Source organism: Primulina tabacum, chromosome 18, assembly GCF_025594145.1.
Source record: "Primulina tabacum isolate GXHZ01 chromosome 18, ASM2559414v2, whole genome shotgun sequence".
In the NCBI taxonomy this organism is placed as follows: Eukaryota; Viridiplantae; Streptophyta; class Magnoliopsida; order Lamiales; family Gesneriaceae; genus Primulina; species Primulina tabacum.
In genome coordinates, this window is record NC_134567.1 from 21,720,531 (window position 1) to 21,792,619 (window position 72,089).

Genomic DNA, 72,089 nt, shown 5'->3' on the forward strand with positions numbered 1-72,089 from the left:
GAACTTCCTGTCTTAGTGAAGCCAGATCCCGGGGAGAAGTTGTTTGTATATTTATCCACTACTGAGTATGTTGTCACTTCAGTGCTTATAAGGGAAGAAGGCTCTGATCAAAAGCCTGTTTATTACTGCAGCCATGCTCTCAGAGGACTGAGCTCCAGTACATTGAAGTAGAGAAGATAGCCCTGGCTTTGGTTGTGACCTCCCGGAAACTGCGGTCTTATTTTCTGTCGCATCAAATTATTGTGCTTACCAACAGTCCTCTCAGAAGAATTATGACTCATTCTGAAGTATCCGGGAGGATGATCAAGTGGACAGTGGAATTGGGAGAATATGACATTGAGTACAGGCCTTGAGCTGCCATCAAAGCGCGGGTCCTGTTAGATTTCTTGTCTGAGATGATTCAGCCAGATGAAGAGGAGGTCTGGAGAGTATTCGTGGATGGGGCATCTAACCTCTCTGGATTTGGAGTGGGAGTGGTGATAATAGCTCCCCCGGGAGAGAAGATTAAATTGGCTCTAAGAATCGACTCTCGGGTGACCAATAATGAGGTAGAGTACGAGGCTGTTCTAGCCGGCATTCAAGCTGCCCAGGAGATTGGAGCCTCGCGGATCATTTTATACTCCGATTCACAATTAGTTACACATCATATAAAGGGATTTTATGAAGCTAAGGATGACAAAATGCTAAAATATTTAAAGCTCATTAAACCCAGGTCGAATCTTTTGTGGATTGGAGAATTAAGCAAATCCCTCAGGATGAGAATGGGGAAGCAGATGCTTTGGCCAAAATGGTCGTCACTTTATCAGAAGTCAATACTCGAGGAGTATTGCATGTTACCCGGCTAATTCTTTCCACGGATGAGGAGATATTACCTATACCAGAGGATTCTTGGATGACACCACTGATCAAATTCATTGTTCACAACGAATTATCTGAAGATAGAACTCAAGCTCAAAGATCAAAAGACAAGCTCTCATGTTTGTTATTTTAAATAACATCTTATACAGTAGATCATTTCAGGGACCTCTGTTGAAGTGCTTATCTATGGGAGAGGTGGATTATGTACTCTGGGAAATTCACGAAGGATGTTGTGGAGAGCATCTTGGAGGAACAGCGTTGGCCCGCAAGGCAAAGTTTGCTGGATTTTGGTGGCCGAGTATAAGCCAAGACTTTGCGCGGATAGTCCGGGCGTGTGACGGATGCCATCATCATTCTAATTTTCAACACAGCCCAGCTACTCTTATGAAGCATATTTCGGCATCTTGCCTTTTTGGTCAGTGGGGGATGAACATTTTTGGTTTCTTTCCAGTTGCCCGAGCTCAAAAGAAATTTCTTTTTGTGGCAGTCGACTATTTTTCCAAGTTGGTAGAAGCCGAGCCCCTGTCTATGGTTACTGAGAAGGAAGTTTTGAAGTTTCTGTGGAAGAACATTGTATGTCGATTTTGGAGTGCCCAGGAGACTAATTTCAGATAATGGAAGGCAATTTCAGGAAAAAGAGATCACATCCTAATGCCAAGAAATGAAGATCACTCAGTCTTTCACATCTGTTGCTTACCCTCAAGCAAATGGTCAGACAGAGGTTGTAAACAGAATTATTGTGCATGTCTTGAAAACTAGGCTGCAGGGCAAAAGAAAAGACTGGGTGGAAGAACTGCATAGTGTTCTATGGGCATACAGGACTACTCCCCGAGCACCTACTCAAGAAACTCCTTTCAATCTGGTGTATGATTCTGAAGCAGTTCTTCCTGTTGAGATTGGATAATCTTCTGCCCAAGTAGAATCTTACCCAGATGACAATGATTAGAGCCGGGCAATGGATTTGGATATGGTGGAAGAGAAGAGAGAGCAGGCTATGATTTGAATGGAAGCTTACCGAGGCTGGATTATGAAAAAAATACAACAAGAGAGTCTGAATCCGAGACTTCCAAATAGGCGATCTGGTGATGAAAAAATTCAATCCAGCTGGAGATGTTGTTAAATTGGAGGCTCGGTGGGAAGGAATTTTAAGATAATTAGGATAGTTAGCTCGGGAGCTTTTTATTTGGACGATATTCAGGGATGCTCTTTCAAAAGGCCATGGAATGTATTTCATTTGAAAAATTATTACGCTTAAAGATGTAATTATTATTCGAAGACATAATAAATTTCTTTTCTTATTTAAAAAAAAGAGGAGAAGATTAAAAACTTACGGATTGGAGCCGGTTTGAGCCTTCAAAAAATTTGGCGGTAGGACGGGAGTTCTTTAGATATGCTTCCTCAGTAGGAAGAAGCATCTGCTTGTGGTGCTGGATCCTCGTCGGAGTAGCTCCCTCCAGGAAGAGATTCTCCTAGACAGGAGGCTCCGGTTGAAGGGGCTCATTGGCTGAATTTGGAGGATGAGGGGTCAATGGAGTTGTTTGGGAGGTGCCATGGCCCCCTTCTTTGTTGCTCTCAGACAGAATCAATTCCGGGCTTGTTACAGCCTTTCTCTTCCTCTGCACGAGTGGAACATGATCTTCAGGTTCTTTTTGGGAGTCCGACCGAGTCACCTCCCGTTCTTGCTGAGTTGTTACCCGGGTAGCTTCATTCTGTCGGGCCGCCTCCTCCTCAGCTTTTTTCTGCAGCCATTCTCCTGGCTGCCGCTTTCTTCTATCTGGTCGCCTTCTCGGCCGCCCATTTCCTTGCAAAGTCTTCATGCATTTTTGAGTTATCTGAAGAAAAAAAGGAGATCAGACACTCAAAGTTAATGTACATAGAAGATAAAAATAAAGTGCAAAGATTGACCAGGTTGAGCACCCGAGACATCAACTTCTTCTATAACCCGATTGATTGGATCTTCTGCCCGAGCACTCAACCCGTAGCTACTAGATTCTCCTCGAAAATAAGGGAAAAAGAGGAGTATTTTTGTCCCTCCACCAATTCCTTGCTTCGGGTGAAAGGTTCCTCAAATTTGTAGGATCGGGGAAGACAGGTTGAGTAGGAAGAGAAGGGATAAAATCGGTCAGACAAGAAGGGGGAACCGGGAGCTGAATATAAAAAAATGTCCCTTCCATCCCTTCTGAGAAGAAGGGATGTCATCCAGGAATCGGGATTTTAGCCGGGCAGACAGGGAGAAGGCATTATCTCCCAATCGACAAACAAAGAAATAGTGAAGAATGAGAGGAGTAATAAGAAGATTGTGCATCCTAAAAAGGATGTAGGCCGAAGCCATAATCCAGAAATAATTGGGGTGGAATTGATTGACAGGGACACCAAAAAAATTAGCGGTGTTATTATAAAAAGAAAGAATGAGGAAGCGAAGACCATTCCTAACATGGTCTCAGAAGAAAGTGGTGAAACTAGGAGGAGGGTGGTCAGCCCTATCAGAAGGACTGTGAATTAAGATTGAGAAAGAATAAGGAATAGAGCCAAGTGTCCGGAGTTCCTCGTCAGCCCCGAGCGCAGTGTGCAGCTCATTGGGGAGAACCAAGGAACTCTCGGGGCCTCAGATTGAGGAGGGGAAGAGGCCCGGGCTATACCCTTGCCCTTGCGCTTTTGTAGAGCTCATGAAGGGCCAGAAGAGGAAGGTTTTGATTGTTTGGTTTTGGGTTTTGCAGAAGGTTGGGTTAAAAAATGTTTTGGGGAAGGAGAAGGGGTGGAGTCAGAGCGTATCACGGTGGACTCGTAACTAGACGAGCCTCGTGAATTTGCTCCAGAAGTGGAGGAAGTTGAATCAGACATTTTTACACAAGAAAAGGGGAGAATAAACTTACAAATGGTTAATCAAACAGAGAAGTTGTTGCTGGAATCGCATAAACGAGAGAGAGCGCCCCACGTAAGAGAATCTGAGAAGGATTGGGAGATTTCGATGTTGTAAAGTGGTAAATGAAGGGGGTTCATCGTCTTATATAAGTGAGAGGAGAATGATCTCAACCGTTGATCTAAAAGCAAATCCGACGGCCATGATACATCTTGGAAATTGTGCGGGTAGATGAAAGGACATGCACGAGAATCGAGACGTGTCAGACTGATCGAATTCTCGGAATACGAAACGTTTTTGACCGTTTAAATTCTAGGACACACGTCATCATGACATCAGCCCTACTAACCGAGAATACTAAACGACAAAATATTCTAAAGTCCGAGAGACATGAGGCCCCGACATCTTATCTAAAGTCTAGGAGACATGATGCCCAGACACCTCATCCCATCTCGGAGACATGAAGCCCTCAATGCTTTTATAGCCCGAATTGATCATCTTTTTTTGAAGTCCAAGACTGGCTGATCGGGATAGCGAGTGTGACTCTAGCCCGACTATTTTAGGGATGGGTAGTGATACCTCCATTAGGGCCTTGATCATCTATGACCCGGGATATTATTTGGATAGCCCAAATTAGGGTAGATCTGCAGGAAGAATTCATCAGAAGCCGGGCAGGTGAATGCCCGAGACATCTTCTCCCCGGGCTACCAGAAGCCCAAGCTCTCATACAAGCTCCCGAGTGATTTCTACCCGGACTACCTCTATAACAGTGCCGCACTCGAGTGTTTGAAGATCTTGTCTCAATAATCGTTCCTGACAAAATCCTACTGATGTGATACGATGGAAAAGTAGGGCGGCATGACAGGAAGTCAACACCTATAGTTACAAGTGGCAAGTAGGCACTGAAAGCAAGACACTCATTATCTTCCTTCGTATAAATACTAAATTCTTCTTACATTAAAATGGATTGTTCAACCACATATATTCACACATATATTTACACCAGTAGTATTTATTTCTCTCCTAAAGCTACACTGGTTACCTTCATTATCTTTCACATGCTGACTTAAGCATCGGAGTGGCCACGTCGGAAACCCCTCCGACGCCCATTCACGAGTTCATCTTCTTGTTTGCAGGTTACAATCGAAGCCATAGCTTACAGGTATACCTTACTCACAAGATATATCTCTTGCTCATTTTCCTAAACAAAAACTCTTATCAAATCCGGTGGATTGTCCCGACCCTGTTCATCCGATTCACTCGGATATCATCAAGATCTAATACCAAATGTATTGAAACATGCATCTTTTGGTTGGGGTGGATAAAGTTCAATGGTAGTACTCATCAGTTTTGTCCAATTGAATGTGCACTGTGATCCAATCATGAAAAGTCCAGTTGCAAGCAATGCGATTAAACCACTTGAGCTCCGATTCAACATTTCTAAATAGATTAGAAGATTATTAGATCCTATAACAATTGGGTATTATTTTTTATTACCAAAATAAAGGAATATAACCCAAAAACATTCTTGCTTCAGCTCGAAAAATATTAGTTATATATTCTTACACATCCATCTGATTACTATGGTAAAATGATGGATTTTTATATATCGTATCAAACAACCAACTTCCTCATATATCATATTTGTTTGTCTTTTGATCAAATATATTTTTTAGCACTCAACATAATATAATCGAGACCATCTATTCCCCTACATGCAGAGGCGTATGAATAGTATGGGCTGGCCCAGCCAAGATTTTGGTTTTTTTATATATATATAGCCATAAGCTACAAAATAAAATAAAAGAAAAAAAAGAGAAAGTAAAAAACCTCGCCCAGCCAAGATTTTGGTTTATATATATATATATATATATATATATAGCCATAAGCTACAAAATAAAATAATAAAAAAAGTAAGTAAAAAACCTCTCTCACAGCTTCAGGCGTGGAAATTGGAATTCATCTTTCAATTCTCCCTCCTTTGGTCCTTCCGCCACACCCTTTTTTTGCCCCTTGTTCTCTTTTTTCCCCAATTTTCTTCTTCTTTCCTATACTCTTTTTACCCGTCACTTTCAAATTCTTGTTGCTTGTCAGGTATCTCTCTAATAATTTAATTAATATTTATTAAGCATAATACCTCTTGATTCTTGCTAGGTTTCGAGTTTAGATTATTTGGGTTTGATTAGTTTATGTTTTCCCCAAGATTCTTGTAATTTCTAGTTTTTTTGAATCTAGGTTTGGTCTATTCTGGGTTGAAGATTAAAAACTTTCAATAAATTAATTGTATTCTTTTATGAAATCCTATCACCATGAATTATCTGTTTAGTGTCTTTGATGTTTGGTTACTTAAAAGATAAACAAAATTATTTTTTGTTCATCTTTTAATTTAAATAAAGAGTATTCTTTTAGGTGAAATAAAATGACGTTTATAGGTTTTTTATTTATAGGTGAATCAAAATGTCAAAAAAAAGCATTACCGATTATTTCATCCAAAAAAACAATGAGTAGTTATCAAAAACTTCAAATGATCCTCTTCCGTCAAGTTCAAAATCTACATTGAAAACCAAAAAACTCAAACCTGGCAATGAAGTTGCTATCGATCCATTAGAAGAAAATAATCCATATCATGAGCGTGATCCTGGGAAACGAATTAGAATATGGGAATATCCATGTGATAAACAAGATGATGTTCGAAGAGAATATGTTGGTATGGGACTACATCAGCCAAGCATAAAAAACGTAGTTTTCAGTCTTCTTGGTTCGTAAAGTTTCCATGGCTCGAGTTTTCTAAAATAAAAGAAAGTGCATTTTGTTTCTCGTGTTATCTTTTTGATGTTCCTTCATCATATAAGAAGAAATTAACGGTTGAAGGATTTAAAAATTGGAAAAGAGTCAATTGCAAAACATGTCCACTGAAAAAGACATGAAGGAGATTGCAATTCATTACATAGTACTGCTATGAAAAAATGGTAGGGCTTGAAAAATGTATCTCAACATATCGATAGAAGGATGAATAAACAATCTGAGAATATTATAAAGAAAAATAGATTGCTTATAAGGACATCGATTAGAGCTATAAGATGGCTAGCATTACAAGGGTGTTCTTTTAGAGGACATGATGAGTCTGTCGATTCTCATAATCTTGGAAATTTTCTTGAACTCGTCAAATTTCAAGGAGAATTGTGCAAAGAAATTGGTGGTATTATCTTAGATAAATCATCTAAAAAAGCCAAGTATGCATCACCATCAATTCAACAGGAGATTCTAACAATTATTGCCGATCTTGTGCGAAGTAAAATCCGCGATGAAGTAGGGGATGCTAAATTCTGTATTCTTGTTGATAAAGCAATTGATGAATCTCGTAGATCATAAATGGCTATTTTTTGCGATACGTAGATTGTGATGGGTTTGTTAGGAAGAGATTTTTTGAAGTTTTTGGTGTTGATGATACTAATTCTTTGACTTTGAAAACACATATATGTAGTATCTTGACACAACACAAGCTTTTGATTGAAAATATGTAAGGTCAAGGATATGATGGTGCTTGCAACATGCGGGGAGAATGGAATGGATTACAAGCATTATTTCTCAAAGATTGTCCGTTTGCATATTATATTCATTGTTTTGCTCACCGGCTACAACTTACATTAGTTGCAGCAGCTAAAAAGGTATCAGATGTATAGCTATTTTTTTCTAAATTGAGTTCCATTGTCAATTTTGTGGGTTCTTCTTCAAAGAGACACTCTCGATTGAAATCAATACGAGAAGATGAAATCATTGATTTGATAGAATCTGGAGAACTTGGGACTGGGACTGGTGTTGGAGTCAATCAAGCTAGTACTTTGCAACGACCTGCATCTACTCGATGGAGTTCACATTATGTTTCTGTTAGTCGAGTTATTGAATTGTTTGGTTCAGTTTGTACACTTTTAGAAGATTCCATGGGGGAAAGTCTGCCTTTAGTATATGTGCGGAGGCTAAACATTTGCTTAAAGAGATGATTACATTTGATTTTGTATTTATCTTGTTATTGATGCATAGAGTTTTGGAAACATATGATATGTTATGTCAGGCTTTGCAAAGAAAAAATCAAGTCATTCAATGAGTTTAGTCACGACTACAAAACTGCTTTTCCAGAAAATGTGAGATGATGAAAGGGAAGATTTTCTATGGAGTATGAATACTTTTTGTGATAATCATGACATTGTAGTGCCTGATTTGACAGCTCGTTATGTTGAAGATACTAAACGTTCTTGTCAACAGAAAAATCATTTTACAGTGAAAGAATACTATCATTTTCATGTATTCAATGTTGTGATTGACAAACAGCTGATGGAGTTGAATACACGATTTACTGAGCAATCAATAGAGCTTCTCACTCTCTGTGAAGCTTTGAATCCCAGTGATGGCTTCAAATCATTCTCTGAAATGCCTATTTATTCTTTAATTGATAAATTTTATCCCAATGATTTTTCCAAAGATGACATGAAACATTTGAAGACTCAATTGGATCATTACAAGCTTGATGTGTTTGAGGATCCGAGGTTTAAAGATGTTGATTCTCTTCCTAAATTATGACGACTACTAGTTGAAACAAAAAAGTTGATGACTTATTTCATTTTTGATAGACTGATTCGTTTGATCTTGACTCTTCCAGTTTCAACTGCTACAACTGAGCGAGCATTTTCAGGGATGAAACTTCTCAAGACACCACTTTGCAACAAAATGGAGCAGGAATATTTAAACAATGCAATAGTTTTGTATATTGAGAGAAAGATTGCTCATGACATTGATATAGATTACATAATTGATAGATTTGATCTTTTGAAAAATCAAATGTTGCGGCTAAAGTAGTATTTATTTAAGTTACCCATTTTTGGCGTAAGTTGTCTTTTTTTTGTTATTCGTACTCTATCATATGATTAATATTTGAACTTTTGGAAAATATTTATCCATATTTGATGATTATATTGTGAAAATCATGGACTATGCTTAATTTTTATTTCATGTGGAAAATGTTGTATTGATTTCTAGATTAATTTTTTATTTTATTTTCTAGCCTCCCATATTTTGAAATTTTGGTTATGCCCCTGCCTACATGCCTACTCATCCATCAACAAAAAATTAGATTTCTGTTTAAGCCAAACGTCATTTGCCAAATCAATCTCACAGGCCCGAATTTCTGTAACTTTATGTTTGGAAGCCAATATGTAAATTGTCTTTTGAAGATGGATCATGTGATTATGATCTTCGATAAACTCATTAACTTTATAGTTATTGTCCGCAAGTGTGACTCTAAATCTTACTTTACACTTTCTTCGAGTTTCAAACCGAGGATTAAGTGTCAAATAATATATTTTTCTTCTTTCACGAACACCTTTCTTGCAACAAATATATTTATATGAATTTATAAAGTCGGTGTTCTTGTTCTTCTTAAAATAATGCTTCTTAAATCTAAATCCAGTTTTCCTAGCATATTCAACTCAAAATATCCAAATCTCATCTAAGCTATCTAATTTCATGTCAATATTATGCTTGAATTAAATATTTGAACTAGTATTCATCAAGAATATTGGTTTATCAATAAGATTTTGGCTTGTTTAAATCTCGATTTTCAAAAACATTGACACATTAACAAAAACAAACAATAATTTTCATGTTACATATTAAATGAAACAAATTGATAACAAATTTGATCCAGATAATACATGTATAATGATGGGTTCATTGGTGTCAGCAAAGCTAGCACAAGCTTCCTAAATCACATAATCAAATACAAAAACAAAAATAAAAAAATCAACTGCTAAACAATTAGAAGAAAATTGAAAATGTAAAAGATCAAGAAAATCGAACTTCGTATATTCGAGTATTCATCTCCACTACTGTAAATTTAAAAGAATGAACGAAAGAAAAAAGAGAAAAACGGATAAGTTGATCATGTGGAGAGAGGGAGGAAAAAAAAGTAGAAATGAAACATTAAATTTTTTTATACTTACAACAAAATAGGGAACAAAAGGCCCATAAAAAACGAGGCAAATAAAAATCCAAAAAAAAATTAAGTTTTAAAAAAAAAGGAAAGATAGAAAGAAAGAAAGAATTAGAAATATTAAAAAGGTAAAAAAAATTAAAATTAAAACACAATGCCCCTGCCTTTTGTGGGATACCTAGAGAGTAGAGGATTTGTTTTCAAGTGAGTCTTTTAAGTCTTTGCATGATGATAACTTTTAAAATTTAGTGGATTACTTGAAATCTCGATATAAATTTATAGACGTAGATCTTTTGAAAAACTATGTTGAAATCATGGAGCTCTTCGTGCTCTTTATTCTTTTTGTTATTATTACTTGCAAAACTATTCAAAGGAGATTTGCTTTTAAATTTCTAAATCTAAACTAAGTTAGTGTTGTGAGTTCATGTATGACAAAAAAAATTTATGCAATCTTTGATTTACACATAAAATGTTTCAGCGTTCCTAAGCTCATACCTGTTTTTTTGGATGAAATTTTATACAAAAAACGTTGAAAATCAGGTATTAATATATTATATTTGAGTGCTAACTATTTTAAATATGGTACAAAAGATAAAATTTTGATTATATAATTGAAACAAGGGCAAACTTTCAATAACTCCCTACATCCCCTCTCAACTTTATCCTAACTTCCTATCCCTTCAATTCTTTGTTTTAACTCCTCAATATTTTAAAATTTTCAAAAATACCCTTACTTCCTTATATTGGTACGTGGCATTATTATACATATCGAGCCTGTTCTTGAAGCATATAGCCCCAAAACATACAGCTACGCAAGGTTTTCAGCCTATATACCATGCTCAAATGATCGCTTTTTTTTATATATATAAAAACCCATCATGCTTCCGTAATATAAATTAAATCTTTTACCTCTTTGACCGGAGTGCCACCGGGTTAAATCCACCGTGTTTTACAAACTGCTTGTAATGCCCGAGATTTAATCACTGTAATCAGAAATTGATTAATTGACAGAATTGAGGTTGTAGAAACTCAAGTGAAGAAGCCGGGCGTCGGTGCATTATAAGCCAAGATGTTGGACAGAACATCTGGCGCCCGAGCGGTAGAAAATGACCGCCCGAGCGCCAGTGTTCTGCAAGGAATGTGCTCGGACAGAAGGTCTGGCGCCCGAGCGGTAGAAAATGACCGCCCGAGTGCCAGTGTGCAATAAGAAAAAAGCTCGGACAGAACGATCCGCGCCCGAGCTGTAGTTTGTGACCGCCCAAGCGTCGCTTGAGGTTCAAGAAAAATAAGCCACGTAGCTTTGCATGCAACTTGAGATATATATAGGCAAATAACTTCATTCTTTCAGAATTAAACAGAAAGAAGGACGAGAAAAGCTACGGAAATCCTTACGCCTTTACACTTTTCAGATATGTGATTATACAAGATTCGTCCGTCCGATTTTCAATCCGACTTAAGTACTGTACTTCTCCTGTCAAGAGCTTCGACATGACGTAAGTTTTATTGATTTCTATTATGATTTGAAAATATGATATAGAAGAAATCGGATATGATTCATATATATGGTGTTCTCGATATGTTAGACATCGTATAATCGAAACCGGATTGAGGAACAGATACCATATGAAATTGTTATGATTTTCAGAATGGGTTTGATTGAGATTTGACATCAGAATTGTATTTTTATTGATTATGAGTTGTGGAAATTGATATCTGTTGATTTGTATTGCTGGGTATATTGAGATTGTGCAGTTATGCTGATGAAACAGAATTTGATTGAGTTATGATTATATCTAGTATTGATTTGAATGGTGTATTGATACGATACCCTCGATATTGTCATTGCTAGATTGATATTGATAGGCTTTGAATCCGAAACTTCGACAGAGTCAGATTGACAGAAAAAAAAGGTATAAATCAATGTTGATCCGGGATTGCACAACTCGAGTTTGATTTAATTTGAGTTTCCCAAAATCACATACTTAATTTTCATTGCCTCGATATGTTGCAATTTCGGAGATTGAGATGCTTATTCTATTGATTTATAGCAAAGCGTGTATTGAGTCATGGGCGGAGATGCCTAGTCATTGGCAGGATATGCCAAGTCTGTGGCGGATATGCCAAGACACTAGATGTTTGGTTTATATCGATGTTTTCTTAGGAGTTGATTTATTCCTATCGCTGAGATTCGATATATGAGACAATGTCCAGGAACCGGGATCCCTAGATTAGAGATGAGTTGAGTCTGAGATGACGAGTCCAGAGTTTATTTACAGCTTTATATCGATACATGTCTTTCTGATATTATACATGCTATTGATATCTATTTCATGCTTTTATATTTGTTATATGATTGCATGTATACATTATTTATACTGGGATTATATTCTCACCGGAGTTATCCGGCTGTTGTCGTGTTTGTATGTGTGCATGACAACAGGTGGGACAGGATCAGGGTCAAGAAGAGGATGAGAGATGACTAGTTAGCGTGGAGATCCGGATCATAAGTAGATAGGCTTCAGCACTTGATATATAATAGTAGAAACCTTAGTTTGATTTTAATGTATTGAGTACAAGACATGTACTTTACATTTGATATGTATATTAGATTGATTACATTATGTTTTCGCATTTGTATTTATAAAAAATAATTTAGACCCTGTTTCTTTAATTGATCTAATCATTCCCAAAGATGATTAAGAAATGAATTCCCGTTCGGGTCCCCACAGCAGGTGGTATTAGAGAGCAGTAGGTTCCTTAAACTGAGATAGGAGCTAGTGAGCGGGATAGAATGAGTTTTCTTCCTTGCTTTTGATTGCTAGCATGTTTACTACTTTGAAATACATGTTTACCTGATTATCTGATTTGATTTGGTAATGTGTATTATTGAGAAAGAATCAGAACCGATTCTTGATCAGCAGTAAGATGATCATAGGAGGACTGAAACAGGTTGGTTGTATTTGGTTTCTAACCCTTTTGATAATAAGATATGCCTCCTTGAAGAGTACCAGAACAGGGTAGTACTTCTGCGAATCTGATGGATGTGATAGCTACACCGATGGAAACGTTACTGAAGAGATTTCAGTCGTTTAAACCGCCAACCCTGAAAGGAACATAGACTTCTGTTGACTGTGAGTGTCGGTTAGATGATATTGAGATGCTGTTTGATTCCTTGGATTACACAGATGAGCGCCGAGTCCGATTGATTGGGCACCAGTTGCATGATGTTGCAAAGAACTAGTGGATCACGACAAAGAGAGCGTTGGAGCATCGAGGTACGACTATTAATTGGAATGTCTTTAAAGCTGAGTTTTATCAGAGAGTTTTCCCAGTGTCGTACAGGAAAGACAAGGGGGCAGAGTTTGCCAATCTGAGACAGGGTCAGTTGAACATAGAAGAGTATATGGCCAAGTTCTCTACTTTGTTGCGTTTTGCTCCACATGTGGCCGAGAATAACGAGGCTGTTGCTGATCAGTTCATCAATGGGTTGAATCCTGAGATATTTACATTGGTGAACACTGGACGACCGAATAACTTCGCTGATGCCCTGAACAGAGCCAAGGGAGCTGAAGCGGGCCTGATTAGGCAGAGAGGAGCTTCGTATGTTCCTCCAACACCGAGACCACAACAACCTCCTCCCAGATTTGAGGGTAACAGCAGTAGTGGTGGAAAGAAAGATTTCTTGAAAGAAGAGGAAGAGAGTTTAAGAAGTCTGGTAGCAGTTCTTCTAGCTCCAGTGGCTCCCGACAGAGCCAGAGTTATATCGGGGTTTATTGCAGAACTTGCGGAGGGAGACATTCGATCGAGCAATGCCAGGGAGTGATTGGTAGTTGCCGTATCTGCAGACAGCAAGGACACTTTGCAAGAATCTGTCCACAGAGAGGTTCCCATGGATCCCAGGGAGCAGAGTCATCTGGATCAGTGGCTCAGACAGATAGACGATCATCTTCTATTCACTCCTTCCAGCCAGCACCGACTTCTACTCCGTCACAGCAGAGGCCAGGAGGAAGCCAGACAGTTATCTAGCCTCCTAGACAGCAGGCCAGAGTATTTGCTTTGACAGAGGAACAGGCCCAGGAAGCACCAGATGATGTGGTTGCAGGTAACTGTTCTTTATGTGATTACCCTACTTATGTATTGATAGATACGGGTGCTTCTCATACATTTATACCTGAACGAGTTGCAATGAGTCATGCATTGCCTATTGAGTCTTTATCTACTGTAGTGTCTGTCTCTTCTCCTTTGGGGACATGTTTGATATCAGTAAAATCTGTGAAACATTGTGTACTGCAGTATGACGGGCATGAGATTGATTTAGATTGTATTGTACTTGGGTTGTCTGATTTTGACTGTATTATCGGTATTGATATGTTGACCAAGTACAGAGCTACCGTTGATTGTTTCCATAAGATTGTGAGATTCAGATCTGACATGGCTGATGAATGAAAATTTTACGGTAAGGGTTCTAGATCTAGAATTTCTTTGATATATGCTATGTCTATGACTCGATTGTTACAGAAAGGAGCGGAGGGATTCCTTGTCTATTCAGTTGATTTACTGAAGTCGAGTCCATCATTGGATGATTTGCCAGTGGTATGTGAGTTTGCTGATGTTTTCCCAGATAAGATTCCGGGTTTGCCTCCGATTCGATAAATAGATTTCAGCATTGAGTTGATTCCAGGTACAATTCCGATTTCTAGAGCTCCGTACAGAATGGCACCAATCGAATTGAAAGATTTGAAAGAGCAGTTAGAGGATTTACTGGCCAAGGGTTACATCAGACCGAGTGTTTCTCCTTGGGGTGCTCCAGTATTATTTGTTAGAAAGAAAGACGGTTCTATGAGACTCTGCATTGACTACCGGCAACTGAACAAGGCTACGGTAAAGAACAAATACCCTTTGCCTCGTATTGATGATTTATTTGATCAGTTGCACGGTTCTTCTGTATATTCCAAGATCGATCTGAGATCTGGATATCATCAGCTGAGAGTCAGAGATTCTGATATCTCAAAGACAGCTTTCAGAACCAGGTATGGACATTATGAGTTTATTGTCATTCCGTTTGGGTTTACTAATGCTCCAGCTATATTTATGGGTCTGATGAACCGTGTGTTTCATAAGTACCTTGATGATTTTGTGATTATTTTCATTGATGATATTTTGATATACTCGAAGAATATGATTGATCATGCTGAGCATCTGAGGACTGTATTGAGGATTCTGAGGGCTGAGAAATTATATGCCAAACTGTCGAAATGTGAATTCTGGTTGAGATAGGTGATATTTCTGGGTCATATTATATCCGGAGACGGTATTTTTGTTGATCCTAGCAAGGTTGAGGCTGTGATCAGTTGGCCGAGACCGACATCTGTACCAGAGATACGCAGTTTTATGGGTTTAGTAGGATATTACCAACGATTCATCAAAGATTTCTCGAGTATTGCTAAACCGATTACTCAGTTGACTCAGAAGAACGCACCATTTGTTTGGTCAGAAGACTGTGAGTCCAGTTTTCTTGAGTTGAAGAAGAGACTGACCAGTGCTCCGATCTTGACTATTCCATCAGGTACTGGTGATTTTGTCGTTTATTGCGATGCTTCTCACAGAGGATTGAGTTGTGTTTTGATGCAGCGAGAACATGTTATTGCTTATGCCTCGAGACAGTTAAAGCCACATGAGACTCGCTACCCAATTCATGATCTTGAATTGGCGGCCATTGTATTTGCACTGAAGATATGGCGACATTACCTATACGGTGAGAAGTTTGAGATTTATTTTGATCATAAAGCTTGAAATATCTATTTTCACAGTCAGAGCTGAATATGAGGCAGGGAAGATGGCTTGATTTGCTTAAAGATTTTGATTGTGAGATCAAGTACTATCCATGAAAATCGAATGCAGCGGCTGATGCACTAAGTCGAAAGGTATGTTTTTTGTCCTTATCGACGATTGGTGTTTCAAATTTGATTGAAGACTGCTGTTTGTCTGGATTGGTATTTGAGACAGATTGTAAATCGTTGCGACTGTATACGGTTCAAGTCGAACCAGAGCTGATTTTGAGAATTACATCAGCTCAGAAAGTTGATCAGAACGTTCAAAACTCGATATCGATGGTCAGAGCAGGACATCGATCAGAATATCAGGTTCGTGACAGTGTGTTGTATGTGAATAATCGTCTTGTTGTGCCAGATGTTTCAGAATTGAAACGACGGATATTGTAAGAAGCGCATAGCAGTCGATTCAGTATTCATCCTGGTGGCAGAAAAATGTACAACGATTTGAAAGCACAGTTTTGGTGTAAACAGATGAAAGCTGATATTGCTGAATTTGTATATAAATGTCTGAATTGCCAGTAGGTGAAAGCGGAAAGAAAGAAACCAGGAGGACTGTTACAGAGTTTATCTATTCCTGAATGGAAATGGGATCACATTTCCATGGATTTTGTAACGAAGCTACCGAGATCCTCCCGAGGTTGTGATGCGATTTGGGTTGTGATTGACAGATTGACCAAATCAGCATGCTTTATTCCGTACAAGATGACGTACCGACATGACCATATGGCAGAGATTTATGTCAGAGAAGTGGTCAGATTGCACGAAGTGCCAAAGTTGATTGTTTCAGACCGTGATCCTCGGTTTACTTCGCACTTTTGGCAGAGTTTACAGCAGGCTCTAGGTACAAAGTTACATCTTAGTACCGCATATCATCCTCAGACCGACGGACAGTCAGAGCGGACTATCCAGACACTGGAGGATATGCTTAGAGCTGTAGTGCTTGATTTTAGCACTAGTTGGCAGGATTCATTGCCACTTTGTGAGTTTTCATACAACAACAGCTATTAGACGAGTATTGAGATGGCACCTTTTGAAGCGTTGTACAGTAAGAAGTGTAGATCCCCTCTGTATTGGGATGATATCTCTGAGGTACCTGAGATTGGACCTGATATGGTCAAAGATATGACAGAAAAAGTGAAGCTGATTCAGAAAAGGATGAAGGCAGCTCAAGACAAACAGGCCAAATATGCCAATGTTCGACATAGACCGTTGGTATTTGAGGCAGGAGACCGAGTATTCTTAAAGATTTCACCTTTCAGAGGATTTGTCAGATTTGGCAAGAAAGGAAAGTTGTCTCCACGTTATATTGGGCCATACGAGATTCTCGAGAAGATAGGAGATCGTGCCTATCGACTCGCTTTACCGCCTTCTCTATCTGGAATACATGATGTCTTTCATGTATCGTTATTGAGGAAATATCTGTCTGATGCTTCACATGCTATTCAGCCAGACGAGGCCGAACTTGACGAGACACTTAGTTACTTCGAAAAACCGATCAAAGCAGCTCAGAACGAAGACAATTCCGCTTGTGAAAGTTCAGTGGAGTCGTCATGGCATTGAAGAAGCTACCTGGGAGACTGAGTCTGATATGAGGCAGAAATTCCCAGAGTTATTTCGTTGATGTGAGTTTCTATTTAGCTTCTGTTATGCCTTCTTATTGATATGATTTGATTGCCTGTGATTTCGGGGACGAAATCAGATCTTAGGGGGGAGAAATGTAATGCCCGAGATTTAATCATTGTAATCAGACATTGATTAATTGACAGAATTGAGGTTGTAGGAACTCAAGTGAAGAAGCCGGGCGTCGGTGCATTATAAGCCAAGATGTTGGACAGAACATCTGGCGCCCGAGCGGTAGAAAATGACCGCCCGAGCGCCAATGCATCACAAGATTAAAACTTTGGACAGAAAGTGTGGCGCCCGAGCGGTAGAAAATGACCGCCCGAGCGCCAATGCATCACAAGATTAAAACTTTGGACAGAAAGTGTGGCGCCCGAGCGATAGAAAATGACCGCCCAAGCGCCAGTGTTCTGCAAGGAGTGTGCTCGGACAGAAGGTCTGGCACCCGAGCAGTAGGAAATAACCGCCCGAGCGCCGGTGTGCAATAAGAAAAGTACTCGGACAGAACGTTCCGCGCCCGAGCGGTAGTTTGTGACAGCCCAAGGCCGCTTGAGGTTCAAGAAAAATAAGCCACGTAGCTTTGCATGCAACTTGAGATATATATAGGCAAATAACTTCATTCTTTCAGAATTAAACAGAAAGAAGGACGAGAAAAGCTACGGAAATCCTTACGCCTTTACACTTTTCAGATATGTGATTATACAAGATCCGTCCGTCCGATTTTCAATCCGACTTAAGTACTGTACTTCTCCTGTCAAGAGCTTCGACATGACGTAAGTTTTATTGATTTCTATTATGATTTGAAAATATGATATAGAAGAAATCGGATATGATTCATATATATGGTGTTCTCGATATGTTAGACATCGTATAATCGAAACCGGATTGAGGAACAGATACCATATGAAATTGTTATGATTTTCAGAATGGGTTTGATTGAGATTTGACATCAGAATTGTATTGTTATTGATTATGAGTTTTGGAAATTGATATCTGTTAATTTGTATTGCTGGGTATATTGAGATTGTGCAGTTATGCTGTTGAAACAGAATTTGATTGAGTTATGATTATATCTAGTATTGATTTGAATGGTGTATTGATACGATACCCTCGATATTGTCATTACTAGATTGATATTTATAGGCTATGAATCCGAGACTTCGACAGAGTCAGATTGACAGAAAAAAAAAGTATAAATTAATGTTGATCCGGGATTGCACAACTCGAGTTTGATTTAATTTGAGTTTCCCAAAATCACATACTAAATTGTCATTGCCTCGATATGTTGCAATGTCGGAGATTGAGATGCTTATTCTATTGATTTATAGCAAAGCGTGTATTGAGTCATGGGCGTTGATGCCTAGTCATTGGCAGGATATGCCAAGTCTGTGGCGGATATGCCAAGACACTAGATGTTTGGTTTATATCAATGTTTTCTTAGGAGTTGATTTATTCCTATCGCTGAGATTCGATATATGAGACAATGTCCAGGAACCGGGATCCCTAGATTAGAGATGAGTTGAGTCTGAGATGACGAGTCCAGAGTTTATTTACAGCTTTATATCGATACATGTCTTTCTGATATTATACATGCTATTGATATCTATTTCATGCTTTTATATTTGTTATATGATTGCATGTATACATTATTTATACTGGGATTATATTCTCACCGGAGTTATCCGGCTGTTGTCGTGTTTGTATGTGTGCATGACAACAGGTGGGACAGGATCAGGGTCAAGAAGAGGATGAGAGAGGACAAGTTAACGTGGAGATCCGGATCATAAGTAGATAGGCTTCAGCACTTGATATATAATAGTTGAAACCTTAGTTTGATTTTAATATATTGAGTACAAGACATGTACTTTATATTTGATATGTATATCAGATTGATTACATTACGTTTCCGCATTTGTATTTAAAAAAAAAAAATTAGACCCTGTTTCTTTAATTGATCTAATCATTTCCAAAGATGATTAAGAAATGAATTAGCGTCCGGGTCCCTACACTGCTCCTCACAGCCTAACCACGCAGTCGCAACAGATGGTTACTGACGTAGATTCCTTCAGCAGCACTTGGCACAACCCTAATTTGTTTCCTACCTTAGGGTGTATGACAAAATATAAAATTTTGAAAATAATACATGAGAGGGGCTAAAGCAAAAGTTTTCTTTATTCAAACACCAACATTTATTATTACATAGTAACCTGTTGTAGAGGAGGAGAAACTTGTTTAAGTAGCTGAACTTACAGAACACATAAACTTGAGAGAAAATATTACAACTTATTTTTGAAAGAAATTGAGGAAATGTTCGATGATCCCAACTTCCTTCTTCCTTCTTTATTTATAGAAGGCTTCTTCGGATTTGAAACTCGGATTTCAAATCTTGGTAAACCTTTACAGCTTGCATCTGGACCACTTTCTATAGTGGTTGAGTGGTCCCTCCACTTTGTATTTTTCCTAGATCATAAATCTAGAAATAACTTGTTCTTCTGATTTGATCTCTTGGCATAAATAGTATATAGGCGTCTGGATCATATCAGCTGATATTTTGTTCCATGCTTCTTTCAGCACTTGATATAGCTCTTTGAAAACCTTCAATGATTTTCTTGTAGCTTTGATTCTTCGTTTGGAAACTTTGAAAATGTTTTTATACATATTCATTGTTTCTATCTTTGTTTATTTTTTTGGTTCCCATTTACTCTTTATTTATAGGTGTAATTGGGTCCAGATTCTCTTGCTTTTTAGTGGGTTTAGTCATCTGTCCACTAACTTGTGTCTTTTTATTGGATTTTCTTTATCTTTAAAGTTAGGGAATCCAATGTTCTTTGTTCTTTACCACCGATTATTGGTGGTCCTTGTCTTCGACTCACATGGTGGTCCTTCTTTTTGGTAGTGGGATAGTCATATGTCCACTTTAGCTTTGTCGGAGAATCTTTGGTTTTCTGTGTCCCCGAGGAAAACGTGATTGTGGTCCTTCCCCACTTGTACTAGTTTTGGTAAAGTGTTTCCGATCAGATCTCGGCTTGAATCCTTTACCAAACTCCGGTTCCTTCTGGTTCTGGCATTCTGGGCAGATGTTTTCCGATCATCTTCCCACATGTGCCATATTACAGAATTTTCGGCGAGTTTCTTTACTTGCCGGCAGCTTGCTGTTCCACAGAAGATTTCTTTTCTTTTCAAACAGATCTTCTGCGAAGCTCGTTGTTTTTCCTGTCATTGTATTCAACAGGAAAGATCCATTTACAGAATTTTGGTAAAACTTAAATGGATACTTGACTTTGTCCATCTCGGTTAGACAGACCCAAACTCCCCATGCTCTCCTAGTAGATATGTCATCTTCATTGAATGAAGAGACTAGGGGTGTTTCGTTTGTAAGAGGATCCTTGATGAATTTCTGGACATTTATGTATGTCTTCCTTAGCTTGATAAAATGAAAGGCTTTGTGTGAGCCTTTCTCTGCTGGTTCTGGTGCTGCACTAAAAAAATACAGTTCCAGATTATCTCCCATGGAGAAATGATCATTGTTCGTCCAAGTTTCATGTACCGCTTCCTGTATCCACTTTGGTAATGCTGAAATTTCCGGGAAGCTGGGTGAAGTAGTATAAACTGAGGCAAGAGCCCCAAATTCGTATCAGGCTTTGACCTCCTTTGGATATGAATTTTGTTTTATCCATATCCTAGGATATTTTTCTGCAACATCAACTCGAATCATGGCTGGATTGATGCCAATTCTTGTGTTTAATTTCTCCTAGGTCCGTTGGTAAACCTGAAATGGAGAAATTGCAGCTTCATTAGTACCAACCTTAGTTTTGCCCCTGTCAGTCCCTCTTCAATCCCCGAGGTGAAGGGTTGACTTGAAGACTCGAGATTAAAATCTAGAGTTCCAATTTTTTTTTTTGGCCAACTCATCCGAAGATGATTCCGGCTTAACACTTGTGCTAGGGGTACTTGAATCTCCTGCTCTAGGTATAGAGTCATGTACTCGAAAACTCTCCATACGGGAAACCAATGGCTTCTCGATGCCTTGGAGGATAGGCCTTTGTGTCACATATCATAACTGAGTATATGCCTGTAAACATCCTGTTATTCGATCAGAGACAATTCTCTTATCCGCTTGTTGAAGCCTTCCCGCAATTTCTGCGTTCAGTGCTAACTTGTTGAACTCGATTTGAAGCATTTCAAGGTATTCCCTCAAATACATCTGCATCTTGATAATAGCATCAATGTCAATGCTGTCCATCTCTTGTTAAAAAATCTCCAAGAATATTTTCATGAGATTTAATAATTATTATATCAAAAATATAATTCTGACATAAAGCTTCCCATCTTAAAAGTATAGCCTTTTCTGGTTTGGATTCAATCCTGTTTCTCATAAAAACTTTCACCTGTTTATTATCAACTTTCAAAATAAATTTCTTTGCAAGTAAAAATAATGGCCATTTTTCAAAAACCCTTTTTACTGCATAAAATTCCTTCTCGTTGATATGCCATTTTATGGCTTCTGCATCTGAGAATAAACCATTACATTACCTACAGGGTTGTTCTCTATCTGGTGTGAGATTTGTTAAAACTGTAGCCTACCAATGATCATTGGCATCAGTATATAATACCAGATCATCTACATCTTGAGGAATAGCCATTTTTGGAAGATTCTTACAAATCTCCTTTAAATAGACAAGTCCTTATGTGTGTTCTTTTGTCCATATAAATCTTGCATCTTTTTTCAATAATAGACAAAACACTTTCCTGTGTTTTGCTAGATTTTTAATAAACATTCCAGAAAAATTAACAACTCCTAAAAAACTCTGAAGTTGTTTCTTTTCTTTTAGCTCGTTTGGAAAATGTTGCACTTTCTCAACTATATGATCCTACAAAATTATTCCAGACTCATCAATTTCTATTCCTAAAAATTCAATCTTTCTTGTGGCAATGACTACTTTCTTTTCAGATAAAACCAGTCATTCTTTTTTGCAAACATTAGATAAAATTTCTAAATGCTTGACATGTTCTTCCATATTTTTAGATGCTATTAAAACATCATCAATATAGACAAACATAAATTTAAAATAATCTTTAAAAAGATTATTCATTTTTCTTTGAAATATCTGAGGTGAATTAGCCAATCTCATTGGTAATACTTCCCAGATATAATGTTCTTGGGGTTTGGAGAAAGTTGTAAATTTCTTGCTTTCTTCCTGCATCTGTATTTGATAAAATCCGGACTTACAGTCAAACTTAGAGAATATCTTGGCGTTGTGTATGCAACTAATCAAGTGTTCTCTACTAGATATAAAATACTCATCAAACTCCAGAATTTTATTAATTTCTTGATAATTAATAACCAATCTGGGTTTTTCTCGTTTTATCTCACCATGATTTCTTACCAGAAAGCCAGGACTACTATATGGTGACATTTTTGCTTTGATTAAACCAAGGTCCAAATGTTCCTTGATTATAATCTGCATATTCCTTTGATCAATTATATTCATTGGGATAGGCTTGCAATGGACAAACTCATATTCTTTGTCTTCCTTAATTTTAAAGCAAGTTTTGAGTTGATTTTTGTCCCACCATGCCAAGGGATCTTCATTGTAATTTTCTTTTATCCTCTTCTTGACATCTTCCAATGATACCTTAGATTCAAACTCTACTTCATTCTTATGTAGAGTTATCTTAAGGCATTCTATATCTTCTGGTTCGAGTTCTTTATCTGCTCTTAACTAGAGCATTGTTTCTCCAAACAGTCTAGAATCCTTCATTTTTGGGTTCAGAAGTTTTCCTTCATCACCACACTTGCTGCGAAACTGGATTGGCAATTTTCTGTAAAATACCTCTCGTAGTCTCTGGACTATGATTTTGTGATCACATGGTGTTGTGAACACTAATCGTCTAGTCTCATTTTCTTGAGAATAAGACTTGAACATTTGTAGGAAATTATTGTCTAACAATTGTCAGCTCATGTATCATAAAAATAAATTGGTGGTGTTTTTACCTTGTACCAAGGTGTTTGTCCAGCACCGTCAATCATGATTTCAGTCATCTTAATCCCTTTGCATAAGATTAAGATTCTTCTAGAAAAATCTCTCCCAACAATCTTTGGTAATTCTTCTTCCAAATTATTTGGAAAAACTCCTCGTTTTGCTGTACAGATTCCCGCACCTGAATCAATATAAGCAGCAAAATATTCTGCCTTATATTGTTCATATATCATTCATACTGGAATGTATATGGATAATGGGCTTGTGGTCATTGGATTTTCCACATTCTATCATCTGCCATAAACTCCATTCCATACTCTAGTCGTTTCCAAGGTTTGTGTTCCTCGAGAAACTCTAGTCCAAGAATCAGTCGATCTGGTTCTTTCCCTGGAATTCCTTTGATATGAACTTCCAATTCTCCGAAATTGATCATTCCTTGGTAAGTTCCTATCATAGGTTGTTCCAAATAGTATATGGAATTACTAGGAAATTGATTCCTTTGTTTCGTAATATCAAATACTATTTCTATTTCTTTCCAACCTTCTAGACATCTAAGTTTTCCTATTGTAGAAAAACTTTTTAGCCCCTGTTGGGTTTCTTGGATAGGCATTTTTCCCCACCTGTAACTTGTAATTCTATCTCCCTGGAAAGATATTCTTCTTGATTCTAATCTAAGACTTTGATTCATTTGTAGAATCGATTTGTCTTGTATTTGGATATCTGTTTCCTGTATTAAAGGAAACTCAATTCTTTCTGGATATATTGCCTGGGCAACTTTTCTAAATATCTCGGGTATTTCAATGAACTCATTTCTAATAAAAAATTCTGAATGATGTGTATTAGATAGAGCATATGAAATTTGATAGGTAATAGAATATGGTCTATTACCTTCTTTCATCAGCCTTTTTTCCTTGAAATTTTGATGCAACGTCAAGGCTCGGCTGAAATCTCGATCTGCCAGGTTGTAGGCAATTCTCGGATAAATTACTCCTACAATCTTTCCTGCACAGAGATTTCCTGAGATAGTTCCCAGTACTGAATCTTGAAGGTTTTCCATTCTTTTATCGCATATAACAATATCAATGGGTGAATCTATTCCTTCCTTGAAAGTAGCTTTTATCATAATCTGGATTGCTCCGATATGAATTCAGGACATCATCCTTGCTACTTCTATCTTGAGTTTTTGTAATTCTTCCTTAATTTCTTCGAAAGGAATTAACTGCATCTCCATTCTATTTCCAGTAAGTTCCATTGGGATTGCCATTTCGAAACTTTATAGATTAGATGATGCTTTCTGTTTCTTAGGCCAAGACTTCTTAAGAACTTTTCTACCTATCCTGCAGAGAATCACTGATATCTCTGTAGACTAGGATTTTCTTTCCTAATTCTTTGAACCATATTATGAGATATTGTTGTTTGGCTAAAGAAATCAGACAAATCTTCATGTGTTTCGTGTCGAAACACCTCGTCTTCAGTTAGATTCCAATTCAATTCCATCTGATTCTCCCTGACTCAAGATTTGTTCTTCTTTATATATACTTTCATCCGAGGCAATATCCTCAAATCGGTATATCTGAATAAGATCTTGGTAATAAACTGCTTCTTCAATATTCGGGGCTGGATCGAAGCATTTAATACCTCTTTTTTATTCTCTGGACAGTTGGTCGAGATAAGCCCTCTTGCTCCACATGTCCAGCAATTACAATCTTTGAAACTTTCATTAGCTCGAGTATGAGCTCTTCTGAAAGTTTTCTTCGTAGGTGTTCTTCCTGTGCTTCGAGATGTACTCGATGCTTGGGATGATATCCTACTTCTTGATGGTCCACTTCTTTGCCCAGATTTATAAGATCTGGCTTTTTGTCTAGACCAAACAGTTCTTGGTTTCCAAGAACTTCTTCCACTTCGAGCATAAAGATGAGTCCTAAAACTTTTCCTTTTATGCTTATGTGGCTTACTTCCAATAATTGTTGGAAGATCATTTTCTTTACAACACAAAGGAGTTCTTTTGTTAATACCCCTTAAACGTTTGTAATACTTTTGTAATGCTGCCATGTGACACCATTCTGCCAATTTTCCTTTGAGAAAAGAAGCTATTCGTGCCAATGTATCTGGATTGCCCGGTACGTATTGCCTTATGAGCATTTCTCTCCAGGGATTTGGCATTTTAGCAAAAAAAAGCTGCATAGCTATATCTTCTTCGACTCCTGAATTCCATCTATATTTAGTGAATAACATAATGTATTCATCCACCAAACATATGTCATGTAATTCGAGACTATACAGAGCTTGAGTATATTTTTTCTTCTTCTCTGTATCTTGACTGTTAAAATAGTCTACTCCTATAAATTTTGCTTTAAAAAGGATAGCCATTTTTCCAGCGATCTCACTGATAGATTCACCAGCTAGGGCTGACTCTTTAGTTTCTAATGAGGTCATGTCCCAAGTAATTTTAACTGATCCCATAAGACTCATTTCTAAAAGCTTAATGAATCCTTCTCTTTTGAGATCAAGCATTCCTGCTGCGATTCTCATAGCAGATGTCCAATCATCTATGAGATCTTCTCCGTTTTTGAAATCTAATACATCAAGATTAAGCATAACCCCGTAAGGGTATTGGATCTAAAACAGTTTTCCCATAGGGAGTTTGGTGCAAGGAAATTTGACTTCTCCTTGTCCTTGTTCCTGCTGGGTGTGATCCTCCACCAGTATGGAAATTGGGGTGAGATTCTCTCATATTTACATTTTGAGATCCCACAATTTCCCTTGGTGGTTCCTGAGAAGATGACCATGTTATAGCAGGTGGATCACCTCCTGTCGTGTTCATCTTCAGAACTTTGAGGTTTGCAAAAGATTCTGCAAGCTCTTTTAGATCCTCTAGACCAATCTTTTCTAAAATTGTCATCAGATTAATCTCTTTTCTGAGACAGATTTAATTAGATTGATCATCTTTTCTTCTTCAGTCAAAGGTTTTGACACCACTTTGGCCTTCCCTTATTGATGTAACAAAGGTTCAGTACCAAATGATGGTGGTAACCATCCTCCTGAAGTTCTTTTACTAGAACTTGGTTGTTGTTCTGGTTTTTGAATTCTTGTTTGAATATCCTTTAATATTCCAAGAATTTCTTCTTGGTTTTCAAGGATTTTTTCAACTCGTTGGGGTACACAGTATAGCATATTGCCATAATTTTGTACCATTTTCTGGATTTCCCTAAGATCTGAAGAGAGCTTAGAGGAATCTGGTACTATTTCCAGAAACTTATTAGATTGAATCATAAGTTTACCTGAGGGTGTTGTAAAGTCCCTTGTTGCTCCTGATATCTAACCAATGTTAGATGCTCTTGTGTATATTCCAAATTATTGGAATAGTTCTGATAAATTAATTTTCTCGAACCTGAGTTCGGATTCATAATTTTTTCGAAATTCTCCTCCTCAAATATTTAATTACACGGTAATAATAAATTTTGTGTTTGAAATAATTTTACCTCGGCTCTGATACCATTTCTGGTCCCAGAAAATCAATCATTAGAAAATATAATTATAAGGGGTATTTATGTCATTTTTAACCTTTTATGGAGTTTAAACAAACGTTTTTAGGTGTAGGGAGTTAGAATAAATTTGAGTTGGGTTTTAGGGATTTATCTACAATTTACCCTTGAAACAACCATATTAATATCAACACTTATTACATTTGTTTTGATATTAAAATATCACATATTATAACCGGATTTGAAAGATTTGATACTGGAATATTATATATTAGTACAACATTTTTAATGTTTTGTAGCGATTTTCATCCGAAAAATACATGTGCCATTAATATCCATACATGTTATACATGTTTTGGTACTCAAAAATCATATACAAATATCAGATCTGAAACATTTGGTACTCGAATATCATTTATTGATATCTTATTTTCAATGTATGGTACTCATTTTCATCCGAGAAAATATGTGTTATTAATATCAATACCGAAAAGAATATTTTATTCCCATTTAATTCATATTCTATCTAATTAGAAATATTAGAATTTTGCATTTTTAGGCTAATTTAAATTGGTCAAGATCTATTCCTAGATAACTTTATTCTTGAGATTTATCCCACATGATTTAGTTTAGGAACTTATATCTAAGATATAATAACATCATATATTTGAATTAGAATTTTATTCCTAATAAACTTTTGTTTTCTTGTTTATAGGATGTGGGTATCTAAGGAAAGTGATTTAAAGCAAAGAGGGATATCTATATAGTGTAGATATTAAGAGAAGAATTGTGACGTTATTGGAGGGATTTGCTACAACCGCTGGAGCTTTGTTGAACCTGCACAAGTTCAGTATTGAAGATTCGTGGGAAGAGTTTGTGTGATTGATTCACATAATCATCGTGTTGCTGATTGGTGTTGACGACACTCAAGAACAACACTGACACAGAGTGTTGATCGAAGAGTGGTTTTGTTTGGTTTTAAGCAATACGTTTTTTTATTTATGCATCTAGTATTTATTTTGAGCCTTTTGATGCATTTTAATTCCTTGGAGTGTCAAGAAATCTTGTTTTGGTATTCTCATTAGTATTGTTTTGGTGTAAACGATTTACATAATTTTCTAGTGAATTTTTTCCATGAGACATTACACAAGTATTAGTACTTGGCATAATTTAAATCTAGTGTTTATTCATTAAAAATTTATGTGTGTGTGACATAATCAATTTCCGCTGTATGTTGTGCGCTCATGTTGACAACACCAGAGCACAACAATAATTTCTGATACACACAATATTTTAATTTCATGTACGTTTATGAACAACATTCTTTTCAAATACTTTTTATACATGTACTCAAAAATCATATATTAGTGTCAGATATCAAACAATTGATATTGAAATATCATATGTCAGATTTTCAAAGTTTTGTACCGAATTTCATTTCAAGCCACGTAAAATGCGACTAATATAAAGTGTGTTTGGAGCAAAGAAACGTCATATAATACAAAACATCAATAACGTTGATTTCTCTGTGTTTCCATAACAAATAAATTCTGTCCTGGACACAAGACCAGAATCTTTTCTTACTTTATTTTATCGTCCCAACAACTCCTGCACCAGTCTTGCTTATATTTTCATATCATTTCCCAGAGAGAACAGAAACGCTCCGTTAGCAGAACATAATCATTCTGATTCTCTACCTAGAAGGAATTCAGCGAATCTCGATCTCACTTCAGTAGGGATACGACCAGGACGATAGTTTTTATTGAGCCAAACTGCTGTAGCTCTTGCTTCCACTACAGGCTGGAGAGACATCAAATAATATTGTCAGGGTTAAGTCATCACCCACAAATCTTTTTTATGATACTGAATCAAACATAAGAATAAGACAAGAGACCTCTAGATTTGGGAGCTTGAAGATGAAGTGTTCAAAGAACAACCGAACAGCAGAAGCGTCGTATATCCGTACCTTGATAACAAACTTTTCTCCACTCTGTCAAAACAGTAAATCATAGCAACAAGCTCAACCAAAATGGCATCCTTCTAATTCAATAATGAAATTTTAATTCCTTCATTGCTTAATCAACACATGAACATGATGGCTCGACATCGTTAGCCGTTATGCATTATCAGATCGTAACATAGGGAACTGCATAATATGAATGTTGTTAGAGTAGATGTCCTGCAAGCCAACGGTTGGCTAGGAAATTTATTGACTCAAGTGTAATAAACAATCTTTATTTTAATATAATTTAACTTTTTATGGTCTTGTTTTACTTTATCTGTATACCCATGCAATCAGCATAGATAAAGTCCTTGATTATACTTTAATACAAATGAATCGTAATTCGATGTTGAAACTCATTTGTAAACACTGTATAATCTAAATTTGTTCCTAGTCTATTCAGCCGCCTAAATCATGGATAAAGGTCGCTTGAGCTCGAGACTAGCATCTGTGATGTTGTGTACCGCGTTTCTTGGTAAGGGTATAGAGATGTCCAAACATGGAGATGGGTAGTCATATGATAATTATACCGAACAACCCTTCCTCGGACTTTCCAAGTGCTTATCATTCATCGAGAGGATAAGTCTGTGGTTATGATTGTACACCATTGGGCAAATTAGGGTAAGCCGAATAAAAGATTATGTCCTGAATCACAAAGAGTTGTGAACTCACGGCTAGCTGTATCCCTGAACTATTGAGGCTCACACAAGCACTGGTTTACTTGTTCCCGTTGAGATAATAAATTCAATGAGTTGAATTTATAAGAAATAAGTTTGATATGATTAATCGATAAGCTTATAAATAAAGTTTATAAAAGCTTATAGAAATTTTGAGAGCATTACTGCTAAAGACATTCAAAGGGAGTGCACCAGCCATATTTAGACATTGATGATCTTGAAATTAAAGTGTGCATCATAATAACAAATAAGTTGAAATTATCACATCGATGATGCTGGATCGTCGATCGAGATTATGATGAGATTAATATAATGGGAGCATGGATCATGGGCTTATAAGAGTATAAGCCATCATGCAAATTTATTAAAGTTCAAATGGGCTTTAATAATCAAATTATATTTTAATTGAATTAAAATATAGCCCATTAAGTTTTTATAAAATATGGTATTGATTTATTTAATATGAAAATATTCATTATACCATAATTTTAGTGACTTTCACACAAAGCATTTAAAATATGTATGTATAAATCGAGATTGGCATTGATATGGCATATATTTAGAATCTTTAATTAATTATTAATTAAGTAAATTAAGGATTAGAAATATTATAATGATTTTGATTCCTTAATTGAAAAAGGGCATCCGATGTTTAATTATGCAAGAAGAACACTTTCGGCTCTTCCAGAAAGAAATCAAGGGCATGGATTTTAGAATCTATAGTTTACTTAATTAATTGGATTAATTAAGTAAATATGGATAAAAGAAATAATTAGATTTCTTTGTTCTAATTTTGCATAGAATTCGAGAGATTCACTCCCAAGATTTGAAAGAAAAAGGTTTTCGGCTATTCCATGCTCTCGAAAATCCCTTTTCAAAACAAGAAAAATTTGACCACTCCAAGTTTGAGAATTGTGTCGATTTTTAGTGTTCTATCTATTCGCAAAACATCTTCTAATTTTCTAGTGCAAATTAGAAGAGGAACAAATAATCCGATCGTGGCCCTGATTCGGATATCGAAGAACGTTCGTAGGGATTTAAAACAAGAGCTACGTCCGCTAATACCGGTGTAATTGGAGCCAAGTGAAAATTTCACAAAATGTAAAATTTTCTTGCTCCCTATGAATGTTAATTTAATTTAAACCATACGAGTGCTCAAAAATATATTGAATGTGAATATCTAAAATTTTTTAAACCTCCGCTACGTTTTGGGCATGACAGAAATCGATATCTCAACAGTAGTATCAGAGCCAAGTTTTTCTAAAACCTATGATTTTGATATTGAATAATTTATTTCTAACCACACAAGAAAATTTTTAATAAAATTGATGCACCCTAAAAATTTATTTTTTCCATAAATAACAAAAAAAATTCGGATCTTCCGGGCAGACCGCAAGCGTTGATGCACCCTAAAAATTTATTTTTTCCATAAATAACAAAAAAAATCGGATCTGCCCGGAACTGTTCCGGGCAGACCATGCAAGAAGGAGCTGCGCGGAGCATGCGCGGATCATGCGCGCGGCCTGCGCGCCATTGGCGCACGGTTGTGCAAGCAGGGCGCGCACAGCGTGCCTGCGACTGCCTGAAACGTTCGGGCAGGGCGCGGGCGACTGTCCGAGAGTGTCTCGGGAACCGTGCTGGATGATGGGCTTGAATTGTTTAGGCCTAAGGTGCAATTTTCTGATTTTTTTAAATTTTTTGGCAAAATTGATATTTTTGAAAATTGGTTCAATTTTTCTTTTGAAGAATTAATTTTTTGTAAAATTAATAATTTTCTTGCAAAATAAATAATTAGAATATGATTTTAATTATTTATGGTAAAATGAGTTTTACAAGAAATCAATTATTATTGATTTAATTGAAAATTAAATAAACACCTTTATTTAATTTATTAAAGTCTTTAAAAATTGTAGTGGTTAGTAATAAAACTATTAGATATATGATTTATCAATTAATTAAATTTGTGTAATTAAATTGATGTTAATATTTGATATTAAATGAATGAAGGATGATCGAGAGCTTTGACCAATGTGTTCGTTGTATGTTAGGATATTTTACTGTTTTATTCATTTTGTTAATATTTGATATTATTAAAGTGGGCCTGGTTTATGGCACGTTCCCACCCCATGAGATGTATCCCTTATGTGCCTTGGCTATTTAAATGTAATTATTAAAAATAGTGGGAGTCAAGACTGGAAGATGGTGGACCTGATGGCCGATACACAAGATGAAACATGTAAAATATTGGAAGCTCTTGTAATAGTTGCATTTGCAACCTTGCATTCACCTAAGTTTTGGACCTGGATCCATGTTTGGCTCACATGGATCTACTAGTGTTGGCGATTGATCATCCTTATTTATTGTTGAATATCATATTATGATATATGAGATATATAGTAGAATGCATGTATGTATATTATTAAATTATATATTTGCATGAATCCGGCAAACATACAAAATTGTGACACGCAATTTTAATTAAAATGATGAGACAATTTTAAAATTAAAATCCCTCATTTTGAATAAGATTCAAAATTTATATCAAACTGAAAAAGTAAAAATTTAAAGAGTTTAATTTTTCCTTGCCTTCCATCAACCGTGGTTGCATGTTGATCGCTACCCGCGGACAATGTCTGGCTCATATTATTGGGGAGGCCTGGACGCCGGAAGGCTGTGACTTCCACCGGACATATGATGTGAATTGACTGGAACTCCCATGACTTCGGCTCATATTATTAGGGGAACTCATGGCGACCGTCCACAACAATTCAATATTGATGGGTCGATTTGACACTTGAAAATAAAAGGCGTCATATTATTGGGTCCTTATTAAACGTGAGGCAAAACATGCGGAGGATGCATGTGGATGCAATTGGAATCTACCTTTTAGAAATTATAATTGACTGATATTATTCGGGATTATAATTGGCTAATTGGACTCTACGTGCCCACTAAGGAAATATGATTTCCTTTTTTCATCAGAGGGTGGTGGAAATGTCAAAGTAGTGAGAGAGAAATTTATAAAATAAAATCCATATTTTATATCTTAAAATTATTTTAAAATAATCAGCAACCATTATTCTGTTTCCATATCAGTATATTTTCGATTTCGTCACGTAATCCATTTTTGCTAGTAACAAGCTAACGAAATCTAATTTTCAAGATTGGCTGGAAAAATTGTTCTGAATTTGGAGAAAATGGCATACACACTAATGTCAGTCATGCTGAACTGACAAAACATGCAAGATGGTAGGACTATAGTACGCAAGCTAAAGTGTAACATGCTCGCTTTTATGTCAAATGAACTGTAGAGACAGTTTGAGGAAATGATGAATGCTGCTGACATTCGAATGCACGTACAAGAGTTGCATGGTGCATGAAACTCATAAAATGATGCACATCACTTTCAAGGAACTCATGACTACACGCATGCAAGATGGGATTTTGGCCCATGAGCGTGGTGTACATATGACTGGACTTATTGAGAATGTGGTGGGCCTGGAATACATGATTCCTAATGAGTTATTTATGACATCAATTTATTGTCATTTTCTTCCTCATTTGACGGGTGTATGGTGAAATTCAAATTGAATAAGATAGATGATAGCCTTGAAGAGCTAGTCAATACGCTTATGACTTATGACATCACCATAAAACAGGAAAATGTTGTTTTTCTAATGGGCCTCTCGTCAGGACAAAAATGGCTCAAAAAGTAAGGGAAAGAAATGTTCTGTCCCTCACAAGAAAAACAAACCCAATAAGAGAGAAACTCTGAATGACACTTAAAGGGCCTACAAAGCCCGATAAGTCAGAACATATTTATTTAACTGCAAGAAGTCCGGACATAAGAAATTATATGCGTCAGAAATATTCTAAAAATGATAAGTGAATGTCCAAGTAAACAAGATTTCAACAACAAACAAAAGAAAGTTAGATGATCCAAATTCCGCACAAATATAGCACGTTAGACTATGTCACATTTCTCAAAGAATGATGCACAAACTAGTGGGAGAAGGCATGTTTGACTTGTCAGACATAAATTCTCTATCTGCTTGTAAGTCCTGTCTAAAAGGAAAAATGAAAAAGACTTCATTCAATGGAAACATGGAACGTGCGCATGGTCTACTGGATTTGATCCACACAGACGTTTGTGACCCGTTAAGTGTTAGCACAAAATATAGGCAATCCTACTTCATTACCCTTACTGATGACCATTCGAGGTATGGATACATTTATTTAATGAAACACAAATCTGAAGCATTTGAAAAGTTCAAAGAATTCAGATCTGAAGTAGAAAATCAGCTAGGAAGAAGTATTAAGGCACTTCGATCTGATCGAGATGGAGAATACTTGAATGCTGAATTTTGGGTTATCTAAAAGAGAATGAGATTCTCTCACAGTGGACTCCACCAGCAACGCCACAATTAAATGGTGTTTCTGAACGTCGAAATCGAACCTTGATGGACATGGTTCGATCCACGATGAGATTCATTGAATTGCCTACATCGTTTTGGGGTTTTGCGCTTGAAACTGCGGCAATGTTGTTGAATAATGTCCATACTAAAGTAGTGAATAAAACACCATATGAGATATGGATGGGAAAAACTCCCAAATATTCTTATTTGAGATTATGGGGATGTCCTGCTTATGTGAAGCAGATAGTGGGAGACAAATTGGATAGTAGATCCACTTTGTGCTACTTCGTAGGATATCCAAAGAATTTTGTTGGATATTATTTCTATCACCCCCAATGAAGCAAAAGTGTTTGTTTTAAGAAATGCCACCTTTTTTAAAAAAGAAATTTCTATTAGATAGAAAAAGCAAGATAATAGAACTTGAAGAAATTCAAGATACTCCCTCAACTATAGAAGTTGAATCTAATCCCCAACAACCAGTAGTTGAAGTACACGCTCCTAGAAGATCTGATAGGGTTATCAGACCACCTGCAAAATATACACTTCTTCATGAACAAGGCCATGATGAGCCTTGTGATGGATGTGATCCAATGAACTTCAAAAAAGCAATATCTGATATTGATTCATCCAAATGGCTTGAAGCCATGCAGTCTGAAATGGACTCTATGCATTCAAACCAAGTCTGAACGTTAGTGGATCCACCTGAGGGAATCGTTCCCATAGGATGCAAATGGATCAACAAAAGAAAGCTTGGAGTGGATGGGAAGGTATTGACCTTCAAGGCAACACTGGTTGAAAAGGTTATATTCAAAGGCAATGAATTGACTATGAGAACTTTTTCACCAGTTGCTTGTTTAAGTCCATTAGAATACTACTAGCCATAGCAGCATGGTATGACCATGAGATATGGCAAATGGATGAGCATTCCTCAATGGAGACATCAATGAAGAAATTTATATGTCTCAACCTGAGGATACACATCAGTAGGAAGTGAGCATAAGGTATGCAAACTTCAGAGATAAATTTATGGTCTGTTAGAAACTAGATTCTGGAGTTTGACAAAACATGAATCAATTGATTAACAAAATATGAATCAATTGATACGCGCAAGAAAATTCGGCAACTGAACTTATCAACTGAAATCAGCTGATACAATGATACAAGTAAACTGATCAGTTGGAACGGATCAGTTAAAACATTCAGCCGAATGCCTCAAAGTCTCTCAACTGAAGATGTCTCGGGAAAGAACAAAGAAGACATAACAGATTACAAGAGCACCGCACAACAACCAAGACTACTTAAAACAACGCATTCCGGACAAAGCAATTAAGACGCCGAATTACAATAAATGAAGCAAACAATATCGAAGGAATAATCAAGTGGAAACCAACGGATACAAAGATTCAAATTTATCTCAAGATTACCGTTGGAAAAGAAGAGTATAAATATGGTAGAAGAAAAAGAAGAAGTGACGATACATCATTCAAAACTTGCTATTACTCTGTCAAAATCTCAGCTCACTCTTACTTGATTTATTCGTAGCAATCAAGGCTACAAGTTGAGCAAACTAGCACTTTGTAATATTTGTTAATTCAATAGTGCTAAGATCAGTTACGCACAGAGATCATTTTGTAATACTAAGATTTTCAGTTTAGGCAGTGGGTAAGTCCTAACTGAAGTGGGTCTGTACAAGTGTTGTATTGGATCAAAGTCTTTTATGGAAATCCTATCCTTGTGATAGAAGGGGTGACGTAGGAGTAATTGAATTCTCCGAACATCTAGAAACAATCCTTGTGTATTTTATTTCAGTTCTGTATTCTATCTGTCAGTCAGTTACCTTCCGCAACTACCTCAGTTTAACTGATTGATATTGACCAACAAGATTCCGAGAATCAGTTTGTCACCAAACTGAACTCAAAAATTCGATAAGACCAATATTAATTGAGAGTGTTTATTCAACCCCCCCTTCTAAACACTCTTGACACGTCAATCGATCCTATCAAGTGGTATCAGAGCGGTTGAATCTTGTTCTTGAATACTTCTGATCTATAAATCTGCTAGCATGACTTCATTCAATAAAATTCCTATGTTCTCAAGAGAAGATTTCGATGACTGGAAAATCAGAATGCAGGCTCACTTAGCTGCACAAGATGATGACATGTGGTATGTCGTAACAGACGGACCCATTAAGATTCTAAAAGAAAATACAGCAATTGCCATAACTGAAGGGGCACCACAGAGAATTCAAAAGCCCAGATAAGAGTGGACAACTGAGGACAAAAGAAAAGCCAATCTTGACAATGTGGCCAAAGATACTCTATACAAAACACTGGACAAAGCAACATTCAACAAAATAAAGATGTGCAAAACAGCAAAAGAAATTTGGGAAAAGTTGATTCAGTTATATGAAGGAAATGACCAAACAAAAGAAAATAAACTCTCTGTTGCTGTTCAGAAATTTGACAATATCAAAATGAGTATGATGAAAGGGTGAGCAGTATTGTAAATGAATTAAATGCACTTGGAAAGGTGTATACTAACAAAGAGGTTGCACTAAAAGTGATGAGAGGTCTTCCAAAGGAATGGGATGTCAAAACTATGGCTATGAGAGAATCTAAAGACTTGAATCAGATCGAACTTCATGAACTATTTGCTGATTTAAAGGCTTATGAATTTGAATTGCAGAGCAGAGAAGGAGAACCATTTACTCCTACAGCTACAACTGCTCTAGCAGCTGTAAGAACTGAATCAACCAGTTCAGTCGAGAAATCTGCCGATCAGTTAAGCAATGATGCTATGTCATTATTCATCAAAAATTTTGGGAGGCTCATGAGAAAGAACCAAGGAAACTTTCAGAAGCAATACCAGAGAAACAATTCCAAAGAAGAAATAAATGCTTGCTACAATTGTGGCAAAATAGGTCATTATATTGCTGACTTGTCTAAACCTAAAAAGGACAGTCAAGGATCAACTGACAGAAGAAAGAAATCATATGAGCATAAGAGAAGATCCAGAGATGATAAGAAAACCTACAAAAAGAAACATGAGGTTCTATTAGCTGAAGAGAACAAATCCAAATGGGCAGAAACTGATAGTGACGAATCAGAACCAGAAAGCTCATATAGCTCAAGTGATGAAGAGGAAGTCAAATGTCTAATGGCCAATGATACAGAAGCAGAATCTACAAGTCAACAGGTATTTGATTTTAGTTCAACTGATTTTACACGAGAAGAACTCATTTTAACATTGCATGAAATGATAAATGAGTACCAGAAACTTGCATCATCATTTGAGGAAATAAAGTCAAAGCAAAATGATCCCATGGACAATAAAACCAAAACTGATGAATCAGTTGATGGGTTGAGTCTAAAAAGGGAAATTGCTGAGTTAAAAGCAGAGAGAAAGAAAGATCAGTCACCGATCCAGAAATTGATCCTTGAAAATTCAAAACAGACTGAACTCATTCAATCTTGGAATAAGTCGTCTACTGCACTGAATGAGATGCATAATTCACAAAAATCAGTTTCTGATAAAACTGGTTTAGGGTTCAGTAATCAAGGAGAAACGTTTTCAAATGATACTCAACCAAAGCTGACAATGAACAAAGGGAAGTACATTCACTTTGTCAAATCAGCAGTGGTACAAGAACAAATTGAGCCCAGTAAACTTATTGAACAACCTACTGAGAAGTTGAACAAGGCTAGAAGATATGGGATTGGCTATAGCCAAAAGCTTTCAACTGATTCACAAAGCGGGTCATCAAAAAGATTTCACAAAAACTATTCGAATGGCTATGTCAATTACTATAACTGCAAGCCAGTTCAGAAGAGATACAGATTGAACAATCAGTTGAATAAGACTAAAACACATACTGTATCAACTGTACACTACTCACCAAGAACACAAAAGCCGAGAAAAACCATTTGGAATACAGCTACTGGAAAGTCAGTTAGACTAATCCAAGTATGGGTTCCAAAGGGACTAATAATTTTTGGACCCAAATAGATATGGGTACCAAATCATATTATGTGTGTGCTTGCAGGTAACAGGTACAGATAAAAATTCAATATGGTATTTGGACAGCGGTTGCTCACGACATATGACAGGAGATGCAAGTATGCTATCTCAACTAACCAAATATAGTGGTCCAAACATCAGTTTCGGAGATAATTCCAAAGGTAAAACCGTGGGTAAGGGTAAGCTTATCCATGGTAACTTTACTATTAAAGATGTTTTATTAGTAGAGAATCTGAAGTATAACTTGATTAGCATCAGTCAGTTATGCGACAATGGATTCTCGGTACAATTTGATAAAAACTCATGCTCAGTTAAAACATCAACTGATGAAATCATACTAACTGGCAAACGATGTGGAAACACATATAAAGTCAGTTGGAATGAACAGCCTCATGCACCAGTCTGCTTTATTGCTTCAAAATCATCTCAAAACTGGTTGTGGCATAAAAGGTTAAATCATTTAAACTTTAAATCCATTGCCTATCTGAGTAAACATGAACTTGTAACTGCTTTGCCCAAAATAAATTTTTCAAAAGAAAAACTTTGCTCAGCATGTCAGTATGGAAAACAAGTGCGATCTTCTTTCAAAAACAAGGGCTGTAAGTCTTCATCCCGATGCTTAGAACTATTGCACATGGATCTCTTCGGTCCAATACCAGTCATGAGCTTAGGGGGAATGAAATACACCTTGGTGGTCGTAGATGATTTTTCAAGATTTACTTGGGTTATCTTTCTCAAATCCAAATACCATACGGCTGCACAACTGATTAAACTCTTTAAAAGACTTTTAAATGAAAAATCAGTTGGGATTGATCGAATCAGATCTGATCGAGGAACTAAATTCATCAATCAAACACTTTCAAGCTTTCTAGAAAATGTTGGAATCAAGCATGAGCTCTCAGCAGCAAGAACTCCTCAGCAAAACGGTGTAGCTGAGAGAAGAAATCGAACCACCCTTAAAGAAGCTGCTAGAACAATGCTTGCTGATTCTGGTATTTCTCAAAGATTTTGGGCAGAGGCAGTAAACACTGCATGTTATACTCAGAACAGATCAATGATTAATAAGAATCATATGAAAACACCATATGAGATCTGGCATGGAAGAAAAAGTATAATCACTTATTTCAAAATATTCGGCTGTAGATATTTTATTCATGATAATAGTAAAAATTACTTAAAAGCATTTGATGCCAAATCTGCAGAAGGAATATTCCTTGGATATTCATCAGTTAGTATAGCTTATAGAGTCTTTAATAAGAAAACTTTAAATGTTGAAGAATCTGCGCATGTTGATTTTGATGAAACTGCACTAACTGATAAGCCAACTGATCAAGTTGAGCTAGCTGATCGATTTTCAGATATCAGTTTGGAAGATGATGACAAAGATGAAAACCATAATAATCAAAACATCCTTCAAACACCAGAACCAGAGATATTGGATCAATTAAATGAGCAGGAAGTCAATGCTGACAATCAGTTATTAAAGGAAAATGATAATATTCAAATATCAGCTGACGAGGCATCAACTGAAGCTGAAAACTGCATTCAGTTACCAACTGAAGAAGTTGCAGATGCAACGAATGCTGAGTACATATGGAGAAAATCACATCCACCAGAATTGGTAATAGGAAATCCATCTGATCCAGTAAGAACTCGCAATCAAATGTTAAATTTATTTATTCATTCAGCCTTTGTCTCACAAATGGAACCAAAGAAAACTGATGAAGCTCTTGCTGATCCTAACTGGGTAAATGCTATGCAAGAAGAGCTGAATCAGTTCACTCACAATAACGTCTGGAATTTAGTTCCAAGACCAACTTCAAAAACCATTATAGGTACAAAATGGGTGTACAGGAATAAACTAAACGAGGACGGTTCAGTTATATGCAACAAAGCAAGACTAGTAGCACAAGGATATAGGCAAGAAGAAGGAATTGACTACGATGAGACGTATGCTCCAGTTGCAAGATTGGAAGCAATCAGAATATTTCTTGCTTATGCATCTCACAAAAACTTCAAAGTTTACCAGATGGATGTGAAGAGTGCATTCCTAAACGGTCAGTTACAAGAAGAAGTATATGTTGAACAACCTCCAGGTTTTGTAAATCACAAACTTCCTGATCATGTATACTATTTGAACAAAGCATTATATGGTCTTAAACAAGCTTCCAGGGCTTGGTACGAAACTCTTTCAAAATTCCTAACTGATCATGACTTTACAGTCGGATCAGTTGATAAGACCTTATTCAAATTTACTAAAAATAATCATATTCTATTAGTTCAAATTTATGTTGATGATATAATATTTCGATCAACTAACCCCAAATTGTGCGAAAAGTTTGCTAAGTTAATGCAGGAAAAGTTTGAAATGAGCATGATGGATGAACTGACATTTTTTCTTGGACTGCAAGTGAAGCAACTGGAAACTGGTATATTCATTAGTCAAACAAAATATACAAAGGAGTTGCTAAAGAAATTTGGTATGGAAAATCATGCTCAGCTGCAACTACTCCCATGAGCTCATCAGTTAAACTAGATACTGACGAAGGGGGAATATCAGTAGAGGCGACATTATATAGAGGATTAATAGGTTCATTGTTGTACCTAATAGCCAGTCGACCTGATATTGTTTTTGCTGTCTGTATGTGCCAGATTTCAAGCAAATCCTAAGCAATCACATTTCTCAGCTGCTAAAAGAATTCTGAGATATCTTAAGGACACGCAAAATGTTGGGCTATGGTATTCCAAAGACTCCACCTTCAATTTAGTTGGATATTCAGACGCAGATTATGCAGGATGTAAGCTTGATCGCAAGTACAAGTGGATCTTGTCAGTTCTTAGGAGACAGACTGATCTCTTGGTTCAGCAAGAAGCAGACATCCATAGCTACCTCAACAACAGAAGCAGAATATCTTGCTGCTGGTAGCTGTTGTGAACAACTGATCTGGATTCAGCAACAACTGAAGGATTATGGAGTAACGTCAACTGAATCGCCCATATTTTGTGATAATACCAGCACAATTGCCATCACTTATAATCCAGTTCTTCACTCAAGGACCAAGCATATAGATGTCAGACATCACTTCATTAGGGATCATGCGTTAAAGAAGGATATTCGACTAGAATATATTTCAACTGAACAGCAAGCAGCTGACATCTTCACAAAACCATTACCCGAGGCTAAGTTTTCTTACTTTCGAAATATTCTTGGTTTAATTGATTTATCTTAGAAATTATTAGTAATATTGCTTCACTAACAGAATTATATGCAGAAAATAAGAACACAACAAATTGAAAATAACACTTCATTAAGAATACCAACGTTCCCATTTTACAGAAGATATCATGAAATCAACTGAATCTAGCCACGCCCTAACCCAATCATTTAACTCATAAATTCGAACTCTAGCAAATGCCCTAGATTTCGAAATCTTATCAACAACATGCCATTCCTTCCATAGCATCGCCTCCAAAAGACATTTGTCTTCAACCAAATCCCTAACATGCCTCACTTCAAAACGTTCAAGGTATTTCAGTGCTCTTGCCTCCTGAGCACGAGTAGGAATAGCATCACTGTCACTCACCCTCTTCAACTCATGAATCTTTTCCCGTGTTAACATCACCTTCTGAAAAACATATATCTCCATCTTTCTCTTGATATCTTTTAAACAAGGGGTTGACTGCTCAGTAACATGAACATGAGTGCTGCTGCATGCATCAGAATCAGACATATTGAAATATTTTTGAACTGATATTGCATCACATTTTTATCACTATCATCTTATTTATAGGAAAATGACGTTGGAGAAGCTGAAGAGCCTCAAGTTAATCAATGCGTCTTTCACATTTACCAAGGACTTTAAGTTATCAGTTGTTCATTGTCAACTGACACCAGTTTGAATTCTATTAATAGTTGTTTAAATAGTCCCAGTTCATGATCAACTTATGACAGTTAGTCTCTCATCAGTTCATTTGTTTACATATCACAGCTGATGAAATATATCATTTGCAGAAAAACAGAGTTAAAACCAGATAAATATTTCATTACTTATAAATGTTGGTCTGGATTACATCATCATACTTCTCCTCCACAACAATTATCCAAAATTTCAGCCAAACAGATAGAGAAGAAGGAGCAGTCATGAGAAAGCTGTGAGAATGAGCTATGCGCCTCAGGATCTTCAATTCCTTGCGGAGCATCAGCTGATACATGTGACCGTCCTTGAAGACGTCCACCCACACAGCAATATTCAAGTGCTTTCGCACTTGATTCAGTTCTGCCACCAATTCAGGAGTGGTGGCCTCCCCAGAGTTGTATAAGAGCTCAAGCTCATGCAATCGCTCCCAGTAATGCAGACTTTCATAGAAGACTTCATCTTCTATCTCAGCCTTCCTGGCCTCCACAGAAAAAGGAGAAAGACTTGAGTCACCCGTATCAGACATTTTTTATCTTGAATATTTTGGATGATATGTCTAAAACTAATTGAGTCATTTCTATTTATAGCAGAATATCAAGAAAGCTGAAGAGTCGTCAACGTTTCAGCAAAACCAATAACCTCTCTGACTCTTAAAATTATTTTGTAGCACTACTTTAATTATTATATGCACCAATTTAGGAGGAATGTCAGTTTTTAAGACGTTAACTGAGAAGACAATCGTTTGTGAATTCTCAAATGACTTGAATCAGTTTCCCAACTGATCGTTCAGCTTGTAAATTTTACAAATCTTCTCACATAAGTTAACCAATTAAAAACTTATTATATTCCAAATCAAATGAGGTGACTAAATTTTTATGACGTGGCATATTTTAAAACCGCTCATTATTATATACACGATTACAGCACACGTGCACACATTTTTATTCAAAATTTTTCCCGGGCTGACACGTGTCCAGAATTTGAACAGTCACGAACAAAAGCATTTTGTCCGCTTCACTTCAGTTCTATTCTTCACAATTACAATCAGTTTCTAAGAGTATACAAATTTCAGAACTTATTCTCTTCAATTTGCAGATCACTACACTTTCTGAAATGGCAAACCAGATCCCAGCCCATATCTTGAATGTGATGGTCATCGATTTTAACTCGGTTCTATCAATTCAAGAAGCAGACGTTAAGAATGTATTTCTAAAGCTTGAGTCGGCAGGTCTCAGGATGTTCTTGGGACAATATTCTCAGAAGATATACCTCAAGGAGGTCAATGAATTCTATCGGAAGGGATTTATCACTGCTAATGACATTATCTCTGTGACTATCAATGATCAGTTGCTACTCCTTTCTGAAGAAGCTTTCGGAGAAATCTTCTCTTTGCCAACTGATGGTTATGTCAGCTTTTCTGAAGTAAAAACTCATGACATTGAAGAAATGCAGTCTCGACTATCTGCTGATGGACGAAAAATCAAGGTTTCCGATCCAAAGAAGGAACTGAAACCAGAAATTCAGTTGTTAGCTGATATCGTGGCAAAGGGAATATTAGCAAAAGCCGGTTCTTATGCTGCTCTTACACTCGAAAAATTCCAGGTAATGACCATAATCATGGGTGAAAAGAAAGCAAATTGGAGATATATTCTTTTTAACATCTTGAAGAATATGCTCAAGTCATCCAAACAGTCATGTGGCTTCGCCATCCAAATCAGTTATCTGTTAAAACTGAAGGGTTTGGTAGCTGAAAATGCTGAAACTTCATCAAAATTCAAGGTATTTACTGCCAAAAACACCTTGCCATCAAAAACCAAAATAGAGGTTGAGCCATCACCAGTCAAGAAGGTCAAAACAGCAAAAAGGAAACTGATTCTCAGTGAATTAGATTCAGAGAAAACTCCTTCCCCTAAGCTTGTCAAGAGACCAAGGACTCAAAGAACCAAACCAATAACAACAGTGGAAGTCATTCCACCTGAGAAAATTATTCAATCAGCTGCTCAACAGCCCATTCAGGCTATCCCTTTGCAAGTAGTCTCACCTGATGATTCAGTTACCAAAGCAAAGACACCAGCTAAGGTAAGAGCTCCCTTGACTCTTGTAAATCGCCCTACCATCCTGCCTAGAGCCAGATCTAAAGGTGTAATATTAAGAGAACCAGTGCACTCCACACATTCTGGAATGGATCTTCCTCACATTCTCTCAACTGACAAAGGAAAAGGCAAGCTGGTTGAAGAACCCCGGCCATCCAATGTCATTCAAACACACATTGACCTAGTTTGGGAACAGGTCAATGCATTTGCCACATCACAATTAAAATTTTTTGATTGTTGGAAAAGTTTCAGAACAGAAATCTTTGCCAAAGAACTGAAGCATAGATCTCAACTGAAAAAGTTCATCAAGCTAGAAGCAATTGTGATGAAATTAGTCAAAGCTGCTACAATTCCACAGGCATTAGAAAGGCAGAAATATTTCTTTAATCAGATTCGCGTCAAAAAGCTAACAAGAATGGTAGCAAAGCTGAAGTCCAACTACAATCCCACAAGTCCAACTGCATACAATGATAGAGCTGTGTTCACTCAACTGGACACAGATCTTAGTAGTCTGCAGAGTGAAATCAGATTTTGGGAAGAAGATCAGGAACTAGTTCTTCATGACAAACCCCCCAACTCAAATATTGAAAAAGATTTATCCTCCTCTCCACAAAAAGAACCATCTCCACAACAGGCAACTGAAAAGCCAGTTCAGGGAATACCTCAATCCTCTCAGACAGAACATCAGCTATATTCTGAAGCAGAACTATCCTTGGCAAACATTGATGAAATCATTCAAGCTGTTACCTTGGAAGCTCAGCTAGAAGAAATACAATATGACTCAATTACCCATTCAGCTGAACAACCAGAGCAAGACATTAAGATATCATCTGAAGCACCAGCTGAGTCACTTATTGCTGAAAAATTTATATCTGCTCAAACTGAAGATCAAACTGAAGTGCCAAACCAAACTTCAGAAAAAGAAATAACTGAATCGGAAAAAGCTCAAACTGAAGCACCAGTTCAGCCAGAAACTTCTGCTGAACAAGATATTCAAACTGATGAACAAGCAAAACCCTCAGAACAAGAAACTGCTGAACATGTAGAAGGTCAGTTGCTCACTGAATCAAAGGAGCAAGAACAAATTTCAGTTAATTCTCCACAGGAAGCCCCTATGTATGAACCATCCATCTCCATCATTCAGCCAGACAGTCCATTTCTTGATCAAAACCAACGTTTATCATCTCAAATTCAAGAAAACATTCCAGCTCAGCTTATGGCTGGAACAATGGAAACTAATCAAGCATTAGTTCTTTTTGGACAAACATCGAAGCATTCAGAAACGCCCAGCCAGCGACCTCCAATTCAATCCACAGAAATGGATGTTGTTCTTGAAGAAATCCAGAACATACAGTACAATATACAGCAGATGCTCGCTGAAATCAAGAAAATTCAATTCGAACAACTGTCTCATACTGTCAAATTAGATTCTTCGACTGAATTTGACTCGGCGAAACTAAACGCTCTTCAAGCCAACATGGACTCTCTTAGCAGAACTGTGCATGAAATAAAGAAGGGGCTAGTTAACTCACTCTTTACAACTCAGGATGTAATCAGTCAGTGAGTTGAGCGACTGGAAACCTCTGTTTCAAATAAAATAGAATTGCTACAGACCTCCCTCACAACTGTTGCCACAAGTATCTCATCAGATGTAAAAATTCTTTCCATTGACGTTCGAAAGTTATCAGATAAAATGGAGTTGTTTGACAAAAAGGGGGAAGAACAGCAGCTAAAGAAGAATTAATCAGATTATTAAAATCAACTGATATAATATTCTCAGATTTTATGTTATCTACAAGGAATCCAGTTATTTTATGATTCAGTTGCGTAATCTATTATCTACAAAGAGCTCAGTTATTCGATCTTAAATCACTTGGTTTTGTCAAACACCATAAAGGGGGAAATTGTTGGAAACTAGATTCTGGAGTTTGACAAAACATGAATCAATCGATTAACAAAATATGAATCAACTGATACGCGCAAGCAAATTCGGCAACTGAACTTGCCAACTGAAATCAGCTGATACAACGATACAGAGTAAACTGATCAGTTGGAACTGATCAGTTAAAACATTCAGCCGAATGCCTCAAAGTCTCTCAACTGAAGATGTCTCGGAAAGAACAAAGAAGACATAACAGATTACAAGAGCACCGCACAACAACCAAGACTACTTAAAACAACGCATTCCGGACAAAGCAATTAAGACGCCGAATTACAATAAATGAAGCAAACAATATCGAAGGAATAATCAAGTGGAAACCAACGGATACAAAGATTCAAATTTATCTCAAGACTACCGTTGGAAAAGAAGAGTATAAATATGGCAGAAGAAAAAGAAGAAGTGACAATACATCATTCAAAACTTGCTATTACTCTGTCAAAATCTCAGCTCACTCTTACTTGATTTATTCGTAGCAATCAAGGCTACAAGTTGAGCAAACTAGCACTCTGTAATATTTGTTAATTCAATAGTGCTAAGATCAGTTACGCACAGAGATCATTTTGTAATACTAAGATTTTCAGTTTAGGCAGTGGGTAAGTCCTAACTGAAGTGGGTCTGTACAAGTGTTGTATTGGATCAAAGTCTTTTAGTGGAAATCCTATCCTTGTGATAGAAAGGGTGACGTAGGAGTAATTGAATTCTCCGAACATCTAGAAACAATCCTTGTGTATTTTATTTCAGTTCTGTATTCTATCTGTCAGTCAGTTACCTTCCGCAACTACCTCAGTTTAACTGATTGATATTGACCAACAAGATTCCGAGAATCAGTTTGTTACCAAACTGAACTCAAAAATTCGATAAGACCAATATTAATTGAGAGTGTTTATTCAACCCCCCTTCTAAACACTCTTGACACGTCAATCGATCCTATCATGGTCTCAAGCAGGTGTCCAGAATTTGGAACCTCGGATTTGACAACATTATCAAGGAATTTGGTTTTGCCAAGAATCCTGAGGAACCATGCATGTACAAGAAAGTTAGTGAAAATGCAGTGACATTTCTGGTACTTTATGTTGATGATATCCTGCTCATTGAGAATGATATAGGATTACTGCAATCAACTAAAGTATGGTTAGCAAGTAAATTCTTCATGAAAGACATGGGTAAAGCATCCTATGTATTGGTAATACAAATCTATAGAGATAGATCAAAGAGGATACTGAGGCTCACCCAAGCCACTTATATCGATACTATCTTGAAGTGATTCTTTATGGAAGAGTCCAAGAGAGGATACTTACCAAATGATGTTGCTTACGCTTTGAGTGTTACAAGCAGATATCAGGCGAACTCTGGTCCAATGCATTGGAAGACCGTGAAAAATATTTTTAAGTACTTGAGAAGGACTAAGAACTTGTTCATAGTCTATGGGGATGGAGAATTGAAATTAGAAGGTTACACTGATTCTAGCTTCCAATGTGACGTAGATGATTCGAAATCGACCTCTAGTTTTGTATTCATGCTAAATGGTGCGGCTGTCTATTGGAAAAGTTCCAAGCAAGACGCCGTTGCGGATTCCACCACCGAAGCTGAATACGTTGATGCATCTGCTGCAGCAAAAGAGGCAATTTGGATGAGGAATTTTGTCCAAGAGTTGGGCATTATTCCTAATGGAGTTGATCCAGTCCCGTTGTACTGCGACAACATTGGTGCCATTGCGCAAGCAAAGGAACTAAGGTCTCATCAGCGATTCAAACATATACTGAGGAAGTTCCACATCATACAGGAGATTGTGGGAAGAGGAGACATATCAGTTGAAAGAGTCCTCTCTGCAGATAATGTTGTTGATCCACTTACAAAGACCTTGTCAGGACCATTGTTTGAGAAGCATCGCGAAGCAACGGGATTAAAGTTATGGGTAGTTGGCTCTAGGGCAAGTGGGAGATTGTTAGAGTAGATGCCCTGAAAGCCAACAGTTGGCTAGGGAATTTATTGACTCAAGTCTAATAAACAATATTTATTTTAATATAATTTAACTTTTTATGGTCTTGTTTTACTTTATCTGTATATCTATGCAATCAGCATAGATAAAGTCCTTGATTATACTTTAATACAAATGAATCGTAATTCGATTTTGAAACTCATTTGTAAACACTATATAATCTAAATTTGTTTCTAGTCGATTCATCTGCCTAAAACTTGGATAAAGGTCGCTCGAGCTCGAGACTAGCATCTGTGATGTTGTTTACCGTGTTTCTTGGTAAGAGCATAGAGATGTCCAAACATGCAGATGGGTATTCATATGATGATTATACCGAAAAACCCTCCATCGGACTTTCCAAGTGCTTATCATTCATCGAGATGATAAGTTCGTGGTTATGGTTGTACATCATTAGTCCTTACGACCCGGGACAACACTGAGGCTCTATATGCTAGGGCTGTGATTTGACTTGTTTACCGACTCTAGGAGAGTCATCAGGTGGCGAGGTTGGGTATAGTTGCGACACATATAGGAGTCAGTGCATTGTAGTCGGGGATTCACCGTTCACCTACGGGTGTGGATATTCTATGTGATCTGATGAAATAATAGTGCGTGAAATCTATGGCCAGAGTATGAGATATACATTGGAGAAGAAGTTCTCCAATGGTACATGCGATGCTACTATTATATATATCACATAGTTATCGAATTAAATACGCAACCCTCGATGAACCAATGATTACAGATTCGATCGGGATATATGAGATGAAGGGACCGTACTGTACGCTAATCATAATCGACTGGTTATTGCAGGCACTATCAGTGATACCTAGGGAATCATGGGGCGATGCTACTAAACGCTCTTACAATGATTCGATGAGTTTAATCAGAAATATTATTTCTGACATTCTCATGATCAATTGTTGATACATAGAATTGGGCAAATCAGGTAAGCCGAATAAAGGATTATGTCCTGAATCACAAAGAGTTGTGAACTCACGGCTAGTTGTATCCATGAACCATTGAGGGTCACACAAGCACTGGTTTACTTATTCTCGTTGAGATAATAAATTCAATGAGTTGAATTTATAAGAAATAAGTTTGATATGATCAATCGATAAGCTTATAAATAAAGTTTATAAAAGCTTATAAAAATTTTGAGAGCATAACTGCTAAAGACAGTCAAAGGGAGATCACCAGCCATATTTAGACATTGGTGATCTCGAAATTAAAGTGTGTATCATAATAACAAATAAGTTTAAATTGTCACATCGATGATGTTGGATCGTCAATCGGGATTATGATGAGATTAATGTAATGGGAGCATGGATCATGAGCTTATAAGAGTATAAGCTCATCATGCAAATTTATTAAAGTTCAAATGGACTTTAATAATCAAATTATATTTAATTGAGTTAAAATATAGCTCATTAAGTTTTTATAAAATATGGTATTGATTTATATAATATGAAAATATTCATTATATCATAATTTATTAACTTGCACACAAAGCATTTAAAATATATATGTATAAATCGAGATTGGCATTGATATGGCATATATTTAGAACCTTTAATTAACTTAATTAATTAGATTAATCAAATAAATTAAGGATTAGAAATATTATAATGATTTTGATTCCTTAATTGAAAAAGGAATTAATTGGGTTAATTAAGTAAAGATGAATAAAAGAAATAATTAGATTTCTTTGCTCTAATTTTGCATAGCATTCGAGAGATTCACTCCCAAGATTTGAAAGAAAAAGGTTTTCGGCTATTCCATGGTGCTCTCGAAAATCCCTTTTCAAAACAAGAAAAATTTGACCACTCCAAGTTTGAGAATTGAGTCGATTTTTAGTGTTCTATCTATTCGCAAAACATCTTCTAATTTTCTAGTGCAAATTAGAAGAGGAACAAATAATCCGAGCGTTGCCCTGATTCGGATATCGAAGAACGTTCGTAGGGATTTAAAACAAGAGCTACATCCGCTAATACCGGTGTAATTGGAGCCAAGTGAAAATTTCACAAAATGTAAAATTTTCTTGCTCCCTATGAATGTTAATTTAATTTAAACCATACGAGTACTCAAAATTATTTGAATGTGAATATCTAAAATTTTTTAAACCTCCGGTGCGTTTTGGGCATGAAAGAAACTGAGATCCCAACAAATGTTATAGGCATACCCGTAAAGGCGAAATGAACTTGAGCGACAAATCTGTAAGAGCAAATGCATTGCCAGTTCGGGCTACAGCATCAGCATTTATTCCAATCACGTCTAAAAGTTCCTGCCGACCTGTTCATACATCAGACAAGCAATCCTTTTACACATAGGAAGGATAAAAAATAGTTTCTTTGTAGATTATATTCCTATAATCAATTTCCATAATTCTTCAATCTTCTTGAATGAATAACCATCAGATATAAATGGATATCAATACTAATACAAAACTAAATAAATTAACAATCTTTAAAATCCCACAAGAAACAGATTCATACCATATTGGCAGTAACTTGCGTATACAGCATTATTCACAACACCATATTGATCCAACTCGTAGTCTCGAACTTTAAGTTCAACTTGGTGAAATGGACTCGTTCTAACAATAAATAAGATCAAAATGTTGAAAGTGAACTCATCGTATGTATCACAGCTGATAAATTTAAATGTTTAATAATTAGTATACTGAAAATTCACAAAAAACAAAAAACAAAACAAAATCACACCAAACACCAAAACCAGGTCCAAGATACCTGTTAGCAAATTAATTCCAGTTTACAAAGCTACTAAATTAAGCTTCTTCAATGAACTCGAGAATGGCAGAATCTACTTACAAGGATGATCCAGCAAATGCTTTAAGATAAGGGCCCACAGTAAAATTTCAAGAAACTCCCACCATTAACATTTCAGTTGAAAATAACACGATGAAATCTCAAGTTTAGCACTTGTCTCGGAATCTTAATAATAATGATAAAAATAACTTAAAATGGGACACGAACAAGGAAAAAAGAAGTACATTTTTCCATCTTTGAAATCATTGGGAGCGGCGGCGCAGCTCCGCACCTTGAAGCGAGGCAGCCTGAGATGATGGGTCCGGAGAAAATTTGGACATATGGCGGCGTCAGGTGAGGCTAAAGGAGGAGCGTGAACATGCGTGCTGGGGATGATAGATGAACGAAACATTTCTGCGAATGGCGAATGAAGAAGAAAACGGGTGAAATGTGCGTTTCTTGAATATTAATGCAGTAGGCGTTGGCACTCTGTGTGTGGGGTTTGATAAATTTTATTTATACCTGTGCACCTAGCCAAATTTTTATACAATATTTTTATAATTCATTATTTAAATTTAAAACAAAATCAAAATATAATTATAAAAAATAAAGAGAGATTAACTGTAATTTTGATATATAAATTAAAAAAATAAAAATTAAAATATAATTATAAGAAACAGTGAAAGACAATACTGTAATTTTGATATATAAATTAAAAAATTTAAAAAAAAAAAGAAAAAGAGCAAAATTGAACCAACAACTTGATTGTTAGAAAACAAAGATTCTATCCACTAAACTACATGTGATTACATTGAAATTTTAACACTTTATTAATATATATAATTATTAAAGCAGACAATAACACCAAAAATTTGTTATTCTAAAGATCTCCATATTATATAAATTAAAATAATAGAGAAAAAATAATTAGATATTTTTAGTATCATAAAATTCTCATATTAATATTTATTTTCAAATTAATACATAATCTATAATTTAAAATTTTATAAAAATTTATAATATTAAATTCAAATTGCTTTGAAGACATGGTGTGATTTTCCTAGCCAAAATTCATCGTATTCATTAAAATCCAGCGTACTATATCACAACATATTATCTTGAGTTTTATTATCGATCTAATTAGTTAGAGTTTGGCCATGTGATACAATATTATTTTAAATGATTTGATTTATATTAAAATAAAGATAATATCGTAATCATAAAATTAATGAGAAGTCATTTTACAATCTCTGAACTCGACCATACCAACCTGCAAACATTTTTATTTTTGTTAGACTAACAATTAATGTAATACTAATGTTTCAGCGTACGTATCACGTATTTGTATAATCTGTTTTTTATAATTAAAAAATGGAAAAATATTTTTAAAGAAACACAAAACAAAGATCATACTAACGCGATTTTTTTTTTTATTTGTTTGATTTATAATTATAAAATTGAGGAATATTATATTTTATGATGGAAAATTTTCGAAATCTGAAGTGTGAATGGACGAATTTACAAGGGTGGACCCATTCCTCCCAATCTAGCCCATAAAACTTTTAACAGTATTAATTAGAATTCAATAAAATTCGTTAGAGATTTAGGTAGCCCACTAAATTATTTATATTAATAATAATAAAGCTAGATATTTAATGATATAGCCCATTAAGTTTTTCATTTTTTTTTTTAAAAAAAGTCAACATTCCGTATTGTGAGGAAAAATATATATAAATCACTCGGTTATTTGAGTTAATTTTATATTTTTTATATTATTTTTTATTTTGTCAGGATAAAAGAATGATTTACAGGAGGTGGATAAATAATCTCAACAAATTCTGAAAATATTTCTATTAGGTTAACAATACTAAAATGGAATTATTGTCGGTTGATATCAAAATCTAGTAATTGTCACTCCGCGGAAAATAGGCTCACTTGGAAGGTTTGGAAAAAAAAATGACTTAAGGAAAGAGCAGTAGTCATGCAATCAAATATTGAATAAGAAAAGGCTAACATAAATGTAAGTAACACGATTTTGTTTTTGTAACGCCCAAAAATCAATATATGTAAACCGCATGAATGTAAATTATTTAAATTGCTTGTTTATTTTATTCAATTGATTTTAAATACTTAAATGATATATTTTATATGATTAAATGTTTAAATTGCATGATTTCATGAAATTAAGGATTTTGTCTGGATATTCGATATTAGGTCGGAGAAAGGAGACTGAGGACGATCAAGATAAACATATTTTTCGATAAATATTTTTAAGGCTTGATAAAATGATTAAATAGGATGGAAATTTTTTAAAAATGCTGGAGTCCAAATTATTTGACGAATCGAGTCATATTTTATCCGGACAGCCGGATTTAGTCAAACGAATGACTTTTAAAATCCCGAAAGTTATTATTTTTTGAAAACGATTTTTGTAAATTTTTTTTATAATTACATGGGCCTTATTGGGCCTAACTTTACTAGGATTGATGGGCATAATTATTTCAAACCAAAAACCATAAAACCCCAACTTTTTAAAACACTAGTTTTGAAATTTATAAGATCAAAACTAGGGTTCTAAAGACTCCTACGGGTCGAAAATTACATACAACACACACACTAAGATTTTCGAAATTTTGAGAGCAAAATCCAAGGTTTGTTCGTCCCCCATTCGTTATTCTTCGCAACTCGCGCCAACATTTGAATATTCGAGCGTTTTAAACGCAAAGACACTGCCTTAAACTTTTTTTTTTTTGCTTGCACCATTCAATCCAATATATGCATTATTTATTTTTTGAAGCATGAAAACTATTTAGATCAAATTATTTAACGTTAGACGTATATTTCTCAAAGATTAATATTGACATCTCTATGCATGTACGAATCGTGTTATACATTCTAAGAGACACGCTGCCAATATAAGATGTTTAAGGGACGGGTAAAGGATCAAATAAGCGAAGAATGAACCTATGGTTTCCTAGGGTTTTCAATAAATATATGCTGGAACCGTGCATGGCTAAGGGAGAGGATGAACCTAGGGTTTCCTAGGGTTTTCAATAAATTGTGGTTGGCTCTAAGGGTACGGTTAAGGGGACAGCCGCACCACGGCTTGGTCAAGGCACTGTGCTAGCCACGACTCGATGTTAGGAAGAGTCCTAGTAGGTCTGGACTCATGTGCACATGCAGGAAGTAGGAACCATGGCTACAACAATGGTTAGGGCACGGCTTTGGGCGCGACTAGAGGTAGGGCGACGGGGCAGGTGCACGTGGTTAGGGTTGATCCAGTAGAGTCATTAGGATCCTAGGAAGAAGGCCTGTGGTTTGGTGTAATCCTGGGCACGGCTGGGTGGACAAGGGAGCCGAGGAGCAGGCATGATGTAGGGAGAGCTGGATCGCGCGGCTTAGGGCTGGATCATGGCTGGTCGGGGCGAGTCCAGGGTGGTCCAGGAGGGTTGGCTGGTGGTTAGGTCGAGGTCTGGTCCATGAGGGCTTGAGGGCGGCTCAGGTTTTGAGGGTGTGGCTCGCTTGGACAAGAAAAGGGCTCGGTTAGAGTTAGGGAGGAAAAGTGGTTCACCGTGGGCCGCGGGGGTTGGTTCATGGTTCATGGGGGTATTTTAGGGATGAAATGTTTATGTTTAAAGTTTGGGAAGAAAATATTAAGTTTGGAATTAATTCGGGTTTAAAACGCTTTACGGTTTAGTTATTAAGTTATTAAATCGAAAAGCTCAGGTTTACGTTTAAGAAAAATATTAGAAGTCAAATTTAAGATTATATGATGAATTGGGATATGCTCAAGTCAATAAAAGTAAGAAAAAGTCAAAATTGAGAAGTTCCATGTCTAGGAGTAAAATGATCATTTTACGTCCCGGGTAATTCGAAAGGCCTGGCAGTGTCCACTAGAATCATAATACATGCTAAATGATATTTTAAAATGGTTATGATGAAAATATGATATTTTTATGATATATGCAAATGTTGTACGAGTTTTCCCAAAAAATGCTATTTTACGATTTTTGAAGGACATATATTTTATAAATAAAAGGAAAGGAAAAATATTTTGAAGGATATGAATTGAGTGTGACATAAAATATATTATTAGGGATATCGTGAGAAAAATGCCCCAGAAGGAGTCCGTTTACGGGAGAAGACCCAGAGGAAGCCTGACGATCGTATTTTCATATTTGGCCACGGCCTAGTGACATGAGTTGATGACGCCCCGCCCCAGGTGCTTGGTATAGCTAGACTGATCAGTCGACCACATGATGATATGATAATCACTTTCAATGATCAAACTTCACCCAAAATGTTATACGATGATGAAATGATTTATGATTTAATGATTTGTGATTTATTTATGATTACAAGTTTTACGCCAGCTTATTTTAAATAAAAATATGATTTTAAATGTATGTGTCTGTATACGTATTATTTGTTATTTATTGTTAGAACGTGTTGAGTCAGTAGACTCACTAAGTTTGGAAGGTCGCAGGTGATTATGATTTTGAGGGAGGCGCTGATGCTTAAGTGGAACAGGTCCGACAGTACACTCCCGATGGACTTTTATTTTCCGCATTAGCTTAAGATTTAAAGTTTTAAAGTAAAGATTTTGAGAATTATTTTATTAGAGATTTTATGATTTATTTTAAAGTTTAGTGGTCGGATTATTTAAAATTGACGTACGATTTTGTGGTTGACGATTTGTGGATTTTTATGCATTTGAGTTTTTTTTTAAAATTATTAGTTTTATGTTGGATGGTTTTGAAGTCAGAAAAAAAGCTTATATAAAACATTTCCCTAGTATTTGTTTAAATTTTAAAGATAAAAGTAAGAGACGTTTCATTTCTGGACATTTGGATACTTCAATTCTCCTACGTCATCATATCTTCCTTACGAGAGGATTTTACTAAAAGACTTTGACAATTCCAACATTTTGCAACTTTTGCCCACTTCAATAGAAGTTACCACACTGCTTAACTGGAACTCTTAGTAATACACTCAACAAAACTAATCAGTACGCTTACTGTCAGATTACATGTATTTCAGAAATAAAATACTAAGCACCAAAGATACTTAATGATACTGTTAAAACACTCAAAGTGTGTGATACAAAATTTTTATCAGTTGGGATCTTGAGAATTCTTGAACTTTTTCAAAGATACGAGGAAGATAGATTGACTGATATCTTCACCTATTTATAGACTTTGATCAAACGATCGGTAAAATCAAATTTGATATTCGTTCCAAATAGAGTAGTCTTTAATCATGTCATTTTCCACGTCACTGTCATTTCTGACAATAGTACACTAAGAGTAATGCTTATGGAAATCTGACATTCTAACAAAAATCAGAGACTGTTAAAATTCGGAAAACTTTGTCTAACGATTCAGTCATTCTCTAATCCTTAACTCAGAGTAAACTAACAAATTCCAAGGAATGTTTCTATGAGAAGTATGAATTATTTATTTATTATTCAGTGGGCTTCTCACTGGTGGATCACTTACACTGGTGGAACTTTCTGACTCAGATGAATCTGAATCAGACTCTTCCCACTTGGCCTTACTGTCCTCGGCCACAGTACCTTCTGGTTTTTCCTCTTTCTGAATGACCTTTTGTCATCTTTGGACCATTTCTTCTTGTCATGAGATCGACCTTATTTGTCAGTTGGCATTCTCTCATCTTTTTTTGGCTTAGGGCATCAGTATGAAAAGTCCGACTTTCTCATAATTGAAGCATGCATTGTCCTCATCCGCGGACTCTTTCTTGTAGTGATTTTGTATGTTTGGGCTTTGAAAATTTCCTTAATTCTTCCTAACGAGCTTGACAAATTTCTTCACAAACATTGACATTGTATCACTACTTAACTGCTCAGCTAACTTATCTTTCGAGACATTTTGATCAATGGATGTAGCAGCCAAAGCCTTCGGCAGTTTGGTAATTGATTCTCCATAAATTCTTAACTCAAGTTCAAATTCATATATCTTAAGATCTGCAAACAAGTCGTGATGTTCAAGCTTGTTAAGGTCATTTTGATTCACGCATATCCATTATTTTGACATCTCATTCTCTTAGGAATGCATTACTTTCAAAGTTATCTCACGATTTCCATATTATTTGCCAAGAGCATCCAGTTCAATAATGATGATGTTCACTCTTTCATCAAATTCTGAAATAGAATCCCCGGCTTTCATCTTGAGGCTGTCAAATTTCTGAATAGCAACAGACAGTTTGTTTTCTTTCATATGGTAGTTGTCTTCGTACAGTTGTATCAGTTTCTCCCAAATATCTTTGGTAGTGAAACACATCTTGATTTTGCTAAAATTATTCTTTTCCAATGTTTTATACATGATTTCTTTGGCAACGTTATCCATATTTATCTTTTCTTTTCTTAACATGTCCACTTTATTCTTGGTTTTTCGATCATCTGAGGAGCACCATCAAAAATGGTAATTACAGTGTTTGCTTTCATGATCTTCATTGATCTGTCTATGATTACGTACCACATATCATCATCTTGTGCAGTTAAATAAGCTTGCATCTTGATTTTTCAATCATCGAAGTCCTCTTTGGAGAACATGAGAATTTTACTGAAAGAGGCCATTAGTTTTAATGTTCAGAAATAATAATTAACTCACTCTGATACCACTTGTTAGGATCGGATATTGATTTAGAGGGGGTGAATAAATAATTTCAACAAATTTTGAAAATATTTCTGTTGGGTTAGAAATACTGAAATGAAATTCTTGTCAGTTGGGTATCAATAAGCCAGTAATTTGTCACGGATAAGTTTTGAACACAAAAAATGGTTTAAGATAAGAGCGGTTAGGCTAAAAAATATTGAATAAGAAAATTATAACTTTAATGTAAGCAGTACGAGATTGTTTCTAGATGTTCGGAGACTTCAATAATCATACATCACCCTTTCTTCGTTGCGAAAAGACTTAACTTAAAGACTTTGACAATTATAACAATTTGCAACTACTCATTTCAGCAGGACTTACCAGACCTAACTGAATATCTTAGTAATACACTCAACAAAACTAATATGCACATTAGTGTCATATTACAGGTATTTCAGAAATAAAATACTAAGTACAAAAGATCCTTAATGATCAGATTAAAACACTCAAGTATGTGCTTGAAAACTTTTATCAATTGAGTTCTTGAAAGATTGAGAATTATTGAACTTTTTCAAAGATGCTAGAGAGAGAGACAGAGTGATATCTTCCTCTAAAATTTGACCAAACGGCCGACAAAATCAAATTTGATATCTGTTCCGAATAGAGAAGTTATTGGTCACATCGTTTTTCATGTCATTGTCATTTCTGACAATAGTATACTGAGATTAACGCTCACGGAATTCTGACATTCTAACGAAAATCAGAGACTATTAAAATATGGAAAAATTTATCTAACAATTCAGCTGAGCTCAGATCCTTACCTTGGAGTAAACTGACAAATTCCATGGAATGTTTGTATGAGAAGTCTGACTAATTTATTTATGATTCGGTAGGCTTCTCCAATCAATCATCTTTTCAAAATTCAGTAATCAATCATTCTCTTAATTTCAGTTGGCATTTTGTTAAACCATCAAAACATAACTAATTTTATTACTCAATGTAAAATTTGCAAAACCTTTTTAGGATAAAATGGCTTCTACGTTCCCAAATTCAATCATTTTTTTAAAAAATTTGCATAAAAATTAGAATTTTTAATTCACTCCCCTTTCCTTCAGATCTTTGTTTTTACTTCCCCATTTTCTAAAATTCTCCATAATACCATTACTTTCATTTGTTAGTACATGACATTGTTAAACTCATCGAGCCTGTTTTTAAAGACATATAGCCCCAAGACATACAGCTACGCAAAGACATACAATTATCAAATGATCGATTTTTTTTAATAAATAGTTCATCATGCTTCCGTAAAATAAATTGAACAGTTTACCTTTTTGACCAGAATGCCTTCAGGTTATATCCACCGGGTTTTACAGACTGCTCCTCACAGCCTAGCCACGCAGTCGCAACAGATGGTTCCTAACGCAGATTCCTTCGACAGCACTTAGCACAACACTGTTTCGTTTCCTACCTCAGGGTGTATAGTAAAATAGTTCAATTTGAAACTAATACATGAGAGGGGCAAAAACCTTGGTTCTTTTATTCAAACATATATATAAAATATTATTACATAGTATTATAACTTGTTTAGCTACTAATAGTAGCCGAAGATAAAACACACATAAACTTGAAAATATTACAACTTATTTGAAAAAAGATGAAGAGGTTGAATGATGCCTTCATCTTCCTTCTGTCATCTTATTTATAGAAGCCCTTTGCTGATTTGAATTTCGGACTTCAAATTCTTGACATAACTTTTCTTTAATGCATTTCAGTTGTGGTTGGTATTATCTTTTGAGTGAATCGAGTGGGTGGTTGAGTGGCCCCTCCACTTTTCTTGAGTTGTCTACTTCTTAGATTATTAATCTAGAAACAGCTTGTGTATCCGATTTTATCTCCTGGCATAAATAGAAGATACGAGTCTGGATCATATCAGCTGAGATTTCATTACTCGCTTCTTTCAGAATTTTGTATAGATCTTTGAAAATCACCAGTTGTTTTCTTGTTGCCTTAATCCGCCTTCTGGAGACCTTGAGATATTTATAATACATTTTCTATGGTTCCAAATTTTGGTTTAAAATTTGTGTGGTTTTCTTGTTTTCATTAACTCTTTTATTTATAGTTGTTTGGGTTCAAGTTTTCTTGGTCCTTTAGTGGGTTTATCACATGCCCACTAACTCATGTCGGGGAATCTCTTTTGTTATCCTCAAGAAAAAGTGATGGTATTCACATGTACACTTATTTTGTCTAGGAATCATAAAATTTCGGTTTCCCCGAGAAAAACGTGGTTGTGGTCCTTCACCACTTGGTCAAGTCTCGGGAAGATGCTTTTTTGTTTGACCGAGGTCTGAAACCCTGCCAAATTCTGACTCCTTTTGATTTAGGCATTCTGGGCAGATATTCTCCCACCCTTCCCACATGAGTCATATTACAAAATTATCGATGAGTTTCTTTACTCTCCGGAAGCTTGTTATTTCATAGAAGATTTCATTTCTTTTCGAATAAATCTTCTGCAAAATTTGTTGTTTTTCTTTTCATAGTATTTAACAGGAATGATCCATTAAGAATTATGATAAAACTTAAATGGAAACTTGACTTTGTCCATCTCAGTGAGACAGACCCATAAACCTCATGCTCTTCTGGTAGAAATGTCGTCTTCAGTTATTGAAGCAAAAAAGGGTGTTTCTTCTGTCGGAGGATCCTTGATAAATTTCTGGACATTTGTATCTGACCTCCTTAACTTAATGAAATGAAAGGCTTCGTGCGAACCTTTCCATGCTGGTTCTGGGGCTCTACTGAAAAAGTATAACTCCAGAATGTCTCCTCTGGACAAATAGTCGTTATTTGCCCAAGTTTCATGAACAGCTTCCTGGATCCATTTGGGTAATCCTGAAATTTCTGTGAAGCTAGGTGAGGTGGTATAAACTGAGGCAAAAGCCCCGAATTCATACCATGCTTTGACTTCCTTTGGATATAAATTTGGTTTCATCCATATCCTAGGATATTTCCCTGAATCATCAACCCTGATTGTAGCTGGGTTAATGCTCACCATTGTTTTAATTTCTCCCAGTTTTGTTAGTACACCTGGAATGGAGAAATTGTAACTTCATTAGTAACCAACCTTAGATTTACACTTGTCAGTATTAGGTCTAATGTTGATCTTTTCCTCTTCAATCCCCGAGATGAAGGGTTGACTTGATGACTCGAGATAGGGATCTGGAGTCTCAATTTTTGTTTCAGTCGACTCATCTAGAGATGATCCCGACTTAACACTTTTTCTAGGGGTATTTGAATCCCCTACTCCAGGTATAGAGTCATGTACTCGAAAAATCTCCATTTGGGAAACCAGTGACTTCTCAATGCCTTGGAGAAAAGGCCTTTGTATTACAGACCATAGCTGAGTATAAGCATGTAAACATCATGTGATTCGATCAGAGACAATTCTCTTATCGGCTTGTTGTAGCCTTCCCGCAACTTCTGCGTTTAAAGCCAGCTTGTTGAACTCGTTTTGAAGCATTTCAAGGGTTTCCCTCAAATGCCTCTGCATTTTTATGATGGCTCGATATCACCGCTGTCCATCTCTTGTTAAAAAATCTGCAAGAATATTTTCATGAGATTTAATGATCACAATATCAAAAATGTAATTTTAACATAACGTTTGTCATCTTAATAATCTAGCTTTCTCAGATTTAGATTCTATCATATTCCTCAGGAAAGCTTTTACCTTTGTATTATCAACTTTTAAAGTAAATTTCTTTGCAAGTAAAAATAATGGTCATTTTTCAAAAGTCATTTTTACTGCATAAAATTCTTTTTCGTTAATATGTCATCTTATGGCTTCTGTATCTGAGAAGAGTCCACTGCAATATATGCATGACTGTTCTTTTTCTGGTGTGAACTTTGTTAAAACTGCCGCCCAGCAATGATCACTGGCATCCGTATATAATATCAGATCATCTTCATCCCGAGGGATAGCCATTTTCGGAAGATTTTACAAATCTCCTTTAATTGACTAAGTCCCTAGGTGTGTTCTTTTGTCCATATAAATTTCACATCTTTTTTCAATAATGAACTAAACATTTTCTTGTGTTTCGCTAGGTTTTTGTTAAACATTCCAGCAAAATTAACAACTCCCAGAAAACTTTGAAGTTGTTTCTTTTCTTTTAGCTCTTTTGGAAAATTTTGTACTTTTTCTACTATATGATCCTGAAAAATTATACCAGACTCATCGATCTCTATTCCGAGGAATTCAATCCATCTTGTGGCAATAAAACCAGTCATTCTTTTTTACAAACATCAGAGAAAATCTTTAAATGCTTAATATGTTCTTCCATATTTTTTGAAGCAATTAACACATCGTCAATATAGACAAACATAAACTTAAAATAATCTTTGAATAGATTATCCATTTTTCTTTGAAATATCTGGGGTGAATTAGCAAATCCCATTTGTAATACTTCCCAAATATAGGTGCATGTGGGGTGGAGAAAGCTGTGAATTTCTTGCTTTCATCCTGCATCTGAATTTGATAAAATCCGGACTTACAATCGAATTTAGATAAAATATTCGCATTACGTATGCAACTGATTAGATGTTCTTTGCTAGGTATAAAATACACATCAAACACCAGAATCTTATTAATTTCTTGGTAATTAATAACTAAACTGGATTTGTTTCTTTTTATCTCACTATGATTTCTTACCAGAAATCCTGGACTACTGTATGGTGAAATTCCTGCTTTGATCAATCCAAGGTCCAAATGTTACTTTATTATAATCTGCATATCTCTTTGATCAATTATGTTCATTTGGATATGTTTGCATCGGACAAATTCATACTCTTTGCCTTTCTTAATTAATTTTAAGGCAGGCTTTGAGCTGATTTTTATCCCACCATGCCAAGGGATCTTCATTATAATTTCCTTTGATATTTTTCTTGACATCTTCAAGTGATACCTTTGATTCAGACCCTAACTCATTCTTATATAGGGCTACTTTAAGGCATTTTATTTCTTCAGGTTGGAGTTATTAATCTGCTCTTAATTGGAGCATTGTTTCTCCAAACCATCTAGAATATTTAATTTTTGGGTTCAGAAGTTTTCTTTCATCACCACGCTTACTGCGAAATTGAATGGGCAATTTTCTATAAAATGCCTCTCTTAATCGCTAGACTATATGTGGGGACCCGGACGCTAATTCATGTCTTAATCATTATTACTGTCAAATATAACAATTAAGAAAAGTGGGACTAAATTTTTTTTTCTTTTTAAAATATAAATGCGGAAACGTAATGTAATCTATTTAATATACATGTCAGTATAAAAGTACAAATCATGTACTACAAGTTTCTATCTCAACTAGGTTCAACATCTATACATCAAGTGCTGAATCCTATTCTGCTTCTGGGCCCGGATCTCCACGCTAACTATAATCTCTCATCCTCTTCCTGATCATGATCCTGATCTTGTCCCACCTGTTGTCAAGCACACATACAAACAAGACAACAGCCGGATAATTTCGGTGAGAATTACATTCCCAGTATAAATCATGTATACATGCATTTCATATAAACAGATATAAAAGCATGAAATCAATATTCATAACATGTATCAAATCAGAAACATAAATCAATACAAACTCTGAATCACACTCCGTGACTCACAGACTCTGACTCGACTCATCCTAATCTAGGGATCCCGATCTGAATAAGAACATACACCCACCTACACTCCCGATCGGGGTGGTGGCACGTTCTTATTCACGGACTTTGGCTCTTTCCATATCGAACATCATTAATAGAAGAAACTCCAATTCTATCCACTTCGATATAACCAAACATCCGGTGTCTTGACCTATCCGTCATAGACTTTGGCACTTTCGCCAAATCAGTATCTTGTGACAATGTGCAATGTGCCCGTGACGATTCCATCACTATCAGGCACCCCTGTCACAAGATCAATCGTCTCTGCCTAGGTGTATCCACCTATGACTCAATACATAAATCAATAGATCAAAGATATCAATTTCATTCAATTGCAAATATCAATGCGATAAGGTAAATATGTGATTTTGAGAATTCCCTCGGCTCTCGTTTCTTTCTTTTCAATTTTCCAAAGACTGATATGTATATATATACACACACGTTGCATGTAAGGGGCAAGTGGCACTTTTTCATTCTGCATGACTCGCGCATATGAGCGCCCAAGCCCCGCGCATATGCGCGAGACTTACTATCTCGGTGCATTACAACTCCCGCATATGCGCGCCTCCATCCGGCGCATATGCGCCAACTTCTCTGCCATGCTCGCGCATATGCGTCCATCCATGTCGCGCATATGCGCAACTACTCTGGACTTCCCTTTGGCTTCTCGCATGGCTCGCGCATATTCGCGCACACTTCTCGCGCATATGCGTGAGGTCTTCTGCCACTCTCGCGCATATGCGCTGCTCCTTGTCGCGCATATGCGCGAGGTGTTCTGCCCTCGCACATATTTCGTGTTTTCTTTCGTCTTTTCAGTCTAATTCATTCTGTCAATAATCCTATCAATTATCACCAAATCATTTCAAATTACGGTAATCAAATTCTCGGGCCTTACATTTATCCCCCCCTAAGATCTGATTTCGTCCCCGAAATCACAAACAATCACTCGTATCTCACAGGTAATCATATCAGATACCAAATCAGGTACAAGAAGGAGGTATGTACATGGATTAAGTAGAAAACTGACCTCAATGAAACAATTCTAGAATCTTTATCTTATCTCGGATTCTGTCTTCCAAATAGCTTCTTCGTTATTCTAACAACTCTATTGAACAGCAGAATAGTCTTCATTCTGAATTATCTTTCTTTTACTGATTCTGATTTCAATCTAGAATAATACTTCAAGAAATATAATATCATAATATAACTCGAAGTAACTCTGATAAAATCAATCTCATAATTCTGGTTATACAATATCCGTATATACCAATCAACAGCTCATAACCAATCAACGTCGTCCTCTGCCATCCAATCTGTTTATGCTAAATCAATTCAATATTCAATCTCCTATATCAAATACCATTGGTCGTCGTCTGACGTTGGCATATTCAGTCTATCTATTCAGAGCTGTCGTCATTCTTTTCTGAATCAGCTTCACTTCCTCAGTCATATCTCTGATCATATCAGGTCCAATTTCCAGTATCTCAGAGATATCATTACAATAACAAGGGGATCTACATTTCTTGTCGTACAACGCTTCAAACGGTGTTATCTTCATACTCGTCTGATAGCTATTTCTGTACGACAACTCACATCGTGGCAATGAATCCTGCCAATTAGTGCTAAAATCAAGCACTACAACTCTAAACATATTCTCCAGAATCCGGATAATCTACTCTGACTGTCCGTCAGTTGGTGAATGATATGCAGTACTCGGATATAATCTTGTACCCAACTCTTGCTGTATACTCTGCCAAACGTGCAAAGTCAACCAAAATCACGGTCTAATATAATCAACTCTCGGCACTCTGTGTAATCTGATCACTTTTCTGACAGATATCTCAGTAATCTAGTCATATATGTACATCTACATGTACGAAATAAAACTTGCAGACTTGATCAGTCTGTCATTCTTAACTCAAATCAATACTCAATCTCAGGAGTATTGCAGTAGCTTCATCACGATATCCCTGGGAATGTGATCTCATTTCCATTCAGGAATCGATAAGCTATATAACCAATCTCCTGGTTTTATTCTTTCTGTCTTCATCTGTCGGAAATTCAGACATTTTAGTACAAACTCTGCCACATCTGATCTCATCTGTTTCTATCAAAACTGTCTTTTCAAATTATCATATATATTTCAGTAATCAGTAGGAATGTTGAATCGATTATTGTACAATTCTGACAATATCTTGTCCTTTCAAATCCGAAATATCTGGCACAACTCATCGGTTATTCATATACATTGCAGTATCACATACATGATATTCTGATCGGTACTTTGCTCTGACTATCGATAATCAAGTTCTGCCCATTCTGATCAACTTTCTGAACTGTTTTAACTCTCAAAATAAGCTCTGATTCGGCTTGAACAGTATCGAGTCTCAACTGTATACAATCTGTATCAAATACTGCTGCAGAAAATAATCATTCTCAAGCAATACAAAATAACAATCATATACAGTAGCCTGCTAAACTCGTGCAACTACAAATTTCTGACACTGATATCAATCTCAGCCAACTAATCACGGCTTCACCGTGCTAGATCAACAAATATATCATTTTCAGATATAACAAGCCCTGAATATAATCTGTCTCAATCAAGATGCACATTTCAACAGTTTCTGTATACCACTTTCCAGTTCCCAGAATATTCAATACAATACTCAGATATTCAACAAAATCAGTCATAATCTTCGAATATACGAGAATATCATAGATCAACTAATCAGAGAATCCTCAAAATATTCTGAACACGGAGTTTATCAACTCACCAATATAGCTGATACATCCCGAACGAGAAACATTTAATCAGATGTAACTCTCAGGCCGTAAATCTTTTAACTGATATTTCAATTCAATTAGTATCATTCGGCACAAAGTTCAAGAGATAATAACAGTACCTGATATCGAGTCAAGGCTGAAATCAATCTTCTTGATTAAAGGCAAACCCGGAAGCTCATCTAGGACGACTTTAGCAACGCTCCTGTCACTGGCAAATCAGTCAATGATACGCTCCATCTTAGTAAATCAACTGAATATATAAGGAATCACTCCGTTCCTTTCGATAATCATCGAGTCATGAACATCACATATATCAAAGGTATTCTAAATCCAGAATCCTTACCATACCATGTTCATTCTTCGGCCATTTCAGGTCTGAATCTTACCATTTCCTGGAAATAGTCTGCGATAGCTCTGTACTTGGTCAACACATCAATATCAATAATGCGGTCAGAATCAGATAACACCAGTACAACACAAGCTAACTCAATCTCATTCTTATCCTATTGCAGTATCCGATGTCTCACGGAATTCACTAATATCAAACCTCTTTCCCAACAGGTAAGGAGATAACTACTGCAGTAAATACGGATTCAACAGATAAAGCATATATCAGTGCAATTTATTCAGAAATCATATACAGGATGTACTAATATTTCTCAATATATATATATGCAAAATAATCATAAAAGATCGATTACCTGCCACTACATCCTCAAGTGCATCCTGGATCCATTCCTCGATTACTACCACCACTCTGGCTTCCTTCTGGCCCTGGTTGTGTCTGAGTAGAGGGTGGTTGGAAAGAGCGAACAACAGAAGATGATCTATCGATCTGAGTCACTGATCCAGATGATTCTGCTCCCTGGAATCTTCGGGAACCTCTCTGTGGACAAACTCTAGCAAAGTGTCCTTGTTGTTTGCAAATGTTGCAACTACCATACACTCCTTGGCATTGCTCTGTGAGATGTCTTCCTCCACAAGTTCTACAATAGACCCCGGTATAACTCGGGCTAGAACTACTGGAGCTAGATGAACCACTCCCTAACTTCTTGAACTGCTACTTTCGAGCTTTCAACTGTTCTTTCTTCCCAATACTACTACTACCAACCTCCAATTTCAAAAGGGGATTGTAGGAATTGGACTGGAGATTGTTGTTGTTTCTGAGATTGGATCACATATAACCTTTCTTGTTGTCGAATCAAACTTGCCTCGGCTCTCTTTGCTCTATTCAAGGCGTCAGAAAAAGTATAGGGTCGCTCCACATTTACCAATGCAAGTATTTCAGGATTCAATCCATTGATAAACCGGTCAGTTACAACTTCATCATTCACAGCCACGTGAGGTGCAAAACGTAGCAAAGTAGAGAATTTAGCAACATATTCTTCAATGTTTAGCTGTCCCTATTTCAAATTTTCAAACTCTGCCCTCTTGTCCTCCAGATACGAACCCGGGAAAAACCTTTTATAGAATTCAGCTTTAAAGACTTTCCACGTAATCACTGTACCATGCTGTTTTAGGGTTTCTTTGGTTGCGATCCACCAACTCTTTGCGACTTCCCGTAACTGGTGCCCAATCAGTTTAACTCTCTGTTCATCTGGGTAATCGAGTGAATCAAATAGCATCTCGATATCGTCAAGCCAACTCTCACAATCAGTCGTCGTCTCAATACCCCTCAGAATCGGCGGTTGCAAGGACTGAAACCTCATCAACTGTGTTTCCATCAAAGTTTCTGACACATCCATCTGATCGGTCAAAGTATTTCTTCGTTCTGGAATTCTTCGAGGAGGGATATCTGATGATCACAAGAGTTAGCAATCACATGAGACAAATCCGTCCCAGTCCCTTTCTGATCAGCTTACCTCTGATCAAGAATTGGTTCTGATTCATTCTCAAATAATACACATTACCAAATCAACTCAGATATTCAGGTAACATGTATCTTTAAAAACAGTAAACACATCTTGCAATATTAGCATATACAATGTAATTCAACATTATAATAAATCACATGCTAGCAATCACATGCAAGGAAAGAAAACTCATTCTACCCCGCTCACTAGCTTCTGTCTTAGTCTCAAGAACCTACAGTTCTAGACCAATTGCTTTGATACCACCTGTTGTGGGGACCCGGACGCTAATTCATGTCTTAATCATTATTACTGTCAAATATAACAATTAAGAAAAGTGGGACTAAATTTTCTTTTTAAAATATAAATGTGGAAACGTAATGTAATCTATTTAATATACATGTCAGTATAAAAGTACAAATCATGTACTACAAGTTTCTATCTCAACTAGGTTCAACATCTATACATCAAGTGCTGAATCCTATTCTGCTTCTGGGCCCGGATCTCCACGCTAACTATAATCTCTCATCCTCTTCCTGATCATGATCCTGATCTTGTCCCACCTGTTGTCAAGCACACATACAAACAAGACAACAGCCGGATAATTTCGGTGAGAATTACATTCCCAGTATAAATCATGTATACATGCATTTCATATAAACAGATATAAAAGCATGAAATCGATATTCATAACATGTATCGAATCAGAAACATAAATCAATACAAACTCTGAATCACACTCCGTGACTCACAGACTCTGACTCGACTCATCCTAATCTAGGGATCCCGATCTGAATAAGAACATACACCCACCTACACTCCCGATCGGGGTGGTGGCACGTTCTTATTCACGGACTTTGGCTCTTTCCATATCGAACATCATTAATAGAAAAAACTTCAATTCTATCCACTTCGATATAACCAAACGTCCGGTGTCTTGACCTATCCGTCACAGACTTTGGCACTTTCGCCAAATCAGTATCTTGTGACAATGTGCAATGTGCCCGTGACGATTCCATCACTATCAGGCACCCCTGTCACGAGATCAATCGTCTCTGCCTAGGCGTATCCACCTATGACTCAATACATAAATCAATAGATCAAATATATCAATTTCATTCAATTGCAAATATCAATGCGATAAGGTAAATATGTGATTTTGGGAAACTCAAGTCAAGTCAACTCGAGTTGTGCAATCCCGCATCAACATCAATTTATACCTTTCTCTTCTCGGTCTGACGAAGTCGAAGTATCGAAGTCAAATCTGTCCATATCAAATCTGATATGACAATATCGAATACACTGTATCAATGTATAACTCAATTCAAAACATGTTCTGATCAATACTCAAATCAAACATAATCTGATCCATATCAACGATATCATGATACAATCTCAATCAATACTGAATCTGATCACAATCAATCTACTGATGTTTCGACGGCATAACAATACAGTCTTGATAGCCCCGTCAATCTCAACATCACAGATATAATACCACAACTCATAATCAATATCAATACGAATCATAATCTTCAATAATAACAAGTCAAACATCAAATCTGCGCAATCTCAATCATATCACTTCCGAAAATCATAACAATTACATAAACAGTCCGTTCTTCGATCTGACTTCAATTATATACTGATCAGTATACCCAGAACACAATATATCGGTCAAATCACAATTCCCCCAATATCATAATTTCAAATGATACCATAATTCAATAAAACTTACGTCCTATTGTAGCTGTCGTCGCTAGGAACTCGTTACTGTACTCGGATTCAAATTCAGACGGACGGATTTTGCAGAAACCACAACTCTACGATTTAAAATTTGAGAATTCCCTCGGCTCTCGTTTCTTTCTTTCCAATTTTCCAAAGACTGATATGTAAATATATATACACACACGTTGCATGTAAGGGGCAAGTGGCACTTTTTCATTCTGCATAACTCGCGCATATGCGCGCCCAAGCCCCGCGCATATGCGCGAGACTTACTATCTCGGTGCATTACAACTCGCGCATATGCGCGCCTCCATCCGGCGCATATGCGCCAACTTCTCTGCCATGATCGCGCATATGCGCCCATCCATGTCGCGCATATGCGCCAACTTCTGCCCTCGCACATATTCCGTGTTTTCTTTCGTCTTTTCAGTCTAATTCATTCTGTCTATAATCCTATCAATTATCACCAAATCATTTCAGATTACGGTAATCAAATTCTCGGGCCTTACACTATAACTTTGTGATCACATGGTGTTGTGAACACTAATCTTCTAGTCTCATTTTCTTGTGTATAGGACTTAAACATTTGTAAGAAATTATTTTCTAGCAGAATATCAGCTCTTGTATCATGAAAATAAATCGGTGTGTTTTTACCTTATACCAAGGCGTTTGTCCATCACCTCCAATTACGATTTCGGTCATCTTAATCCCCTTACACAAGATTAAGATTCTTCTAAAGAAATCTCTTCCAGCAATTTTTGGTAATTCTTATTCCAAATTATTTGGAAAAACTCCTCTTTTTGCTGTACAGATTCCCGCACCTGAATCAATATAAGCAGCAAAGTATTCTGCTTTATATTGTTCGTATAACATCCCGACTGGAATGTATATCAAGAATGAACTTGTGGTCATTAGATTTTCCACGTCCTATCTTCTGCCATAAACTCCATTCCATATTCTAGATGTTTCCAAGGTTTATGTTCCTCAAAAAAATCTAGCCCAAGAACCAATCGATCTGATTTTTTTCTTGGAATTCCCTTGATATGAACTTCTAATTCTCCGATATTGATCATTCATTATTAAGTTCCTATCATAGGTTGTTCTAAATAGTATAAGGTATTACAAGGATATTGATTCCTTTGTTTCGTAAAATCAAATACTATTTCTACTTCCTTCCACCCTTCTGGACATCTAAGCTTTCCTATTGTGGAAAAGCTTTTTGACTCCTGTTGGGTTTATTGGACAGGTGTTTTCCCCACCTGTAACTTGTAGTTATCTCTCCCTGAAAAGATAGTCTTCTTAATTCTAATATAAGACTTTGATTCTTCTGTAGAATTGGTTTGTCTTGTATTTGGATATCTTTTTTCTGTACTAAGGAAAACTCAACTCTTTCTGAATAAATGGTCTGGAAAACATTTTCAAATATCTCAGGTATTTCAATAAATTCATTTCTAATAAACAATTCTGAATGATGTATATTAAATAGAGCATATGAAATTTGATATGTAATAGAATACGGTCTAATACCCTCTTTCATCAGCTTTTTTCTTTGAAGTTCTGATGCAACGTCAAAGCTCGGCTGAAATCTCGATCTGTCATATTGTAGGCAATTCTAAGATAGATTAGTCCAACAATTTTTTTTGCACAGAGATTTCCTAAGATTGTTCCCAGTACCGAGTCTTGAAGGTTACCCATTATTTTATCGCATATGGCAATACCAATAGGTGAATGTATTCCCTTTAAAAGTAGCTTTTATCATTATCTAGATTACTCCAATATGGATCCATGACATGGTTCGTGCTACTTTTATCTTGAGTTTTGCAATTCCTCCTTAATTTCTTCAAAAAGAATTAACTGCATCTCCATTCTGTTTCATGTAAGTTCCTTTGGATTGACATTTCTCTTCTGGAAACTTTATAGATTAGATGATGCTTTCTATTTCTTATGCCAAGACTTCCTAAGAATTTTTCTACCTGTTTTGCAGAGAATCCCTGATATCTCTAAAGACTAGGGTTTTCTCTCATGATCCTTTGACCGTGTTATGATATATTGTTGTCTGGCTAAAAAAACCAGACAAATCCTCATGTGTTTTGTGTCAAAACACCTCATCTTCAGTCAAATTCTGATTCCGATCCATCATATCCTTCCTGACTTAAGACTTCTTCTTCTTCATATATACTTTCATCTGAGACAATATCCTCAAATCGGTATACCTGAATAAGATCCTTATAATAAACTGCTTCTTCAATATCTGGGGTTGGATCGAAGCATTTTATTCCTCTTTTTTCATTTTCTGGACAATTGGTTGAGATATGACATGTGGCTCCACATGTCCAGAAATTACAATCTTTAAAGCTTTTATTAGCCCGAGTATGAGCTCTTCTGAAAGTTTTCTTTGTAGGTGTTCTTCATGTGATTCGATATGTACTCGATGCTTGAGATGATATTCTACTCTTGATGGTCCACTTCTTTGCCCAGATTTATAAGATCTGGCCTTTTGTCTGGATCAAACTGTTCTTGGTTTCCAAGAACTTCTTCTACTTCTAGCATAAGGATGAGTATCAAAACTTTTCATCTTTTGCCTTTGTGGTTTACTTCCAATAGTTGTTGGAAGATCATTTTCCTTACAACACAAAGGAGTTCATTTGTTAATACCCCTTAATCGTTTGTAATTCTTTTGTAATGCTGCCAAATGACACCATTCTGCCAATTTTCCTTTGAGAAAAGAGGCTCTTCGTGCCAATGTATCTGGATTGCCAGGGAACATATTCCCTTATGAACATTTCTCTCCAGGGACTTGGCATTTTAGCGAAAAAAGCTGCATTGCTATATCTTCTTCGACCTCTGAATTCCATTTATATTTAGTGAATAACATAATTTATTCATCCACTAAACATATGTCATGTAATTCAAGACTATACAGAGGTTGAGTATAGTTCTTTTTCTTCTCTGTATCTTGACTGTTAAAATAGTCAACCCC

The 72,089-nt window shown here is 36.3% G+C and overlaps 3 protein-coding genes across 3 annotated transcripts in view; 2 read left to right on the top strand and 1 right to left on the bottom strand.

The window, feature by feature from the left end:
• Positions 1-353, top strand: part of LOC142532359 (uncharacterized) — a 1,634-nt gene extending 1,281 nt beyond the window's left edge. The window contains exon 3 of the mRNA XM_075638674.1: positions 132-353. Coding sequence (XP_075494789.1) covers positions 132-353 — 222 coding nt within the window. The remainder of the gene's footprint in view (positions 1-131) is intronic.
• A 6,374-nt stretch (positions 354-6,727) lies between these two features.
• On the top strand, positions 6,728-8,572 carry LOC142532360 (uncharacterized). The gene is made up of 5 exons (XM_075638675.1): positions 6,728-7,079; positions 7,244-7,386; positions 7,456-7,669; positions 7,929-8,262; positions 8,347-8,572. Exons 1-5 carry the CDS (start codon positions 6,728-6,730, stop codon positions 8,570-8,572), a joined length of 1,269 nt encoding a protein of 422 aa, XP_075494790.1.
• Positions 8,573-28,067: 19,495 nt separating this feature from the next.
• On the bottom strand, positions 28,068-50,925 carry LOC142533184 (acyl-acyl carrier protein thioesterase TE3, chloroplastic-like). The gene is made up of 5 exons (XM_075639851.1): positions 50,679-50,925; positions 50,161-50,261; positions 49,848-49,957; positions 28,519-28,614; positions 28,068-28,424 (listed from the first exon to the last, which is right to left on the bottom strand). The coding sequence occupies exons 1-5, from the start codon at positions 50,843-50,845 to the stop codon at positions 28,305-28,307; spliced, it is 594 nt and encodes a 197-aa protein (XP_075495966.1). The 5' UTR covers positions 50,846-50,925; the 3' UTR covers positions 28,068-28,304.
• Between the last annotated feature and the right edge of the window lie 21,164 nt (positions 50,926-72,089).

Bases quoted from the DNA above. Each gene is read 5' to 3' on its own strand.
- LOC142532360 (XM_075638675.1), top strand. From the start codon at position 6,728: ATGAATAAACAATCTGAGAATATTATAAAGAAAAATAGATTGCTTATA. The intron at 7,387-7,455 runs GTATCAGATGTA...TCTTCTTCAAAG, and splicing joins TAGTTGCAGCAGCTAAAAAG to AGACACTCTCGATTGAAATC. The intron at 8,263-8,346 runs GTTTAAAGATGT...CATTTTTGATAG, and splicing joins GATGTGTTTGAGGATCCGAG to ACTGATTCGTTTGATCTTGA.
- LOC142533184 (XM_075639851.1), bottom strand. From the start codon at position 50,845: ATGTTTCGTTCATCTATCATCCCCAGCACGCATGTTCACGCTCCTCCT. The intron at 50,262-50,678 runs GTACTTCTTTTT...ATTTATTGTTAG, and splicing joins GATTTCAAAGATGGAAAAAT to AACGAGTCCATTTCACCAAG. The intron at 49,958-50,160 runs GTATGAATCTGT...ATGTATGAACAG, and splicing joins CGCAAGTTACTGCCAATATG to GTCGGCAGGAACTTTTAGAC.